Raw genomic sequence first — 58,276 nt, forward strand, 5'->3', positions numbered from 1 at the left:
TAGAAGTTGTCACAGTTCCTCCCAGAATGAAAAATGAAAATATGAATTCCATTTTATAACAATCCAGTCAATATTTCCTGAGACATTTCACCTGAAGCCACAAAAGCCAACCTCCCTATAGTACAGTATAAAAGTCAGTGGATCACCAGAATCATTAGGATTCATACTATGAGGATCTGGGGTGTCTGTACGACTTTTTATAGCAACCCATCACAGAGCTGTTGGGTTTATTTCAAGCTTGGACCACTACAGGCAGTTTATTTTCATAGCTGAAAGTAGTAAAAATGAAACAAAAATAATTAGTGTTTGGTTATTAAAACATGAGTTTATACAGTCATCAATATGCATCATCTGACTTGGATTTTTCATGGAAATCACATTACACCAAGTGTAACTTGCACAGTGTCAAACTTCTGCAGTGTGCAGGGCAGGATGTGTTTTACTTGTATGTTTTTGTTACACGGATTATTAATCTGTGCTTCAATTAGTGAGTATAAACAACAAATTCCCTTTTCATAACTAACCAGTTTTACTATAGAAGTCACAGGTCCATATTCCATGTTTATCATCCTGTAGAGTCTTACATCTTAGAGTTTATCCATCTCTTTGTTCAGTTTATTAAAGTTTCAGTTTGTTACATTTCTATCAGTACATATTTCTGACATATGACCACTACATCCTCTCTCAAAACAAGTTAAAACAACCTGAAAGTTTATTCTCGACCAAGGGAAAAAAATCATTCAACAGCAACAGCATTTCTTAGCTTTTTCGGGAGCTTTGAACTGTATCGCCTGATCTTTATTATTGTACTAAATAATACATTAATTCGATCCCAATCATATTAAACTCACATGGCTCAGTGAGAGCCAAGTCAGAAGATATGTCTATTGTGTTTTAAGTCCCACGTTGGACATCTTTCAGGATTGGTTTTAAATGTTTTGGCTAGTTGGACTATGGAGCTGTGTGTGATAAAGTCAAATACCAACCAGTATGTTAAGCTATTAGCATCAGCTTGTGGAACTTACTGCTAATTCTTCCCAAAAAGAGCCACTGTTTGCTGTCCCTTGAATAAGTCAGTAGTTATAATAATAAAATTACAACTCATTTTTTGCTTAAGTTTGGCTTTTATCCTTTACGTTTCTAACAGTTGAAAGTCAATATATCTTTTTTCAGTGCTGTAGCCCATATGTAAAGAAAGGGAGAATGATAACACATCAACATGTTCAGTAGGATATTTTCTCTGGAGTCACTGTAGGTGGCTCAGTCCCAACACTATGGAGCTGATTTACACCCAGAACAAAAAAAAATATAAACTCATTAATATGTTTCAAATGTAAAATGAACGTGATGAATGTGTGAAACAGGATTGTAAAACATTTTCAGTTTCTTTTATTGACCCATACAGGCGATGGCAGAGTTTTTTGTTTGCTTGTTTTGTTTAATCCTAAACTATATTTTATACTTCACAAATTTGGAAAAAAGTTTATATTTATAAATTAGTATTTAATAATTATATGCTACTACATTCCTACTATTAGCATAGGATGAATGCATCATGATTATCTTTCAATCTCATACTATTTATCACATAAAACAGAATCTAGCAATAATAGGTAGTTTCCAATATAAGAGCAAGATCAAGTTATACTTTGTCATATTCTGTCGTATAATAATAATGAAATACTAAGTCCATAATTATAAAAAATAATATTTAATTCTGAAAAATGGAACTGGCCTAAGAGTGGCCAAAGAATTCTGTCTATGAAAATTCTATAATTAAACAGGTAGGAAATGTTGTAAAACCCAAAATCTTAGGTAATAATAAATATGAAATCCAGTTCATCTAGAAAGTATTCACAGCACCTAACGGTCCATCTTTCAACAGGACAATGACCCTAAGCATGGCTATGGGACAACTCTGTGAATGTCCTTGAGTGGTCCAGCCAGAGCCCAGACTTAAACCCGATTGAACATCTCTGGAGCGATGCACCGACGCTCCCCATCCAACCTTGAGAGGAACTGCAAAGAAGAACGGGAGAAACTGCCCAAAAATGAGGTTTGCCAAGCTTGTAGCATCATACTCAAAATGAGTTGAGGCTGTAATTGGTGCTAAAAGTGCTTCAACAAAGTATTAAGCAAAGTAGGTACAAGTGATTTTCTTCGTTTTTTATTTTTAATAAATTTGCAAAGATTTCAAACTAATTTCTACCAAGTTTTCATTATGTGGTATTGTTTGTAAAATTTTAAGGAAAATAACGAATTTCATACATTTTGAAATAAGGCTGTAGCATAACAAAATTTGGAGAAAGTTGTGAATACTTTCTGGATGCAGCGTAAAGTCTCACAGTTTCCCATAATTAAATAAACTGAATCATAATGTATTATCACAAATTTATAGATCATTATAAACATACTAAGTACTAGTATAATAACCGTAATATATTGTGGGAAAAATATGTTTTGGCAAATACAGGATTATACAGGATTATACTTTCTCAAATTTAATGTTGTGATACAATCACATCATTCTCCTAACTGAATTATTCTGGCAGATGTAATACTCCATAGATTTCAATTTTTTTTTCAACACAAATGTTGTGAACTTTCCTGTAGGTTGCATTGTTTATTTGATCACATTTTCTGTTGGAGCTTGTACTGTAGTTAGTTTTTTAGCCAATACATTTGCCCCGTTTGATGCCATGAGCCCTGAACTATTTAATGTATCCTTTGAACATTCTTTTGAAAACATGGACTATAATGGCCTTTGTCTTTTTTGGAAGCCAACTATGAAACTACATATTTTATCATCACGTCCACACACGTTAAGTTGCCTACTAAAATTACAGTTGCTTACTAAAATGTTTCCTCAGTTCAATTTAAAGGTTGTCACACATTCACATTTGTATCCTGCCACAAGTTTAGAGCATTGACATGCAGGTGGTTTGGTGCACACGGGTACATAAAATCAACAGGTGTTTCTGATATTGCATGTGTTGCTGTGTGTCTCCAGGGCTGCTCTCAGAACAGCATACATTATGTTGCCAACAGAGCTTCAGCAGCTGTAAGTATTGCACTGCTTGCATCTGCTATTTCATCAGCCTATGTACAAATTAGTTTGTGAAGGAATAAAAGTCACAGAACTGTTTATACAGTATTTTGTGAGAAATTATGGGAAATGTATATCTCCTCTGAACAATAATGAAATAATTCACAACCTGGAAGTTCAATGATAAATATATGAGTATGGAAAGTAAAAAAAAGTGACTTCCTCTATAACTGGAGGGTCCCTGGTTTGATTCCACAGAAGATATAGTTGGGCAAGTTCCATAGGGAGCACTTACAGTAAAGAAGCATGCAGGCTTATTAAATCATTCCTGAATTGAACCTAAAAAGGAATCAAGATGCCCTCTTCTGGTGCCCTTTTGATTTTTTAAAAAAAAGGGAAAAAAAGTCAGATCTTGCTGTTTTCTAAGTGGGAGTCGATGTGCTTGATGAGGGCGTCGTCAGGGTAACCAGTTGGGAAGGTCAGCTGACACAAAGGACAGCTACGAGTGGCACTCTCTTCTGACTCCATCCATAACTACAGACAAAGGAAGATGCAGGTGTGAAAACAGTTCACATTACAATGCTACGTCCTACAATTTAATCAAAAGCCCTGATAACATTCCTGGTTCACCTATCTGGTAAAAGGGACGGCTCTTTGTCAGTGAAGCACGTTTCTGTTTAAACAAGACATTAATGGAAAGACCTGATGACTGTACTTGTATAATCATTGCTGGAGAACAGCGATGGGTTACAAAAGTGTTATGTTGTGAAGAAAAACACGTTTCGTTTGTTCTGTTATTTCACCGCTAAAGTCCTTGTTAGTGGTCAGTAATCAAACAGTGCTCATGTATATTAACCACAACATTTTATTACAGAGACTGGAACATGCCATGGGATTAAAGGAACTGCACTAGCTTGGTTCGAATGTTATTGATCAAATAGATTCCTAGTTGGTTATGTTAATCACGACAAGATGTTTTTGGGACTATTTACTCACTTACTTTAAGTGTTTTGCACAACGTTTGCATGGATAGAAGTTGGGAGTTGAAGTTGGCTGCATGAGAATTTAAAAACCTCTTTAAAAAATAAATCCAAAATAAAGACACAAAAGTTGACTGTGTCTTATCAGTTGGTGACTTCACTGACCAAGAAACCAACTCTAACAGTTAAACTCGTTAGTGCTTGGACAAAACTCCACTCTAATTTACAAATCTGTCCTTACAGTGCTGTAATATTTAGTGTGAGTTTTGGTTTTGTATTTTGCCGTTTATCCTTTTTGGGCTTCTGCAATGTACTAATCTGCCCACCACGTTTGCAGAGGATCTGTTAGTTGCTCTGTGCAAATCTGATCATTTTCTACTCACGTTAATCGAGGGCCATGACTGAGCATGCTCAGTGTTCATGTAGAGAGGCAGATGGCAGGACAGGGTGGCAGGGCCCTCAGGGGCTGAGAAGGAGGGATGGTGGGGCTGTTTCCTAGGAGACGGGAACAAGGGATGAATGGGCTGTTCTCTAGGTGACAATGAACCAATCCCTTTTGCGCCCAGCGTCCGGGGTGGGCTGGCAGCCGGTGACAGATATGTACAGACATCCTGTAAATGTACACAACGCACACAAAAAGTTCAAAAAAACAGCTTTAATGATACGAGCACAGCCACAGATGTCCTCATTATCATTATTACCTCTTCATCATCAGAGGACTGTGGTGGAGTCACCAGTGGCGTGGGCTCCAGTGGGTCATCAAGGCGACAGAAGTGATGTACCTGGATGAAAGGGAGGAGGGCATTATGATTAGTCTGCACCATGATTAGGCTAGAAAAGGCTAGAGAATAACATATTCGTGATTCATTAGAGTTTAAAGACCTCATAGTTTCTACTAGAGCCCCACAACAAGTACTTATGAGCAGTCTTTAATCAAATTTCACATTTTCTGTACCTTAACAACCTCTTTGAGATAAAAAATGTGGGTTCAGGAGTGGTCATTCTAGGAAAACGTCGCTCTTGATGGCTGTGGAATCCCAGCGAGCTGCAAAAGCTGCAGCTCAGTCATCTAATATGATCCTACTTGTTCTATCTGCAGACTGCAGACATTGTGAACCACCAGTCCTTCCTCTCTGCACTGTCTGACTTAGACATCTCTAGCACAATTTCTGCCTGGCTCAGATATTACCTATCTGGGTGGACCTTCAAGGTATTTTTCTAGTTCTCCATCTATACCACAACACTGGGTTCTTCTATCTGCTGACACAGCTTTTCCTATTTTCACTTCTATGCCGATGACACACAGCTCTTCCTGTTCTTTACAATAGGTGGTTCCACTTTCACATCACACATTTCTGCCTGTCTCTCTGAAATCTCTACTTGGATGAAAAAGAGACATCTTTAACTCGACCCTTCCAAGACAGAAGTTCTAGTCTTCCCAGCCAGACCTATAATACAACGCAGAATCATCTTACGATCTTCAGTGACCCTACATTTGTGAATATATTACCCAACTCCTCGTGCAGGCATTGGTCAAACCTCTTCTTAACTACTGCAATATTAATAAATTAAAGCATGACAAGGTCCTTCACTTAATGGGCTTACCTCAGCAACCATTGGGAAACCTAGGTCAAGAGCACAGTGATGAGGACTGCTGCTCAGACTACTGCCTCCACCTCTCTCTGCTCCCCCACCTCCAACTCTTCTCTCACCTCCAGCTCCGTGAGCTGAGGCTGGCCTTACTAGGCCCAGCAAATGAGATTTAGTTTTGCTGTAGCCTTGCGTCTCGCTCAGAATTGACCTGGGCTTGGGAAGGGTGGACACTGGGTCCCTCATCAGGCGAGCTGGGGGCCTCTGAATGGCTGATGGGTCAGATACCTCAGAAAAGGAGAAGGACAAACGGTGAAATGACTACTCAATGCAGCAAGGTTTCATTGCAAAATGAAACATGTGACTAAGTCTCACCTCGGAGTAACTACGGCGACCCTGGAACTTTGCTCGTAGACGGCTGCTGGTTGGCTGATGAGAGTAGGAGGCAGGTCCATCGACTGGAGACAGAGGAGGAGAGGGGCTGGGGAGGAGCCTGTCAGGAGAAAGTGAGGGGCGCTGGGGAGAGGTGGGTGAGAGAAGCTGAGGAGCTGGGTTAGGACGAGAGACTAGAGGAGGAAGAGAGAAACAGAAAGGAGAAATGGATTTAGGCTTCTTTAAAGTACAAGTACTGCACTAATGAGCCACTAATAAAAAACAGTATTCAAACACCACTGAACTTAATGCTGTTGATAACATGAATGTAGAAGTCTTCTTAGGTCTTTTCAAGTTTAATTCATGCACAGATTCAAGGGGAAAACCACTTAAAAAAAACAAAGCTCTGAATATTTGAAAAATCCTCAACATTCATTAAATAAATACTAATCACTAATTGATCCGTTAGTTACAAGCAACAATTTAAAAAATCAAATGCTGAGAACTAAGCACATGTGAAAATGAAAAAGTGTGTTGTCTGTCAACACAATTCACTGTGTTTAGCAAATAATAATCCATCATTCAGTGTTTAATTACAAATATATTTTGTTTTAAGAACCTGCATCTATAAAGTAATTTAAAGAGCATGTCACTAAATTAATGTAATGTGGTGAAAAAATGCTTTTGACTGAAGAAATATAAAATTAAATTGCTCCAAAAAAGTACATATACCTTAAAATTGTACTTTAGTTTCGTATTTGCGTAAATGTACTTAATTACCCAGCACATCGACCTGGACCAAGAGACCGACCTCAACCATGTTCTAAAGGGTTCACAAGCCTTAAAGTGCCACATAAGCGAAGAAATTCCATTTTTACACATTATTCATCATTAGTGTATGTTTTTTCTGCAAAGTGATGTGACTGTTTACCTTTAAACCTTTTCGTTTCTTGACATTTCTGCTTTTATTGACAAGTTTACAGTGCAGAAGCAGACAGTAAAAGTGCAGAAGAAAGAAAAAAAAGATATTCAAATAGGTCCAGCTGGGATTGATTTAGTGACACTGCATGTGCATAGAGCTTACATCTCACGCACGAATACTTCAAAGTGATTTAGAATTTGTTCTCTGATCACCGTGTCAATTCAGTCTGTCATATTATGTAACTGTAAAGCATGTTGCACACTCATTAGCCGACATGTAGGCCGACTCGGGTCTGTCTATTCATCGTGCGGGAGACAGTACAAAACATGGCTGGCTCATCATCTCTGTTAAGCTTTGAGTTTTGACTGGTTATGTTTTTGCTTTAGTTGTCTGCATATTGCCTAATTATTGGTGCAAACTGACCTGAACTTGCCTTCTGCCTCATTTGTTTTTAAAAAAACAAATGTGACAGAGCAATTTTGTTTCATTTGTTTCATGTACTCTGTAACTTGTACCTTGTGCAGCGTCGTATTTTTTCAGTTTATTTTGGAATCATACTGTGATGCCAGACGCATCCATCTTGGCTGACTTTCCCTAACTAGGGCGGGAGCAAGAACAAGCCACAGGAAATTGAGATCTGTGCTTTATTAAAAGTGTTTTTAAACAAAGTAGAAATACCTAAAAAGAAGACTTTGCTGTGGCCAGTTAAAGTGAAATACTCAGCTATTCATCAACCATGTCAGGAAGCTTAATCCTTTAGTGACGTTAAGGTGCATCCAGCTAAAACTAGTGCATTCTAATACCCCAGCCCTACGATGATGCGTTTAAGGACCAACGTGTTGCTCTTCATATTGGTTGACTGTTGTAGTGTGCAGTTTATATTAGGCATTTGTCACTTTGAGCCACACTCATTTTAAAGCTACTAAAGCCAACATTTGCCATGTCTCTAACATCAGTCTCGACTCTGAAGTCCTGAAACCGAATACCCAATCAGGTGGCCTACCAGGATCCTGGGAGACGTGTCGCAGAAGGTCGCTCTGTTTGGCTGCCAGACTGCGAACACGACCCAACTCTTCTGTTAGCTCAGTATAGGCCAGTGCTAGATTCACTCTGCAACACATAAAAAGAGTCTATACATTAAAAAAAAAACAAAAAAACACATAAAAAGTATTAGTATAGACTGCTTTTAAAATATTGTCTTCTTTGCAAACAAGACTCACTGTTCATCCCCAGCTTTCTTTATCCATTCTACATCACAGTGCTCACAGTGTAAGGACAACTCCTGAGACTGGCAGAAAGAAGACAGAGCTGTGGTTGGGACTGGACAGTAGCACTTCACAAACTATTTAATCCAAATGTTTATCTATCTGCTTTAATTATCCTGAGCACTACAACTATTTTTATTGATTGATTTAATCTGTGTTCATAAGGGAAACAACTGCCTTGTTTTGGCATGTGAGCACTATCCACCCTAGTGTGTGAACAAAAGTTATGTATATAACCAAACCATACCAAAATATAACTAATGATTAATCATATATCAACTGAAACAGTTCAATACTTGGCACCAATAAATGCTGACAAAGTGGCAACTCCTTTTGGTGCAGGCCATTTGAACTGAGGTGTTTTTGTAGTTTTAGGACAACGGGACAACAGGGAGAGTAGATAGATCGGGGTTTGATAAACACCTTAATATTTAAGAGGATACATTAATTGCTAGATTGGCTCTGCACATGGTATTTAGCGACATTAAAAAAACATAGAATACTTCCAGCCTTTGTACAATTTATCAGCTGCTATCAACTGTCGCTAAATCTCTTCAACTCAATTCAAATACTTTTCATTCACTGCATTTTACCAATTTCATGCTTCACTTCACTTTGGCCATTAGCACTGAATTAAGATTGATTTATTAATAGAGCTGCAGCAGAGTGTGATGAGTATCAGGTCTACCTGCGTCTGGGCTTCCTGTAGCTGGGCTACCTCCTGCTGCAGCCTCTGAAGCTCAGCCCTCAGCTCTTTCTCCCTCTGACAGGCTCCCTCGGCCTGGTGCCGTGCCCCCTCCAGCTCGGCCTCCAGTTGTTGTAGCTTCAGGTCTGAGAGGGCATCCAAACTGCGGGAGCTCTGTAGCATTGGCCCACGACCCTCTGACAAAAACAAATAATTAAGATTCTATAATATTATTAATAGAGAATCTGGCTTCTATGCCAAAATGTATCTTTGTATATACTGTACATTAGCATACATTTCATTATGAATTCAATACATTTTGACTGAACTCTATATTTCTGAAATTGTTTTCAAATAATCCAAAAGAAATAAACAAATAAAAGTAATTCAGATATCAGGCCTAATGAAGAAAAGCCAATTATATTATCTTAATTGTGCCAAATTCTCTCAGATGATGTGCTTTTCCTAATCTGGGACAGTTTAGACTGTAAACTGGAACTAATCACAGAGCTAAAATGTCTAAATCACTTTTATTTATATACTGTAATACTATCAGCAACACACAAGTAGATATCTAGCCCCAACTTGTGCCATTAATTTGAGTCACAGCTGTTTGACTGGTTCTAACTTTATCAAAACAGAACCCACCTCTAGGTACATCCAGGCTGGCATGTAGTTGAGACTGATGTCCATCTTTGCTGCGTAGTTGAGCACTGAGTTTCTGAAGGGAAGTTTCTCTCTGTCTGAGAGCTGCCTCCAGACTGTGGATTCTTTCCACATGCTGCTCTGCTAGAGTTGTCTGACACATACACAAACTCAAATACAGGTGGGACTGACATAAAATACTTCAAGTAAACAAGGTGGAGATTGGCAGGTGGGTTGGTGCAGCATCAGCAATAATGTGGGTGTAAATTGAATTGAATGGATGAAGAAGGAAGTGAGTCAGAAGGCAAAGCTAGTGACCACTGCATCTAGGTTTCAACCGTCACCTATAATCATTGAGACCAAAAGAATGACATCGCTAATCGCTTTGAGCGCTTATCCTGTTCAGGGTCACAAATGGCTGGAGCCTATCCGTGCTGTCACTGGGTGAGAGGAGGGTTACACCTGGGGCAGGTCTCCAGTCTATCTCAGGCCAAGAGACACACACAGACAGACCACCATGCACACTTTAGAGCCACCAATTAACCTAACACACCTGGCTTTGGACTGTGGGACGAAACTAGAGTATCCAGAGGGAACGTGCACGTGGTGAAACATACAAACTCTACTGAGAAAGGCCACAGCCTGCAGGTAGATTTGAACTGGTGGAGATACAAGCAGCCAAAAATAGATTCCTCCATAGGGTGTAGGGCTCAGAGTTCGAACATCCAGCGGAAAATTAAAGTAGAACCAAAGCTGATTTGTTTGAATGCCATTAGAATCTGATCAGAATGCCTGTGGCAGATGCAGAAAATATTAGAGTATATATTTTAGTGATTCAGAGAGATGTCTGGAGCACTTTGCTGTACCTGTAGCAAACCCGACCCTAACCTGGATAAGCAATAGGAAATGGATGGATGGTTGTGTGTGTGTGTGTGTGTGTACCATCTTGTCTAGGTCTCTCTGGACATTGCTTTTCTCCAAGTGAATCTTTTCATAAGCCTGGATGACTTCTTCCAACCTTTCCTCTCTCTCCTTACCCTTCTGTAGCTGAAACAGAAAAACAGGAGCAACATGTATTTATTTGACTTGTCCTTTAGATATATCATAAAAGTCAGGCCTCATACTTACGGCTTTGGCCATCATCAGGGGTAGTTTTTGTAAATTAGCTAAGTAGGCTAACATTAAAGCTTTGTTACAGAAGATAAGATAGATTAGCTAAGCATCAATTTGATTTATTGTCATAGGTTTCTTATGCATGTGTTTTTTAATGATTCTTAAGCAGCCATCTAAGAATCATTCAATGCATTTATATGGACTCATGTAACCACTTACCTACTTATAGATGGCTTTTTTGAGAAAGCTGATTTAAGATAAGATAAGATAAGCCGTAATTCACTATTTTATTTAACCGCCATGTAAACAGGAAGGTTAGTTTCCGTAATCAGGGTAGGGGATTAGGGAAATCTAATTTCCCAGGTAGCTTACTGTTGGAGAATGTCCATTTCTTTGCCATGTGTATGTGTAACCAGGTTTCTATTCAACCAGCTGCACATGTGTGTAACAAAAGGCTGCAGGCAGGAACAAAAGAATGAACCAGTAAAAGAATGAATGAGGAGGTTATTAACAGGGCGATGCTGCCTCATTTTTTAAAACAAAGTCCCAAAAATTCAGAAAATGTTACTAACACAAAGTGCATAGTAGACATCTAAATAAGTCACTTTTCTCTGTGGAGTTTTAAAATTCAGTTCCTCATCCTCGTATAAGATGTTAGTCAAGTTCAATAGAAATCCTGTGGCATTATGCACTTTAATGATTCACACTCCTTATTATTCACATAATAGTGTGTTTTGACTGTATCTTTTTTACCCTGAATTCAGTTTCTGTGTGTAAATTCAACAAATTGTTGTGTTTCCACAACTGTAACGGAGCATTTCATTACGAGAGGTGCGACAAACAGGGACCATCATTCCCGTGACATCAAATAGTTGCGCTCGTGGGGTGTCTCATAATGATGCTAAAGGTTAATTATAGCATCCATATGAGATACCAAAGAACATAAAAAACATCAATATTTGATGCCTTGGGAACCGTTATCATCTGATGCTGGTGCTGTGTGTTGTCTTGTGCATTAATTTGAGCTATGTGTGCACAACCACAACAACCTTTGGGCTTCAGGTCTAGTTTCCTTAATAAACTTACACTGTACTGGATCTGTGTAGTAGTATGCAGCAGTCTACTGTGTAGACATAAACACGATACTCAGAGTCCAAATCTGTCGCCTGCTGTGAACTAGACAGTTAAGGACATGGGCTGGATGTGGGGTTTGATTTTCGCTATGTGTGCTTGTTCAAAAATGACATACATGTTGACTCAGGTGCCTTTTTTACCCCTCATCCAGCAACTGAACCACACACCCTGTCAAAATGTTGTAGGTTAAATTAGAGAATAGACTGGAATCATTTGGGAACATGCATCTCCAGTAGGATCTCTGCAACTGCTAATCTCATTGATAGTATTACTACTGCTTGTACCTCCTGAGTGAGAGAGTTGATTCTCTGTTGCATGTTGGTGGTCTCTGACTGAATCACACTAGTATCCTTCATAATGGGCTCATAGGAACAACATAGTATCCTCTCCTCTCCAAACTCACTGATCATGGGAAACTGGAGGATGAGAGAAAGAAAAAAACTGCATTAAAACACTACAGTCAAAATTATTTCTTACTGTATTCTATACATGTGTGTGTGTGTGTGTGTGTGTGTGCGTGCTGCTCTCCACCTTGACCTCATAGTGTTTGAGTTTCCTCTTGATGCTGCTGTTCTCTCTCTCCAGACTGGCCAGCCTGGTCTTAATATCATGATAGGCGGCAGCCAGGGCCAGTCCCGATGTCGGATACACGTCATCTGGTAGCCGATTGGCTGACCAGCTGATGCCAGGTATGCCTACATCATCTCTCAGGCCTTCTCCCCCTCCCAGCAGCCCCAGCTCTGCTCTGCCAAAGAGATCCATCATCAGATAGCTGTAAGAGAGGGAGAGAAAAAAAAGTTTTAGCTGATGAAGTGTAGGGAAAGGAAATGTGGACCGGACTCTAGGCTGACAAACAAAAAATCCAATATAGCCATGACAATTAAGCAAGTCACTTCGCACTCTCCACCTCACATAGCAGGGGGCACTAATGGGAGTAAATGTGCCAAGCCTCATGATCTGGCAGAGGTGATAGCCAAAGAGGCGTGGAGCCAACGTTTTGGTGTTTCCCATCTGTTACCCTGAGGTAGATCCTCCCTTTCCTGTCCCCTCTCGGTAGTTTCTATAGTCATAGGGGAAAAATTCTGATCCCAAAATGCAATAAATAAATAAAATAACAGACTGAAAAGAAGAAAGAAGCAAGGATTTGACTAAGTTATGATTTGTGAATCTCAGTACATTCATCTTGCCAACAGAAATGACCAGCCAGTGTGTGTGTTCAGAATTAATATGCTTTCCCAGTCACGTCTTTGCAAGATCTATGAACCTTTAATATTGCTACCAGCTGGGATGACAGACTGAAATTGTTAACTATAAATACAATATAGAGTAATGCCAGATTTATCCTTTTCAATATCCCCATATCCAAGATAGACCACGTTATGAACACAACGACACACCTCTGCACATACACATCTGCAATACACAGGGGTTAACGGTGCCGTAAAAAAGCATCCAATGATGCTGTTGTGTCGTGTTTTAACTGAATGAGTTGTTGTAGAGTTGGACAAACTTTTAAAATGAGTCACATCATGTTTGTGTTAGAGAAAGTGGGTTTGGACATGAAGCAAGGATATAAGTGGATTCAAACAGCAGATTGAGGCAAAGACATGTCCATGAGATTAAGAAATGGTTTCAACCACATTGAGAAACAGTTTTTTATTGCGAAGCTTATGATTGACAATACAAGAGGGAATGAGAAAGAAAATGACAGAGAGAAATGCAGTTCCCGGTAGGTTATAAGAAATGTCAAAGCTGTCACACAAACATTGTTGGTGCCTTATCCCCATATTATTTAGATGTCACATCTCCCCCGCTCCATGGAGGCCAGATTTTTACCTCGCCTTTCCAATCATTTGCATCATGGCGAAGGCAATGTTGCATAATTGTTTTTTGATTCAAGTGGGTTGGAAAGGCATTGTTATGTGAACACAACGTCTCATTTGAGATTTTAAGACTGTTGCTCGAATCCAGTGTCTCACAACAAGAGAAAGTTGACAGATGACAAGACTCCGGCAAGTCGCTTCTAGTTTGCCAAGAAATAGCACATACAGTTCCTTAGTGAAACCTTAAACGGACATTTGTACATTTCTGTTGATTCCATGTTCATTTGAGTTTGAGAGGTGTATATGGAGTATGGAGTCATTTTCTAACTTTTTCTCTATTTCCAGTCTCATTTCTCACTACTTGTAGAGTAATGATGACTGTGTATAGTCTTGAGTAGCAGTATCATTCTTGCTACCTGTTAGCTGGCCAAAGCAGACAGGTTCAGAACACCTTACGGTGCATTAATGCACTACATAATAACACGTTACAGTAACATGGTTCTTGGGGGGCCTGGTGGCTCAGTGCTAGAGCATTGGGTTGTGATGCAGCAGGCAGTACACCCACCAGGTGTGAACCCACCCAGCCACCAAGGGCGACCATGGTGCAGCTCCCAAGCTCGGAAAGAAAAAGGAGGGTTGCGGCAGAAGGGGCGTCCATTGCCAAATCAACGTGCAGAACATGTTCACTGTGGTGACCCCAGAAGGGACAAGCCGAAAGCTGTTGATCTGAAAGTAACCTGGTTCTTGTCTACAGTAATCACTTCACTTCTGTGCTGAGTGTTGAAAATACTGTGGATATATGATTAATACTTGTAACAGTTGCTTTGCTTTACTGTTCATCCCCTCATATGAAATAGTAAAGAGTGAAAAAAAAGCATTTTTTTAATCAGCATATTTAATCTAGGGGCGGCTGTAGCTCAATTGGTGGGCAGTTGACCATGGACCACAGGGTCAGTGGTTCGATCCCCGCTCCTGGCTACATGTCGACTTGTCCTTGGGCAAGACACTGAACCCCAAGTTGGGTCTGGTGAGCACCTTGCATGGCATCCACCACCATCGGTGTCTGAGTGAATGGGAATCAACATTGTAAAACGCTTTAGATAAAAGCGCTATATAAGCGACTATTTACATTTCTCCAATTTTCTTTAATTTCTAAAAGATAAGATATAGTATAACATTGCATAAATAATATCAGTGCAAAAGATTGCACCCTCATTTGTGAAATGTTATCTAATACTCTGTATGTCCCTTTGCCTCTATAACGTCCTCCAACCTCTTTCTGAGCAGCATTTGTATCCTTTCAGGTGTAATATTAGCCCAGTCTTCATGGCAAAGATTATTGCTAGTCTAGCATGTATAGCCTTCCAAAAATCTATACACGGGTTTTCAGTGATATTTAGTCTGGAGACTGGGAAGACCAAGGTAAAACATTCACTTTAATCATTTTAAAACATTCTAAAGTGGACTTGGATCATTGTCTTGTTGAAAGATCCACTGCCTCTTCATTTTTAGCTTTTTGACTGATGGTAGGAGGTTTTACTTTAAGATTATTTATTTTTTATTTTTTGGGGTCCTTTTGGCTTATCCCATCATTGTCCAGATTTAATGCAGCCATTTGGCACAGTTTTTACACCAGATGCCCTTCCTGACACAACCCTCCCTAATGTCTACCAGGCTTGGACCAGCACTACAGAGCTGTGGAGGGGAATGGGCTCTAGTTGGGCTGTTAAGGGTTCAGTGTCTTGCCCAGGGACACATCGAAATATATAGCCAGGGCTGGGGATCGAACCACTCACTCTGTGGTTCGTGGACAACTGCCCAACTGAGCTACAGCCGCCCCATCTTTATGATCTTCGGATATTGGGCTGTATTCATTCTTTCTTCAGCACAATGCAGACCTCCAGTGCCTGATGCAGCCATACACCCCTAAAACATCAGTAAACCTCCCCCATATTTGACGGTGAGAATGGTGTTTTTCTCCTCATAGGCAGAGTTAATTTTTTTCACATACACGTGTGCAAATTATTATCAAATAATTCAACTTTGGCCCAATCAGACCACATGATCTTGTTCCAAAATTGATTTGTTTTTTTCTCCTTAGCATCCTCCACGTTTGTCGGGGTGACTGTGGCGCAGGAAGGTGGAGCAGTTGTCCACCAATCTAACAGTTGTTGGTTGAATCCCCACCTCCTCCAGTCACATGTCAGTGTCCTTGAGCAAGACACTGAACCCAAACTTAGTGGCTCCTGGTGAGTGTTGGCCAGCTGCATAGCAGCTCCCCCACCAGTGTATGTATGTGTGTGTCAGTGTGAATGGGTGAATAAGAAGCAGTGTAAAGCACTTATTTAGCAAAAGTGCTATATAAGTGCATGTTTTTTTCCAAGACAAACCAGACTTGTGCAGACTATAATTTACTCCAGAGATGTGGACACTTATTCCAGTTGCCTCTACAGAAGTTATCAGATACTGTTTAATTTAGATTCTTGTGTGGCTTTTCAGGTGATCTTCACACTGGCAAATTTAAAGTGTAAGCCAAATTGAACACACCAGGTGCCATTCATCAAGCCATTTCACCAAACTTTGAACAGAATATTATGAACTGCATACCGCTGTCTAACACATCTTGTGGGACATGTCTTTTCTTTATCTCCTCTGTGCGAGTAAAGTTTAAGAGAAGCAGGCTGTCACAGTGTACCATGTGAAGACCACCTCCAGTTCTGAGACCAGTGACTTGTTCATGGGCAAGAAGAATATACGATAAAATGAAATAGAACTGGCTTCCCAGCTCAGTCTCCAACGTCCTTGAACAGTAAGTTGTTGCTCCCTTGTTCAGCATTTGAGTTTGTGTGTGTGTTTGGAGCCTAAACAGAGCTGCAGTAGCAGAGAGGGAAAGAGGTCAAAGCATCTCTCTGCAGAAAACACCCACTCAACAACCCACAGACTATGTCTCTCTCTCACACACATACAGCCCACACACTGCTCGTCTCTATCATCCTTCTATCTGGTTCTTCCTGTACACCTCCCACTGAGATTTCAAATCAATTCACCCAGCTCTATTGACTTTTTTGCAGTTGAACACACACACACACACACACACACACACTATCACCCAAAGGCAGATCAGAGCAGGGCCATATGTCCTCGTCACACGGTTGTTTCATTTATTAATGGACTAACGGCCCATATTACCCATAACCCCCTGCAGTCAAACTCAAAACCTAGTGTTTGCTGTGATGGCATCCATGTTGCCTACATAGCAAATGTTAGCACGATACCTTCAGTATTTCATTTTATTTACTGTATTTGCTATGTGTTTGAGATGCCACCTGAAGAAATTAAAGACAATGGGCAAATAGAGCCAAATATTTCTGTGATCAAAGACTGAAGCAAAAAGGCAGGGATGGAGAGAGAAATAAGAGCTTTACTTAATTTTTACTATCTTCACCAAAAAGGCTTTTGATTTCAAATTTGTTTGCTCATTAACAGGATTTCATATCTATATGTAAGATTTATAAAGTACATTTGGCTCATAGATGTACAGATGTCACACAAACACTGGAACATCTAGATGTGAGGCAGCAGTGCTAACCACTCCACCACCATGCTACCCATAGTTGCAATTATGCATATGTAACCTAGAAATGATGAAGACATCAAGATATCGCATTTACAATTTAGTTGCGTAGGAATGTAATTTTTAGAGTGAGGTTTTGAAATAACAGTTATTAATGGGACACAGATCTATGTGTTATGACAATATACAGCGGAGCCTCGTCCAAGAGTATGTTTATATTCTTGTCTTTAATAGACTTACCTATTTCTAAGAGTCATTCTCATATGAGTACTTCCTGTCAAATTCACTAAACTCTGCAAAAACCTTTCATAAATATAAAATGAAAAGATGTGATAGTTAAGATAATCATGCCCCTACAGTAAAACTGCCATAAAAGGTCACATGTCGCATTTTGTTTGGGGTAAAGTTTCATTCACAAAAATATAGAAGAATAGAGAAAATTCACACAGTGGAGCTATAAATCATCAGTCAAAAACACAGCAGGTTTAACAGGTTCAGCAAAGTGCAGTAGAAGACCCAAAACGTAAAGTAAAGACAGAATGGTTCAGGCTGCAAGTTAGACTCTAAATAAACATCTTTCTAAGGTAAATTGCTCTATCAATATCATGCAGTGTGGCAAAAGTGATGATAATGGCAGAAAACAAATAGTAGGCGATGTTATACCACTGAGTGTTAGAACAGATATTAATACTGCATTGCAACCCAGAAGCAGCGAGAGGAGGAGGTGACTTTTACCCGAAATGTAGAATATACTACAGTGACTGATACTAGTGAGTACTAACGTTTTCTATTCAGGTTTAAATATTCACGCTATGACTGAACCTTGACACATTATTGGAGTTTGTAACGCAGCATTCATTCATCGTCTAATTAAGTTAAGAGTCAAGCTCATCGCAGGTGTCACTGTGCAAAAAGATCTCAGGACTAACAACCTGTGTAGCCACATACAGAGACAGACAATTTAGATCCAACAATTTGAAATGTAGAAGGAATCTGAGGAACGTCTTGCCTTTGTAATTTGTAACCTCCCACTATTAATAGATAAAAGTGTAACAAAAAAGTAAAATGAATTTTACTCCGGACAGAAACAGATGGCTAATTAAACTTAACTAAATCGGACTTAATTAAACTGCTCAAGGAAAAGAATAAAGAGAAAGATGAAAGGAGGATGATCAGTAATAATAAAAACGAGGGGAGATGAGAAAAAGGAGTAGAGAGAGACTATTTGAGGACATGGCATGGCACCATATCTGTGAACACAGCTCGCACACACAGCAGAGATGGTAGAAAGAAAAAGGCTTAAAACGAGGGTGACAGAGACACAGAGAGATGAGATGGAATTAGAATAACTAAAGAAGAAAGAGCATGACATGGAGAGAGAGGGATGGAAATGGAGTAGGTTGGGTGTAAGTGCAAGCAAGACATGTTATTATGTGAATTAGGGTTGAAAAGGAAAGAAATCTATTTTTCACAACAAAAATCAAAAAATGCAAAAACATATTGTTAGACATTTTGGCAAATTTACAAAAGTATTCACATCCTTTATTTACGGTCAGCTGCATCCTGTTTGCCGAACATTGTCTAGAATATCATTGGAGTCCAAAGAATGCTCTGTAGACCTCCACATTAAATTTTTGAGGTCAGGCACTGATGTGTATGAATCCTTTTCTAGAGTGTGACCACAGTGGTCTGAGTTATTGTAAAATGGAATAAGGCTGAAACCACCAGGACTCTTCCCAGCATTGCCCATCAGGCCAAACTGCGTTACTACACTAAACAATGACTAACAGAACTATAGAGGTCCTCTGCAGAGAGGACGGAAATTGCTAGAAGGACGTTTTTTAGGAAAACCGACTTTAAAGTGAATGAGATCTAATGTCCAGATGGAGACCACATAGAACATGTTTAGAGACCTGGAGGTCGGCAAAAATGGGAAAAACGACCAGAAGCTGCTGCTAACAAATGACCCATGTCATTTTTAACCAGTTTTTTTAAGCCACAATTTCTAATAATATCTCTGTGAGATGTTTTTGGAAAATTTCTATTTAACTATTTTATGCACACACTCTGAATAAGTTAAGTCACAAAAATCATATACTATGAGTCCTTTACAAAAAGAAGGACCAAAGCTACATCACTGTGAGAATTGTTGGCATTTTTGTTCCTACTGTATTTTGTGTATTTGTAGTCAGGTCTTGGGCTTGTTGTAGGTCATTCCCTCCCACACACATTCACACAAACACCAACCTAAAACTTGCGCTCCAAACCCCTTTATCTCCCTCCACCTTCTGAACCAACACTACTACTGTTACATCCAGCCACAAAGCAAAGCTCCGTGTTACTCTTGGCCTTATTGGACTTAATCCAGCTGCTGTACAGGAGAATGACTGTGCAGACCACCCACCTCCTGCTAATTTTAGCATTTTGGATGGAGGGGAAATGACAGGTGAAGCCAAATGTGTTTCAGTTGGCTTTTTGAAGAGTAATGCAGTGTTTCATTGTCTTAGACATGTGGCCACGGGGGCATCAGAATCAAACTAGCATCAGACTCAAAGCACCAAATACTAAGCACTAGATATGCTTTGGGTAAATTAACGGTAGCAACTACTGTTAATTTTAACATGTGACTACTTGCCATTTCAAAAGTATTCTTTGAAGTTTAATGTTCAAACCCGACTGTATGATGAGCAAATGGATGCTTTTGTTCATGCTGCCTCCCTTGAGAGACAATTTAACATACAGTAAGGCTGAAGTCAATAATTACCTTTATCGACAATGTTTTTCCCCCATTAGCATTATCGTAGAACAAGAGCCAAGTATGCAAATATGGGTCCCATGTAAAGGGTATTCTGTGAACACAGTCCACTTAGACACAGTGAAAAATACAGTTTCTCTTCAGTACCATGGTTGTGGCCAAAATCAGTGGGCAACTGTGGCACAGGAAGGTAGAGCAGCACCAATCCCCCAGTTGTTGGTCGAAGGGAGTTTCCAGCTCTTCCAGCCACAGTCGAAGTGTCCTTGAGCAAAACACTGAATCCCAACTTAGTTGCTCCTTGTGAGCATTAGCCAGCTGCATAGCAGCTCCCCCGTCGGTGTGTGAGTGTGAATAGGTGAATAAGAAGCAGTGTAAAGCGCTTTGAGTGCCAAAAGGGAGAAAAGCTATATAAGTGCAGAACACTACTCCCGATTTATTATATAGTTTAGTTTGCCATTTATTGTGAAAGTCTAACGTCAAAGAAGGCAAAGCTATTCATTATAAAGTGGCCACAAACATTTCACAATGTCACAAAAAAGTAGTGTAAGTGTTGCATTTTACAGATGCAAAAATGGTCAGTGATAATGTCAGTAATAATGCAAATAAGCGTCAGACATCTCCATTTACTGCTTACAAGTGGGCAAACTATTGAGTAAGTGATCCAATCACACACTGCCCAGCCCAAAAAAAAAAAGCAACACTAATATTATGCTGGACTGTCTTTAGCTTTGATTATAACACATTCGCCGTGATTTCACTTTCAATTAATTTTCTACCAAGATCTTGGACTGATGATGGGAGAGTCGCACAACTATGTAAAGTCTTCTTTAACACATCCCAAAGATCTTTATTAGGGTTAACGTACGGGGCTCTTTTCTTTTCTCTATCCACTTTCCACTCATCACAACTGGTCAGGGCAGATGGCTTTATCCCTTTGACATTAGGGAAGAAAAACTCTATTGATGGAAAAACCTGGTTATTCAGTATATTCAGGTATTGACCTACTAATTGTATCAGTCAGTTAGAGTCTCATTGCTCATACTATGGAGGTTTGTATTTTGGTCAACTGGCTCCTCCAGAACTACTCGAGATCACATCATTTGAACTCTTCAAGAAAAAAAAAATCAGCACGGTCTCATCCAACACACAGTTTCCACACAGACACACACATTGAGAACTAGCTCGGTCACCTCGATTGATCATGTGTGTGACAGTGTGACAGCTCTTAGAGAATATGTTAAAAGCCACTGATTGACCTGCGTTTCTGTGTGTGTGTGTGAGAGCTAATCCATCATGTCCACATATGGCTGAGCAACGTGGTTAAGAGGTCATTGCACAGAGTCAACTTTCTGAATCCCAGTTTATTCCTTGAACTGAGCCTTCAGGGCAAAGCTTCTCTACCTTCTCCAGTTAAATGCATTAGACATTTTTGGAGCGAATTAGCTTGGTTGTCTTGTCCCAGAGGCACCGTACTTGACCCCTATAATTAGTTCTGCAGGTGGTCAGCAGCTTTGTAGCTAGCTGACCCAGTGCTAATAAGAGCAGACTAAGTCAAGTCTGGTTTAAATCAAGACTTGGAAACAGACCTGAGACCTTAAATGCTAATAACATCAGACAGATATGGGCATCCACAAAGTCATGGTGTTCATTGCCCCAAACTGCCACCACATACATTAACGATATGATGTAGAAACTAGTACTGTAATCTGTAATTACACCAGTAAAAAACAAAAGATTTGTAATAAACAGCAGGTTGTGTATCAGTCTACAGAATGTCTACATTATCTGCTTAATTAGGGTTGGTTTGCAGTTAGAATAAAGAAGAGAATAAACCACGGACATATTATCAGAACTGCATGGATACAGGATCAAAACACAGAGTCCAGTCCCTCCTACAAAAGTTGCTCAGTGGTGCACATGGCAAAAAAACAGCTTCCAGCTTCCTGTCTTTACTGTAAAATTTGATGATTTTCCTGATTCCACATCTAGCGACCTCCTCCATTTAGGACTCTCAGCTCCCCACACATGAGTGGGAATACAACAATCCTACAGTTCTTCCAGACTATTCAAATAATACTGAATAATTGGGGCTTTGATGCTCAGATAAATGTATTCACTATTGTATAGCTGCTCATTACTTCTCTATGCGGAAAAAGCTTTTCGGGCCAGTGTTTGTCACTGCTGTATGATCCAGGGAGAAAGTACAGTAGTGGTTTGGCCTTAACATCAGAATAGCGCAGCTGCTAAATATATTTGTGAGTGTCTCTTTGAATGTTGAAGCGACGCTAACAAAGAGAACAACTAGTCACATATTCCACTCACTCACATAAACTAGTTTCTCCCACTGTCTGTGATCAGCCAAAACATTGATACCATCTGTTAGTTGTAATATAAAAGTATGTTTTTATAAGAACATACCAACAGTGACCTTAAACCCTTAAAGTGACCTTATTCTTTTATTATTTACTGTGCATGTTTTAACAAAATAACCATAATCAGTATTTTTTAGAATACATTGTTTTTATTGTTAGTGAAGGTTACGTGTTATAGTAGAGAAGTTTTTTAGACCAATACTTGTACTATTTACTTGCTAGACCTACAGAGGTACAGGTTAGGAAACCAATCTGGGTTTCTGCCATTTTTGATATTAGAGATAATGCATATTTGCTCCAAGTCTATGTGGACATGGTCCTGAAAGGTGTGAACTTATTAACAAATAAAAAGGTGGGGGCTTTGTTTCTAGCAATTAGTTTAGATTTAAATTAAGTAGCTACAAACATTATGACATACACATTTGGATAAGAGGCAGCATGGTGGTGGAGTGGTTAGCGCTGCCTCCTAACAGCTAGTAGAGGTCCCTGGTTCGAATCCCAAGGTGCTGCAACCTTTCTATGTGGTGTTTTTATGTCCTCCCTGTGTTTGTGTGGGTTTCCTCCCACAGTCCAAAGACATGCATATTAGGTTAATTGGTGATTCTAAACGGCCTGTAGGTGTGAATAGTTGTCTGAAAGAAGAGAAGTCTGTCTGCGTACGTCTTTCTCTGTTGGCTCTGAGATAGAATGCCCCCCACACATTGGAATATACTCCAACCCCCCCCAACCCTGAACAGAATAAGCAGTTACAGATAATGGATGGATGGATGATACAGTGAAAATATGTCTGCAGACAGTGCTGTGATGAAGTTAAGAGGTGAACTCTTAATAGTTAACAACCATATTTATCTAGATCGTTCACCAAACATACTATAATCGTTTGAATTGAGAAAAAAGTTCTTTTGTAGATATTTAGTTTTTTTGCTTGTGTTGACATGTACTTTTCAAACCACATTCTTATTGTTATTGGTCGAAAATGGTCAAATTCCTTAATTTTTGCTAGTTTTAATTTCAAGGTTCTGCCAAATTCTCTGGCCCCAGCCTATAATGTATGTGATAACAAATGGAACAAAGTTGTCCGAGAAACAGACAGCACAATACTGATTTTAAATTCATTTAAAATACAGCATTAATGAGGCATTAAAAAGACAATAAAAAATAACAATCTGTCCTATGTTGCACATTTTAACTGTCAGCAACTGCTTCGAGACAAAATGTATATATTGACTTGCTGTTTCATAGCATGGAAATATACTTATCAGATCAAAAATGTGTGTTAAAAACAACAAATGTGCAAACATTTTTTTATGAATGCATAAACCAAACAGGCCAGCCAGCCTTGGTAGTTGTGTATCTGGGTGAGGTGTTTCAATCATCTTTGGAAAACAATGGAAGTGGGCAGCAAATTATTATCAAAAGCTTTTGGATTGTCCCCTCAGGGGTCGTCACAATGGAAAGTGTTCCGCTGGTTGATTTGGTATGAGTTTTTGTTCTGCCACAAGCCTCCCCTTTAAGGTGACCATTGGTGGCTGATGAAATGAAATTATGAAATGAAAAAGGCAGCATAAACTATTATAATGACAAATCATTTGTTAGTATTATATAATAACAAACTATAATAATAATCCATAATTTGGAAATTCTGCAAAATGTTTAAAGTAACCGTTAAAAAGAAGAGGGTTCACCCCCCTGACCATCCTTTGTGGAACTTACGCCCCTGTATTGACTGAATGCCCAGAAAACCTTAATCACCTCAACGCAACATCGCATCTGGGCTTTATGTCAGATTCACGAAAGCCTCGCAATCCGGTAAAATGTCCTCCCTGTTCATGTTACAATCGGCACTGACAATCATTTCTGGTTGCACCGTAATCCACGGTGCATCCCTAAAGCGCCGCATAGCGCAACTGTGGGAAGAGTTTCCACCATCCTGATTGGTCTTGATAATATATTTCCTGTTTACATTGTCAGTGTCCGTGTAGACACAATTCGTCTGCTGTCCCTCTAATATTCATGGCTTTTCCCCGACAGCGTCTACCGCTGCGCAACCAAAACATCCCAGCTTGTCCCGGCTGGAAACACTGAAATCTGACCGAGGTTTGGAGCGGAGGAAACTGCAGACACAGGCAGACATGAGCCACGGAGACATAATGACAAGTTAGAGAACGGACGCGCACGCTGGTTTACTCACGGCTCTGTAGGAAAACCATGGAGATGGTGGTGCTGATGGTGCTGAGGAGGGTCGACATGACTGGAGTCTGACATCAGCGGTGGATGCTACCGTGTGCGTGCGTGCGTGTTTGTGTGTGTGTAGCTCCCCCTCCTCCTTGACCACAACCGAGCAGGGGAGGGTGAAAGAGGGAAAGCAGCTCACATTAGTTCTACTGACTGGTTCACAGATGAACATAATCCCAACACATCTGTTCCCAGTGAGAAGCTGCACACATTGTAGGGATCCATGAAAAAAAGGTACTCGCAGATTCAAACCAGGGTAAAATGGTAACATCTGTAACATCTCTGCTTCATCCAATCAGAAACTGAGCTGACTATGATGTCACCGGGCCCCTTTCTGCATTGTTGTGTCTCATGCTTGTAAGCGACACTTAAGATGCCAGTGATCATATCCGCCCTTTTGGTTCTTACTGAATGACCAATGGATGGACAGCTAGAAATTGTCCATCCCAGATGGGTCAAGAACCTGTACCTCAAAATAATGACTTAATAATTGAAAATATTGTGATACTTTCTCAATATTTTAAATTACTATGTTAAAATAATCCAATACTTTCTAAAAACTTCAACTTAGTAACAAAAAATATTAAGATACTTTATGAATATTTTTGACTAAGTAACTCAAAATAATGAGATACTTTATCAAAATTTTGACTTGGTAACTCAATAAATAATTAAATACTTTCTCAATATTATGAATTAGTAAGTGACAAATAATCGATACTTTGTAAATATTCGAAATTACTAAGTCAAAATAATGAGATACCTTTTCTATATTTTGAGATACAGTATCTTTATTATTTCCCCCAGAGGCATCCATAGAAAGTAGCTGCAATCCCTTGTTCATTTTAGTCATTTTCTAAGATTTCTGGACAAAAACCAAAATATAGAAATTGCTCTTTTGAAAATTGACTGCATTTGACTTTTGTGTTACCAGTGTTCTGTCTGTCTCCAAATCCCCTCCTGCTTCAGTGGGATGAATAAATGAAATGACGCACCCGTTGTGTTTGAGATGTATTTGTGTGTGACACATGAACAATAAAATGTCATATCTGCTTATCACTTAAGCACACACACACACACACACACTCACCACACAGGCAAACATGTTAACACAGCACAATGTCAGTGGTATAAATAGGTTAATGTGAAAGTGTGGAAGCACTTATAGACAGAGCTTAACACATACACAGCTACTGGACTTGGAGAAGGCTGTCTATGGCTGGTGGACCTGTTATACAGAATGAAATTTGGTTGAAAAAACGTCCGCCAACATTTGAATAAACTTCTAATCACAAATGTCATGCTGCAGAGACAAAAATTGTGTAGTAACCTTAATTAGAGGAGACGCCCTGTATAGGTACAAATATCGGGAAAAAATAACCACTGACTTTTAAACTCAGACAAAACTGAAGTCATAGTATTTGGGCCCAAAAATCTCAGAAATATGATGTCCAACCATATTGTTACACTAGATGGCATAAGTCTGGCCTCCAGTACTACTGCAAGGAACCTTGGAGTTATTTTTGATCAGGATTTGTCCTTTACCTCACATATAAAAAAAATCTCTAGAACAGCCTTCTTCCACCTACGGAACATTGCCAAAATTAGGAGCATCCTGTCTCAAAGTGATGCCAAAAAACTGGTCCATGCATTTGTTACCTCTAGGTTGGACTACTGTAATTCCCTACTTTCAGGATGCCCCAGTAACTAAAGAGCCTGCAATTAATCCAAAATGCTGCAGCAAGAGTGCTGACTGGAACTAGCAAGAGAGATCATATTTCACCTTCACTAGCTTCTCTCCATTGGTTTCCCATTAAATCTAGAATAGAATTTAAAACCCTGCTTCTTACATATAAAGCTCTGAATGGTCAGGCTCCATCATATATTGAAGACCTCATAGCACCATATCATCCCAGTAGACCACTTCAATCTCAGAATGCAGGCCTACTTGTGGTTCACAGAATCTCCAAAGGTAGAATGGGAGGTAGAGCCTTTAGCTATCAAGCTCCTCTCTTGTGGAACCAGCTCCCAGTTCAGATTCGGGAAGCAGACACCCTCTCTACTTTTAAGTCTAGGCTTAAAACCTTCCTTTTTAATAAAGCATATAGTTAGTTATAGTTATGCTGCCATAGGCTTAGACTGCTGGGGGACCCACCCCCCGATGCACTTAGCTCCTTTCCTCCTCTTGACCATCTCTCCTCTCCTCTCACCCCACAATTGTCACCACTGTATGTCATTAAGTCTGTGTGTTCTCTCCCGTAGTTGTCTCCTCTGTCCCCCTCTGTCCCCCTCTCTCTGTCCCTTTCTGCAGGTGTCCCCTGGGTTTGAAGCTGTGTGTCTTCCAGCGTGCAGCTACTGGTCCTACCAATCTGCCCGATGTTTTGTTGTTGCTTTTTGTTGCTCTGTTCTTTTCTCTCTCCACTTTCCACTCACCCCAACCGGTCAAGGCAGATGGCCGTCCACCCTGAGCCTGGTTCTGCTGGAGGTTTCTTCCGTTAAAGGGAGTTTTTCCTGTCCACTGCTGCCTATGGCTTGCTCCAGGGGGAATTGTTGGGTTCTCTTTATATATCTTTAAAATCTTGACTTTATTCTGTAAAGTTCCCTAAAATGACTTTGTTGTGAATTGGCGCTATATAAATAAAGTTGAATTGAATTGAATTGAATTGATATTGGCCGACATTAGCCAATATTAGCTCAATTTCTCACGTGCTTAGACAGTCTTCTCTGGCTCCCTCGATCACCACTACTCCTCCTCCTCTGTTTGCTTCAGCTCTGGCCCCTTCATACACCGATGGGGGAGCTGCTATGCAGCTGGCTGACACTCACCGGGAGCAAGTAAGTTGGGGTTCAGTGGCCTCCCGACGCGATTTGACTGTTACGCTGGAGTTTGCTGGTCACTCTGTGCCCCCTTGATGCCTTCATTAATTCCGGTGCGAACACAGAGTTTATGAATGAGCAACTGGCTCGTCATCTGGGCCTCTCTTTAATCCCTCATGCTAAACACATCACCATCTGGGCTCTAGACGGCCACCCGTTGAATCCCAGCTCCCTGCAGACAGTTCCACTATAATTAGCCATTGAAAATCACTGAAAAAATATCATTTCAAATTATCTGTTCTCCCCATTAGGGGGGACTGTGGACGATCTCACAGTTGTTGGTTCAATCCCCACCTCCTCCAGTCACATGTCGAAGTGTCCTTGAGCAAGACACTGAACCCCAACTTAGTTGCTCCCGGTGAATGTTGGCCAGCTGCATAGCAGCTCCCCCATCGGTGTATGAGTGTGTGTGTGTGTGTGTGATTGTGAGTGTGAATGGGTGAATAATCCCCTGCATGCTTTGATCCCTTTTGGGTCCAAATTATTATTTTATCATTATCATAAAGTTACTACATCTCTTTTATATTGAGTTAAAATTAAATTATTAATGTAACCTTTTTTAGCAGTAATTATTAGTTTTTTTTGTAGTTTCCTATAATTGTTGTAAAAAATACACATATCAAGTACTGGCTCTAAGCTAAATGGAACTTACTAACTAGTGAATTTTTGTCTTTTTCAGAAGACATGGTCACATCAACTGCTTGAGGAATCTTCACTGACAGGAACTTCATCAATGTGGGCTTTAGTGCACTGGAGGGGAAATGCCAGTAGTATTTTGTAAGATATTTTAACATAGACGAAACCAGAAGTAGCTCAGTTTTTGACAGTATTACTTGTGCTGCACTTAAGCTATAATTAATTTGAGAGGCTGTAAACAGCTTTGTCGTTGCCTTCTTCTTTAAAATTATTTCTTACCGATGCAGTGGACCTGTAAGCATTTACATATTTTTTTTGTCCAAGAAAGGAAGTGTTGGAGAAACATTTCAAACTTTGGGCAGCACATTAATTCAGAGGTGCGTCTACTACAACAACCTTGTTATGTCTTTATTCTCATAAAGTGAAATATTTTTTTCATGAGTTGACCACAAATTGCCTTTTTTGGGGGGGTGAAAATGGTAATTAAAGCCATGACTATGAATATCTGAAAAAGAAGAAAAAAATAGTTTTAGTATAGAAACTAAAAGTAGACTAGAGAACAGCAAGAAGGTGAATGTGAACATAAACTAAATGGGCAAGGAATGTTAAGCAGCAAATATAATTAAAGTGATGGGATAATGAGAACAAGATACCTTCAGAGCTTCATTTCAGATGCTAACTGACTTTTGAAAAACATAAACAGGATATGTGGCACAGTAAGGTGATTTACATGAGTCCGTTTATAAAATGGTATCAGCTCTGAAGGAACAGTCTGGCAAAGACTGAATTTAAGCTGAATGCTCAGGTTCATAGCCCTGCGAGCTGAGTAGCTGCAGGTTTGAGCAAACCGAAAGTTGAGTGTTTCAGAAAGTTGAAATGTGCTGTTTTTTCTAAAAAGGGAAATGCCGTTCACAGATTATTGCAGGTAGTGCAAACTTCAAGGATGATATAGTTCTGTCACGTAAAATCCAGAATTGGCTGATTTTAATTGGTGACACAGACTATTTGGTCCAGACTCTTGTTAATGTTATTCACAACTTGCATAACAGCTGGAATTATTCAACAACTTGTTTTTGTAAAGTAGTAAAAGGGTTAATAAACACTAGCAAGAAAAGGTTTAGTTTGCAGCTTTGTAGTTGTACTGCAGCCCCTGTAGGCCTTATTATTATGTTGCTACTTAATTCAATTTCAATATTTTAGTAGTGTTTCACATTTATAGCAGTGAAAATAGTTGTGGTTTATTACTGTGGAAACACCACAGCATTTTAAAAATTGCATTTTAAAAAAAAAGAGTCCACTATCTAACAGTGGATTATAAATAAACTGTATTATTATTTTTAAGTTGAAATTTTTTTTACACTAAACCTTTGATCTTTATCCACTTCTCAGATGTGACAGCAATGTGCAACCTCGTGCCCCAAGGCCTCCCTGTTGTACTTGGGGATGACCCCCAGTAAATTCTACATCACCTGCTTTGTAAGTTCTCATCGTTGCATTTTAAAGGAGCACAAACACTTTTAGAGGAATTTGCTTAGTATTTGTTATGAGAGTCACAAAATAAGAATGAATGCTTAATATATCCTTATGAGTTTAGGTGGGCATGGTCTGCATAGTGAAACCATTAGCTCTATAGCTTGGTTTGCACCAAGTTTTACTCATGAGCTTAACAGCGCTGAGCCTGCTTGCATTGCCACAAGTTGTGTATAAGAAGTGTAACATCTTTCATCCACACATAGACCAGTATAAGCCAGCAAAGAACAGAAGATGAAACCTAAAGTGCAGAAGACTGTTTTTTACTCAACTTCTATAAATAACAAAAACAAATGTCAACGAAAACGTGTTTGTACAGGCTTCTGACAGTGATGAGGCCTGGGCAGACATATCTCTTGGAGTGCTGACTGTCATCAGTAAAGATGAGTCTGCTTCACCCAGTTTCTACTGCCATTATAGTTAAGGGAAGTATTGTAAGGGATAATCTCCAAAACCTACCTCAGGCACTCTGCCTCTTCTTTGGGTTGCTTTACACCTGGACTACCCTGAAGCCAGAAAAACCTCATTCAACTTCATTCAAAGACTGATGCTTGGCCTGGGAGAAATTTGGCTCCCATCAAAACTGCTAAGTCTCAAAAATCTCCTGTTGATTAGAATGTAAATGATTATAAGCGTGGCGATGTTCGGCATTAGATCCCCCGTGTTTTCAAAGGTAAATTCAGTTCCTTTTTGTTGTGTTTAGTCCCTGCCTTTCAGATTGTCAGCCCATGGGTATATCACTAAGATTTCTAGAGACTGACACTTTATGTTTATTCATACATGGGTGAGATCATTGCCAAAGTCATCACTCTTTCATATTGTCCCATTCCCTACTTGTCAGCCTACTGGTTTAAAAGCAGGTTTGATCTACATGCTGTAATATTCAAAAGATAAAGTCGGTGTCTCACTGTAAAATGTAAAACTGCTGTACATCTATTTCATCTTTATCAAGTTTTGTGTTCAAACTTTTGATATGGACCTGAGATATTAAGGGGAAAAACATTATTGTACCTGAACAATATAATTTTAAACTGGTTTGACGGGAAATTAAACAGTGCTTTGTTACTTGAGATGTAACTATATTAACTAATGTGCACAAGTTGACATTCAGCTTCTTCTACCTCCTCTGTTTAGAAGAAGCACCCCCAAAGCCACATTTTTGCTTTGTTGCAAAGGATTTATGTGAATCACAGTTGTGAAGAGCAATGTCAGTTGTCTGAAGAATCTTAGTAATAATAGTAATAATAATTAACCCTAACCCAGAGAATGCTGTTCAGAGGTGACTGGATTTTTTTTTTAGTTTGCAAAAACCTTTCAGCTTCCAATCTGAGGCTTTAACTGGGTAGTGAGTTAAATAGAACCATGGAGCCTACTAGAGAGGAGGTGAAATTATTTTTAAAAAGTCAAAGCATGTCCACTGTCCACACTGAACAGCATTTTCTTGGACAGCAGTGTCAGTTGTTATGAAAATAACTTTTATAGAGCAATGTAAAGAAAATTTGACTGAGCAATGTTGATTTTTATAAAAGAAACTTAAAGTTTAATGTCAGTTTAAGGAAATCAGAGTTGAACTGTGTCATTACCTAATGTCATTTAAATGTATTTTAGGAAAATGGACAAGTACCTCTTACTTGATTTTTTTTTTAAAAAGGCAAACGGTTTGCATGCTTTTACCAAGTAAATCAGACGGCTATTCCACTAACTGCAACTCAGACATTCAGACTTGCAGGAAATGTGACATTAGTTAGCCTAACTGAAAAAAAAGGGTGTTGTTTGTAATACAGTTTACGGTACAATTAACTTGAAATTATTTTGTTGTTTGAAATAGTAATTTGTAGTACGTTACACTGAGTTACAAATAAAATGAAGTTTCAAGTGCTGTACACTGTTTTTGTCATTTGTGTACACTAAATTGTGAGTTTACCAAACTTAATAAGCATCTGTAAGTACAAAATACAAGCCCTATTCCAGTTTACTTGTTTTTATTAAGGCAATTGGTTTGCATTCTTTTTTTTAAGGTTAACTAATTGGAATTTACAGTGCTGTATGAAGGAAACGTGGCTTCAGTAATAAACAATGTTTACTTCCAGTTGAAAAAACCCTATTTACATACATACAGCGATTACCCTGTAAGACCACTTTTACATTAAGCTCAGTCAGCTGAGTCCATGTTATAAACCCCACACAGCAATAAACATCCACCCCAAGTTGTTTCTGCATTCATCACTGTCTACATTACATTCAGGCAGTTAACTGAAAAGGGTGATTTTTCTCACACTGAGAATGTATGGAGGTCAGATGTCAAAGCCTGGATCAGAAAACAAGAGAAGAAGAGACGAAGTCTGACTGCTTCCAGAGTAAAATGTCACACTACTGCCATCATCTGTTTGACTAGAAATATAACAGATTTTCCTGTATACATACATTTCTCTGTCTCAGATTTGTAGACTCTGGAGGCCGGTTCAGAAAAGCACCAATTTTAGGTGGAGGAAACCAGTGTTTCAGTCTGGGCAGGCAGCCAAACAACCAGAGAGAGAAAGCTGAGGTTATGGATGTTCCCTCCTCAAGGGGGCCTGGTGGCTCAATGGGTAGAGCATCAGGTTGCTATGGAGAAGGCCACAGGCTCGAATCGCACCCCCCCCCCCTCTGGCGAACAAAAGCTTAAGACTGCTTAAACTTCCCCCATTTATTTTAGAGGGTTAAACACAGAAACAATTTTACTACTACCAGAGGGAATTTAGTGCCTTGTTACAGCTGCTTAGTGCTCTAAAAATTAAAATAAAGAACCACGCCCAGAAAAACAATCATAAAGCACTAATAAAAAGTATTAATCATCTTTTTGTGATTGTTGCCTGATTTCTCAACAGCCTTTCTGGGGACTTTGTGATGCATGTAGGGGACTCGCTGGGGACTGGTTAAAGGGAAGGGACTGTTTCATGCACTCTTTGTATTATTTCTTCCTCTCAGCTGTAGTTGTTAATTTTAATTCTGAATTTGTTAAGGAGACTACATGTAATGTGGAGATTGTGCGTACTGGGGCTCGTGCAAGAACATTTTTGTATTCTTATCTTAATGTTCTCTTACTGTTGTTGTGAGGGGGGCTTTAGTAGTGTTTTTCCTAAGAGTGTTCAATTCTGCAAACCCTGGTACTTAAACAGGTTTGAGATAATTTGCTGGTTTGGACCTAATAAATTCGGCCTGTATGCAGAAGGTGACAGTTGATCATTAACACCCGATACAATGCCGCATATTGAGCAGTTCTTCAGGTGCTGCTTTCAGAGATCAGCAGCAAAAGATATCAAATCCACAGCAGTATGTGTAGCTGTATTAGAGGACACGAGAGGGCAAAGAATGGTAACTGTATGTCTACAGAGTCACAAACAGTGGTAGAAATTAAGAACAAATGGTTTGATATGATGTGACTAAATTTAAGGGCTCAATCATACAAACTAGAGGCCATCAGAGAGATGTAGCACAGAGAAGGACAAAATAATCCGTAGGTGAAGTTATGCTGTAAAAAAATTGTCCCTATGGGGCTTTATTGATTAATTCAAGCATTATATCTTAAGGTTATGCAACCAATTGTTGGCAGCTCGGTTCTTGTGATGGGTTATCTTGTCTTTGTTCTTGATTGCTGGGTCAGCACACGATTGCTCATTCCTTAAACATGACCTTGATTTCATTGAAAGAAATTGAGTGGATATTAGATAATTTCATATATAACATTCCCTATAGTCAGAGCAGCAGCTGTTTAGTGGCTAGAGTGGTCTCCTGTGGTAAAATGTGTTTTTTTTCTACATATCTATCCTCTTTACAAACAACTCTGGGTCCAAACAGTAGGTCACAACTTCTAGATGTCACAATGATGTTTCATATCTTTTGATTGATTGTGGCTGCTATATGACCCCTCAGTTGAAGTTTACAGTCTCATCTGTAATTACAGAGAACAGTTTCTGTAAACATAACTGAAGCAAATTATCCAACTTCTCTTCCATTAATTACTACCGAACAAAGCCCACAGTTCTTTTAGAATGTGTGTGTGCGTTTTTAAATGATGAGACATGATTCTCCCATATGACAAGGAACATCTGGGTTAGAGTCAGCGTTTTTTAATTGACTTATTTCGATGGTTTTCTGAATGTGTGATGTGTATTATTTAATATGGTTTGTCTTTTTAAATTGTTTTTTGTTTTTGCCATTTCCACAGAGAAGTGTTTGGGCATTAAGCTGTTCTTTGATTGGTTCAGTCTGAGAGTAGACAGACTTCCAATCATGCACATCACCACCAACTGAGTGATGACTCTGCTTTGTGGAGCTCAGTTGCCTGATGAAGATCTGTTAGATCCAAATGTTGCTCTCTTAAATGTTTTGCTGTCGGTGCAGTGAGAGGAGCTTTACAGATCTACAGGGTCAGAGAAGATATGAAAATGATGGCATGAAGCTGAGCAGGTATGAACAGAAGAGCTCTCTGACAGCAAAGTTAAAAGTAGTAAGTGGAGTTTCCAGGACATGTAACCTAATTGTGGTCCTGTTGCTTTTGCTGACGACAATGAGGTGGGTTTCATATGAGGTGGGTCCATCTTAGACTGTTTTTCACCCATAGATCTCACTGAGCTAAGTTCAACTATCGCCTCCTCAAAACTAACAACATGTCTTTTAGACCCTGTTCCAACCAAATTGCTTAAAGATGTTCTACCTTTAATAGACACTTTCATATTAGATTTGATTAACCTATCTTTAGAAACTGGCTATGTACCAAAGGCTTATAAAGTTGCTGTAATCAAACCATTACTTAAAAAACCCTGTCTTGATCCAGGTGATTTAGCCAACTATAGACCAATATCAAATCTCCCGTTTATCTCTAAAATCCTGGAAAAAGTAGTTGCAAAACAATTATGTGATCACCTTTACAGGAATAATTTGTATGAAGACTTTCAGTCAGGATTCAGAGCTCATCACAGTACAGAAACAGCACTGGTAAAAGTCTCCAATGATCTTCTCCTCGCTTCAGATAACGGACTTGTGTCCGTACTCGTCTTACTAGACCTTAGTGCCGCATTTGACACCATTGACCACAACATTTTATTACAGAGACTAGAACATGGATTTGGGATTAAAGGAACCACATTACATTGGTTTAAATCTTATCTGTCAGACAGATTCCAACTTGTTCATGTTAATGATGACTCTTCTTTATGCACCAAAGTTAGCTATGGAGTTCCACAGGGCTCTGTTTTAGGACCAATACTTTTTAATCTGTACATGTCACCTTTAGGCAAAATTATTAGGAAACATTCCATAAACTTCCACTGCTATGCAGATGATACCCAGCTCTATTTATCTGTGCAACCAGAAGATACTAACCAATTAGTCAAACTTGAAGCATGTCTAAAAGACATAAAGACCTGGATGTCCTACAATTTCCTACTTCTAAATTCAGACAAAACTGAAATCATCCTCTTTGGGCCTAAAAACATGAGAAATATGCTGTCTAACAATATTGTTACTTTAGATGACATAACTTTGGCCTCCAGTACTGCGGTGAGGAACCTTGGAGTTATTTTTGACCAGGATTTGGCATTTACGTCACATATAAGACAAATCTCTAGAACAGCCTTCTTCCACCTACGGAACATTGCTAAAATTAGAAGCATCCTGTCTCAAAGTGATGCCGAAAAACTGGTCCATGCATTTGTTACTTCTAGGTTGGACTACTGTAATTCCCTACTTCTGGGGTGTCCTAATAACTCCCTAAAAAGCCTTCAATTAATCCAAAATGCTGCAGCAAGAGTGCTGACTGGATTAGGAAAGAGAGATCATATTTCACCTTCACTAGCTTCTCTTCATTGGCTTCCCATAAAATCTAGAATAGAGTTCAAAACCCTCCTCCTTACATACAAAGCTCTTAATGGTCAAGCTCCATCATATTTAAAAGATCTCATAGTTCTGTATCGCCCGATTAGACCACTTCGATCCCAAAATACAGGCCTACTTGTGGTTCCCAGAGTTTGCAAAAGTAGAATGGGAGGCAGAGCCTTTAGCTATCAAGCTCCTCTCCTGTGGAACCAGCTTCCAATCCAAATTCGGGGAGCAGACACCCTCTCTACTTTTAAGACTAGGCTTAAAACCTTCCTTTTTGATAAAGCTTATAGTTAAACTGCTCACTCAACCTGAACTAGCTTTTCTCTATACATTTACTTGTCACCACTGTATACCATTAATTCTATATCCTACAACCTGTACGATGCTTTGTTGTTGCTTTTTTGTTGTTTTGTTGTTGCTTTTTTGTTGTTTTATTGTTGCTTTTCTTGTTGTTTTGTTGTTGCTTTTTGTTGTTGCTTTTCGTTGCTCTTTTCTTTTCTTTCTCCACTTTCCACTCACCCCAACCGGTCAAGGCAGATGGCCACCCACCCTGAGCCTGGTTCTGCTGGAGGTTTCTCCCATTAAAGGGAGTTTTTCCTCTCCACTGTTGCCTAGGGCTTGCTCAAAGGGGATTTGTTGAGTTGCTTCTACATACTTGTGTAGTCTGGACTTTATTCTGTAAAGTGCCTTGAGATGACTTTGTTGTAAATTGGCGCTATATAAATAAAGTTGAATTGAATTGAATTGAATTGAATTTTAAGAAAGCTGGTTAGGAAAAGGTTGAATCAATTTCCTCTCTAGTCCTTTATGTGAGTGTAGAAACTACCCACAGAAACACATTAACCATGCTCAACCCAACATCCAACTCTCAAATGTCCATAATGATCCCAGTCACCATTCAAATAATGAATGGTGGACACCACATTAAGTGAGATTTGTACTCGGAAAGTAGTTTCCATTCAAAATTTGGCAAATGACTATGTTGTGGTAACTAGTTTTTTCCTCAGTGTGGATGTAGGTCTTTCTGCTGTTAAAGATCCTACATATGTTTCATGTACCCCCCTCTCATTGGGTTTACCCTTGTTGCAGCATTCCATCAGATCCACGTCCTGGATATTTTTTGTGAGGTGTTTGCTCCAGTAGCCAACTTATCATCAGATTATCCACAGTAGCCTGTGCAAAAGTCCACTTTAACTGTCAAATTTGGATCATGTGTGCCGTCATTTCTCCTTTTTGTCCAATAGATGTCCTCATAAGAGCAGGAAACCAGTCTACCTGGACGCCCCTTATCTACACTAATAATCAAAACCAGTTGAAATTTGAAAAAAATGTTATATAAAAACATTGATAAAAATGCTCTATTCTTATAATACATGTTCTTTCCTTTTCTTTTTGGATCTGGCTTTTAAAAATCTTCTGTTTAGAGGAGAGAACTATAATGAGATTTCTGCACAGTTCCTGCTATGGTATAAAGAAACAGGTGCAGGCTCCTTTGTGATCTCAGCAGCCCTGAAAACCTTCTCCTTAAATGCTGACATACACTGAATGCTCTACAAAACTCAGCCAATTAATACACTGTGTTGCTGGAGAGGATCCCAGCTGGGGTTCACCTTGGACTGGTCACCGGTCACAAAGACATATAGAGACAGGTGACTGATCATACTCACAATCACACTTAAGGCCAATGTGGAGTCATAAATTAAACTTTATGCCTTAGACTGTGAGAGGAAACCCGAGTTCCCAGTTATGTCATCTAATGTAAAATATTTTTGAAATACCTTAACTGTTCAAATAAAATACTTTTTTGCCTTCTTTCTCTAGACTGACAACGTCTACTGTTTTGCAATACCGACCATCTGGAACACAGTGTTCATCAGTCCTCAGTGAGGGAGCAGATTATGCAAGATGTGAAGGTGCAAAAAACTTTTAATCACATAAATCATCAAGTACAAGAGATGCACGTACACTGTGTACCAACAGTACAAGCATGTAGTCAGCACTCTGCAGACATTATGCAGTATCACTTATCAATGAATGACGCTAAGACAATTAATGAGAAAGCAGTGACAGATGCTATGCAGGCTGGTAGTGAAACTATGTGCCATTAACAAACGTGTTGCATAACATTACAGGAGAGTTCATGAATATTTTAAGTGTTCAAAACATTCAAAAATGTTGGGCACTGAGGATTTTTTACAGCTAAATTAGATCGAAACATGCATTGCTTTTGTCAAGCCTCTGTATGCAGTTAACTACAAAAGACTGTGTCTGCATGTGTTTCTAGAAGTTAATGTCAATGTAATAGAGTTAGACTGTACCACGGAGGTAGGACCAAATAATTCGAAAAACTAGAGTAGAGGTTAATTTGTGAATGTTCTCTGTTGCACAAATGACTGGCTGCCTTTGATTAGTGAAGAAAGAGTGAAGCACATGTGGTTACTCTGTTGAAAGCAACAGCTGCAAGACGACGGCAAGAGTTTTCTTACTCAAAAGCTTTTTTTTAAAATAATACTTATCACTTTATGAATTTAAAATTACTTTAGAGCAAAACTTTGAGGGCTATTGAATTGTATAAATGTTGCTCTAATAAATCTGCTGAGAGCTACGAAGGCAGTGTGCTCATCTTTTATCTGCCTTTTGCCTTTAGCTTGTTTTTTGGATGTGCACGACCTGTTAAAGCTTTGTAAAATCTATTCGTAAGGTTGCCTGAATTAGGGGTTTTTCCCTTTACCCCCATATAGGTTGTCTGTCCCGAGCCTCTCATAGGATTGAAAGATCAACCCCATGTTATGCCAAGCAACGGTTGTCTCGTACATTGGGGCAACATGGTTAAAGTTAGTAAAAAAAAGTCGAAAAAGTTGAATGTGCAAATCAGTCCATCCAGGTTTTGGCCTCATGGTCAACAGGGGTCTCTTTAGTCTGAGACTTGGTTTTGCCCCCCTTAGAAATAAGGATCTATTTGCTGCTTGGCATGACAAACTAGGGCTACAATAATCAAAACGATCAACACAACAAAACTTTATACTGAAGGTAAAACTTAACAACATCTTTTGGACCAGTTCCTACTGTGTGTAAACGGGGAAGAACAGTGTAGACATACAGGGAGAGGACATGTAACATGACAAGGAGCTTTATTGTGAATGCAAAAGGAAATCGAATTGAAAACACTCTTATGAAGAGGACAGAGGGACCACACTGCAGGATCCAGTAGTCAGACAAAAACTAGTGAAATTAAACACTACGTCCTTAACTTTATACCCTGCATATACTATTTCATGATAGGGTGTGACCTCACAATTGGTGCCGTTTCAACCCCACTCACTCTCAGTAAGGGAGATTCTAAACTTTAAATAGCTTAAAAACATGTTGGACACCGATCTCAGTAATGTGACGGCACAGCAGGGCCCCCAACATTACATTAGTAGAAATGCATCCCACAGCCATTGGCCATTCAGACTGAAATAAGCCATTTTGGCTTATTTCAGTCTGAATCCCTGGAGACAGTCTCGCTAGTCTCGGTCATAAAACACTGTAACTATGATCAACATCTCGAGAACAACAGTCAACACATCAAGCACAGCACACATTATAATCTATTTTTATTTGGGCACTATACAGTTCTCCAGGCTTTTAGGCACAATCTGACATGCTCCAACTGGTATCAGGCAGTGTGATGCACATTGTGATGTTGCACATGTAAGGTGCAGATAGAATAGGAAGCCAGAGACAAGTTGCGTTGCAGTTTACAGTTTTTCTGCCATTCTTGTCCTTACAAAGTGCACTAATCCACTTATTAAATGCTCTTTGAACTGAAATAAACTTGAGCCCTGCTCCTCCATCTCATTCGCCTACATTCCCAGTGTCTAAAAATAAGCTGTGTGTGATTTGGCTTAACATAATTATACCCCTGCACTGCTGCCTCTTTTTTATCTCTCTCTCTCCCTTCCTCCCTGGTGTCTCCTTTGCTCCTATAAATGGTAGACAATTAGCAGGCAAGGGTGGTTTTATTAATAAGCTAGTAACAAGGGATGAGCAAAAGAAAGACTGATTGATGGATGAGAGGATGATGGAGGATCAGTGAGGTTATAAAAACTGGCTACATTTTCACAGAGGTCATTATTAACATGTGAGCTATAGAGAGGTCACAAAGACCAGGCTGAATGAAAAGGCCCTATCAGATACTAGTAGATACCAGAGAACTAGTGATCTTTTTCCATATCTACAGCACATTCAGAAATTTTTCAGACCCATTTAGTACTTTTGTTATGTAACAGCATATTATTACAGTTGTTTAAATGTATTTATGTTTTTATTAATCTTCACTCAGTAGCCTATAATGACTAATCGAAAACAGGATTTTAGAACTGTCTGTAGACATTTACAGATGTATAAAGATGTAAAAAGAAAAAAGAAAACAATATTTGGTGTCACAATATTTCAATGTGAACACAAGAGGGAGCCCCCTCTTGCACAACACACTTGTGGGAGACAGGGTCCACCCTGGACAGGTCTCCAGTCTATTTCAGGGCCAACATGGAGAGACATACACAGATAGACAATTCTTCACATTCACATTTCACACCTATAGACAATTTAGTGTCACCAACATTCATGTCTTTGGACCATTGGAGGAAACAGGAGGAAATACATTCAAAAACAGGGAGAACATGCAAACTCTACACAAAACGCCTCTAACTGTGAGGCAGCATGTGTCTAGCTATGTATGGCCCATTGTTTCATTATAACGTGTGTAATGGGATAAATTTCTGTAATAAAAGATATTTTTATTCAATTCAATTCAACTTTATTTATATAGCAGCAGTTAAGTTACCCACAATACCCTAACAACATCTCCCAGACTCATAATCATTTGGCTTGAAATGAGATGAGTTAATGTACTGTTGTGTTTTCACTCATGTTCATGGAGAAAAATGTTTTGAATCCCAACAAAACCAAAGCTAATTATAATGAAGGTTACTATAAATCCTTACGAGTTCATCACATAACTAAAAAGTACTTACTAATCACCTAGTTGTAAAGGTTTGCAATTTCATAATACTTTACTTTTTTCTTTTTTCTTTTGACATATTATTTAGGAAATTAAACAGCTTAATTAGCTTAGTTAAGTGTGTTTTGTACTAAATGTATGAACTTTTAAAAACATTTTGATATCCAGCGCAAGTATACAGACATACATTAGAAATGATATGTAGCATTATTAAGAAGTTGTCTAGAAACATTTTCTTTGATATTGTGTATATGAATACATTGTAGTATGAAGTTTAATTGAACAATGGCTGTAAATGATTTAGCAGTCACCACAGTCACTAACTAATGTAACTCCACTGCAATTTAGTATTAATGATGTAGATATAATTATAGCGGGGCGGCTATAGCTAAGTTGGTAAAGGCAGTTGCTTACGGACCACAGGGTGAGTGGTTTGATCCCCGGCCCTGGCTATATGTCGAAGTGTCCCTGGGCAAGACCCTGAACCCCTAACAGCCCATTCCCCCTCCCCAGCGATGCAGTGCCGGTCCAAGCCCGGTAGAAATTGGGGAGGGTTGCGTCAGGAAGGGCATCCGGCGTAAAAACTGTGCCAAATCAACATGCGGACAATGATCCACTGTGGCGACCCCGAACTCACGGGATAAGCCAAAAGGAGAGTAGTAGATGTAGATATAATTATCATATCGCATACGTACTAGGTTACTAGTCTAGTTAATTTACATCCACATATATTATAGCCCCCACAAACAAAGCAGCTGTACTGTTTCATGCTGGACTGGGTTCAATATGGTTAGTGTCTGACATCTGACTCAACTGTAATCTGACCCTGACCTTCTCCTCTGCTTGGCCCATTGGCAGGCTTCAGTTTTGGGGATTTTAAATCATTGAAAGATATTTCAGTAGAGCGCCAGAATACAAATATAAACGGCAAAAATAATGCATAATATGCATAAAAACTCCAAATCCATCATAAGCATATTATAATTTGTACTATGTGTTTCAACATAAACAAAAAGAAAATAAAACATTGTGGTTTAACCAGCAGCCAGCCTCAAATTCTAATCTTGTACAGCAGAAACGAAATGTGTCCCTGAAGACTCTTAGAAATCCAGGTTGAGTTATCCAAAGATTGAGTCATGTCAACTGCACCAAGAAGAAAGACGTCCAGTTGACATGATTACATTTTTGGATGCATGTGTTCCTGTTGATCTGGTCCAAGATTGTTCCGTTCAGTAGAGCAGCCTATTTACATGAACATTCAAGCAGCGTGCCTCTTTGTTCTTGTCCTCCCTGTCCTTTCTTTTTATTCAGAATGTCTGTTCTGGACCACCGGCCGCTTTGGGACTTTTTTTGGGTGAGGCCCAAGCTTTCGCCCCGGCTTGGATTAATATATGCTTGTCAGGAGTTTAGGTCAAGCTTGGCCACCAAACTCTGGGGGTTGGGTCAGGCTTGGAATGAAAGATGCAGGCTAATCAATCCTCTGAATGTGAGTGCTGGATTTCTATGTAATGACTGCAGTTTGTCAGCATGACTAGTTGTTGATTGAACTTGACATATTAATGGCTTTAAACTTACTGTGAGTTCAGTGAAGTAAAAAAATGACAATCCAACAACTGGGGAAACACTCTGATTAATGTGTAAACGAAGGACATTTCAATCTACACTGGCTTGAAAATGGACTGATCTGTCCTTTCACGGTTTCTTTCCTTTCCTCCTTATTCATTAACATAGCGGCACATCTTAAAATTTCATCTTATTCAGTTTTGGGTATCAGAAGGAAAATAGAAGAGCATGCAAAGTGCGAGCAGAGCCGAAAGGTAATGTGAAGCCCCAGTGGGGTTGCAGGGGTTACTCTGACAGCCAGAGGCAGGGAGAGGAGGAGACAAGGGGGAGAGACTGCAGTAGTTTGGTCCTCTGTAGTTCTCGCTATTGGCCTTTAGATGTCCCTGTGCACCACACTGCAGTATTACAGATCCAAAGACAGATGCAGAAACTGCACTGCACAAAGTGTGTGTGTGTGTGTGTGTGTGTGTGTGTGTGTGTGTGTGTGTGTGTGTGTGTGTGTGTGTGTGTGTGTGTGTGTGTGTTCGTGAAAGAGACAGAGAGAGAGAACGAGAGAAAGGACAAGCGAGACATCCAGGTACAAACATGCTTTCTGTAGCTACAATGCAGTGTTCTTCCTTGTCCTTTCCTCTGCTTTCTTCCTGTTGTGTTTTTAAAAGTAATATTCAGCATTTAGTAAAATACAATTCATCTCTTGTTTTTTTTTTTCCTTCACAGTAAGATTAGAGGACAGATCAGTCTCGTGACTGCATGGTACGTATGGAGCTAGAGTAAGGATGGGGTTATTCTATCTTAGAGTAAAGTCTGCTCACGCCAAAGAGAAATAATGCATCTGCAGCAAACTGCAAAGCTAACTAATAACAACCCCAGTGTTGTTAGCTTCTTCTTTAGTCTCTACAAAAGCACAAAATGTCAAACAGACTTTCTGCTGTGTCACAGCACTTTGAAGTACTTTTGCTACAGTTCACCTGTTTTAGTTTAAAATAAATGCATATTTTCCATATTTCGTTTATTCTTTTGTGTCATTTTATCTTTTGCAGTGGTTCAATGGCTCATGAATGGGTAAATTTTAAATGGGTAAATAAGGTTAATTTCAGTTTGTCCAATTCCTAACCTTCACATTACTCTACAGGATAGAAACATGCTGATTTGCTATATCTTTTGCCAATTTCTTGGACATTTGGTTTAAAATATCTATATATTTTTTTTACACCAATGAATAGCATCTTCTTACTGACTTTGTTGAAATACCAGCCGGTAGAGCTGGCAAGTAAGAGCATGGTGGTGAAGTGATTAGTGTTGCTGCCTCACAGCTAGAAAGTCCCTGGTTGGATCCCTGGCTTGCTGCGGCATTTCTGTGTGGACTTTCCTCCGGGTCCTTCCACAGTTCAAAGACATGTCCGTCAGCTTAATTGGTAACTCTAAATTGACTGTAGTTGTGAATGTGAGTGGGAATTGTTGTCTGTCTGTGTATGTCTCTCTGTGTTGGCCCTGAAAAAGACTGGAGACCTGTCCAGGGTGGACCCCACCTCTCGCCCGATGACGGCTGGGATAGATTCCAGCCTCCCTGTGACCCTGAACAAGACAAGTGGTTACAGATAATGGATGGAAAGCTATCTAGCCAGTTACATTAAATTAAACAGTAAACATAATAATCTATTATTCTTTAAATAATAATTTAAAATATAATAATTTAAAATACACAATACGAGCCCAATAAGACATGTTGACATGTAAAACACCATATAAAACCATGTTCTTTTATTATAATGTCAGAGTTTTGGCCAGATCTCTGATTGTTCTGAAACAGTACAAAAATAGGCTACTACACAGTAAATACCCTAGGGAAGAGTTTTTTTTGTTTAAATGTACTGTGTCCCAGTAAACCCAATGCAGTTACAGTACTTAATGCTTTGTCTTGGCCTTGAGAGTAACAGTACATTGTTGTGATTCTAAAGCTGAGCACAAAGTAACGTGTCACTTTGTCATTGCAGATACTACAATACTGTAGCCCCATGTGCTTCATCATCCACCTTTATGCGAAGCTAAGCCAGCTCCTGTACAGTACTTAACTCTACCTACTGCCCTGTTCCCTCTCTCACTAGCCAGAAACACACAGATGTGTCTGTGGTAGGGATCTACAGGGGGGTGATCATAGGGTTTGCCTGGCAAATTCTAAACTTTCCCTTAAAGCCAAGTCCTAACCCTCAAAATCCACCAGAAATGGTTTCATGCCATTTATGGTGCTACTATCTGTTCTTAATAGAACCCTGGCTATGGGTCTTTCTGGCACTGGTTCCACATGCTAATAGGCTGGGTAGGTCATTATCATGTTATTAATATGCATGCTCTCGCCTCCTCCTCACAAGTACAGTAGTTACAACAGGAAATGCAACTCTGGAACCTGTAAAATTTACAAGTGATGCTAGATGTCATACATTTCTCACACGTCTTGCTCATAATACTTTTTTTTTGTTTGTGTTCCATCACAAATGAAAGATATTGTGTGTGGTGCAAAGTAATTGAACCACACTTTCATGCAGAACATCAGGAAGTCTCCTTGCACAGTGTTTAATGGTAATGTTTACAGGCATCCAACCTCTGATAGATGTTTTGGGAGACCATACATAAATTCTATACTACATCTCAGATATTGAACATTTCTTCTCTTTTTGTTGTAAGGGGACCAAATCTTACAAATTTGCCTTTGTGCACAGGTTTTACTCTAAAAAAAGCAGCACCATGTAGCATTAGCAAGCTGTCATCAACGGCTCTGGTTAGGCATCCAAGGGCAGTGTAAAATTTAGGGCAAGATTTGTGGAAAAGTTGCAATAATTCTGCAGAATTGCAAAGTCGCAGAAAATTTACAGGGATTGGTTAAATCACAAATTCCTGCAGGACATAATTGCTGTTGCTACCCAAAGTACAATGTTTTGGCTCCACCTCTATCCACTCCATCACATAACACTGTATTTATTCAATATCACAACAAACACATGTGTCCCCAGCAAGGCTTCAACTCATTCTGTCCACATGTGCACTTTCCTTCTTCAGCTACTCTCATACTGGAAAGAGCTGTATAGCTCCTTGGTCAGCAAGTTAACTTAATTAACTGAGTGCGTATAAGGGTGTATATGTTTACATGTGCTAATGCACTGTGCATCTCTGAGAGGATCTGTGTGTGCTGTTTTTTTTTGTGAAAGTGTTTGTTTGCTTGTGAAAAGTGGACAGGATGTACACGTATCGGAGCGGCTCACTGCTTACGGGAAAAAACAGCCACGCGTGACCCATCAGTCATTTCCAGTTAGAAAGAAAAAAAAGGGGAAAGAGGAGAAAGCAGCAAAGAACCTTTGTCTCAGGTAGCTTCAGAGAAGGAAATGATTGCCAAGTACAACTTTTAATGTGAATTTTAATATGGATCTGGGTCTGATGCTTCTTTAACGGTTCTCTGATGGACAGCATTTCACAACTGGTGATGTGCTTTGCTGCTTTGAAGACTCTTCTTTTTTGGTCCTGCTTGGAGCTGCTCATACACCAGGTCGAGATGCAGCCAGAAAGGACAAGGAAAACAGACACAGTTGATGACAACATTGCTGTCTTCTGTTTTGTTGAACATATTGAGGTATATATCCCACCAAGTAAAAGCTGAAATTCTGAACTTTATATCCATCTTTTGATCTTTGTCTTCAGTTTAAAGTTAACAAAAATGAATGACCTTGCTGTATATTGGATTCAGCATTAATACAGCATGGTGAAGCTTTGTTGTGCCTTGGCGCAATATAAATAAAGTTAAATTGAATTGAATTAAATAGTCTGTACTTATATAGCGCTTTTCTACCTATTGGCACTCAAAGGACTTTGGGTGCCAATAAGTACTGCTTTTTAATAATAAATCTCCACCTCCTCCAGTCACAACATGTGACTGGAGGAGGTGGAGATTGAACCTACAACTGCGAGAATGGTGGACAACCGCTCTACCTTCCTGTGCCACAGTCACCCCTATATATATCTGTGTATTGTACAAAGAGCATAGCTTCTGTTGTTGCCTAAATGACTGAAGCCAGCTTTAATTAGAAGTCAATGTTTTTGTTTTATGCATTGCCATAAATACCTATTGACAGTTAAACTGAGTATTTCTAAAGATACCAATGTTATGCTCACTAATATGGAGGATCTAAGTTGGTTTGTGTTTCAGGCACTGATGACCAGTGTCGACACTTTCCATGGTGCTTAAAACAGACACGACCCCTTTTGTCCAATTTCAGAACCATGGACAGAGTTAATGCAGCATTTCTGGGGAACAGGATCTCTGATAAAAGAAATGCAAAGGAGCTTTTTATGATGCTACTTTGCAAATACATAAGTACATTACTCCATGACCTCTGAGCAAATAGCATATGACATACGCACTGTGGTGTTGTAGCTTTATACAGCTTGAGGACATTATGCAACCTCCTAACCCCTTAACCTTATCACAAATGCCTAACCCCAACTGTTACCCTCAATTAAATCTAACTAGTAGTACTCAACAATTAGGTTTGTCTTAAGTCCGTTTGTCTTAAAACAGTCAGTTGCCCATAAGAACACTACTAGAGGTTTTTCCTGGGTAATCATCAATCCTCTTCATAAGGCCACAAAAAATCTCACAAAGAAATGATGAGGGCAAAATCCAAAGTCTTACTAAGCAAAAATGTATATAAATCTGTGAGTCTTTTTGTTGTAACATTTCTCTTTTTGTTTCCCTTGACAGTGTTTTTGTTTTTGTTGACAAGTTGAGGTTAACAAAAAAAACAAACACACAAAAAAACATTTTGTATTTTCAAGATATTCATTTATGATGAATTTGGAAGGATGAAGCCTTTGTACTGTCATCGGGTTTACATTTTTAGACATATGGAAAACTTTGAATTTTGAGTTACATCAGTTACTTAAGAAGCATCTTCTAGGAGAATGTCTCATAGGCCAGTATTAACAGAAGACGTAATTTAAAAAAGTTATACCTGTTTCAGTTCTCAAGTAGGCATCTGACCCTTATTTTAACACTTATTCTGAGAAAAAATGTGAATCCATTTTTTTATCTCTCAAAAAGTAAACTCCAACCTAAAAACCCATACAGTATGGGTTGTTTGACCTACAGTAGCTTTTTTCATACTATGTTTGTCCTAAACAGTCAAAAGTGATATACATATATATATATACATATATACACACACATACACACATATGGTGTATCAGAATATATATATATATATATATATATATATATATATATATATATATATTCTGATACACCATGATTCACATCCTGTGACTTGTTACAACAAAGCCATTGTTTCATACTCCTTTTTTATGTGGGAACATCTACTTTTTTGACTTGCCCAACCACCTCAGCCCCACTCCCAGTAAATGTTTCTGTGTCTAAATAGCTGGTCACAGTGTTATATTTGGTGCACCTGCTATGCCTCACCCAACTGTAATACATTCATGTTGGTCGTTCTTGCCTGCCATGTACCAAATCATATTTTACAGGAGGACATTCTTCAAATAGCCCTTCACATGTATGTGGACCAGATAAAAGGTCCTGATGGTATCTATCTGTAACACACATACAAAAACAGCAACTCCTGGTTTCTAAATGTCTCCATTCATCCAATTAGTTTGATGTCTCCACATAGAAAGTGAGGGAGATGCTGAGGGAGAAAGAGTGAGTGTTTTTCTTTTGATTCAACACTACAGCAGTGCCAGCATAGCAACTGACTAAATGACACAACCTATAGGGCTGAGGAGGGGAAACAGAGGCAGCAAAGAGGTAGAAATGGAGGACGAGGACGAGGTGGAGAAATAAGCTGCCACAATGAGAGCAAGAGAAAGATGGAGGGGGTTGGGGGTGGGGTACGTGAGTGAGAACAAGGGCCCGAGAGTTCAACTGATCATCACCTCATGAAGTGGTCTCACAGAGCAGCATGATGAGAGATATGAAAGAGGAGAAAATCCTCTCTCATAGGGGGATGAGGGGTGACAATGGGACAAAGGTGAGAGGGTGAATGAAGGAAGGTACCATCACTTCAGGAAAAAAAGAACTTTACAGTGCAGTCAGTATATTTTAATAAAACTTATCAAATATATAGATGTTTATGAACTATATCTGTGTGGTTTTGGTTGCTATGACCTTCTGACATCAGTCTGTACATCAGTCAGCCTGGGATAAGGAGTCTTGGCCACATCAGTGGAGTGTTGTAGCACCATGCAAGATCTCATCCCGTGGGGACAAACTGATCACAAGAATGGTGAGCAAAAATCCCAGAACTAAACGGGGACCTGGTGAATGACCTGCGGAGAGCTGGGACCAAAGTACCAAAGGTTACCATCAGTAACACACTACGCCGACAGGGAATCAAATCCTGCAGTGCCAGGCGTGTCCCCCTGCTTAAGCCAGCACATGTCCAGGCTCGTCTAAAGTTTGCCCGTGACCATGTGGATGATCCAGAGGATTGGGAGAATGTCATGTGGTCAGATGAGACCAAAATAGAAATTTTTGGTCACAACTCAACTCGTTGTGTTTGGAGGAAAAAGAATGCTGAGCTGCATCCCCATAACACCAAACCCACTGTGAAGCATGAGGGTGGAAACATCCTGCATTAGGTGCTGTTTTTCTGCAAAGGGGACAGGACGACTGATCCGTGTTAAGGAAAGAATGAATGGGGCCATGTATCGTGAGATTTTGAGCGGGGCAGCTGTAACTCAGTTGGTAAGGCAGTTGACCAGGGACCACAGGGTCAGTGGTTCAATCCCCACTCCCGGCTACATGTTTATTCAGGACACTGAACCTCAAGTTGCTCCCTGTGGGTCAGGTGAGCACCTTGCATGGCAGCCACCGCCATCAGTGGGGATCAGGAATCAACATTGTAAAGCACTTTGGATAAAAGCGCTATATAAGTGACCATTTACAAACAAATACAATAAATGTTCAATGTTTGTCATACAACAATCTCCGGATTGAAGTAATTGTTAGACCATCAGATACGAGTAAGATCGCCTCCAAAGGGGAATTACGATACACAGTACATGAGGAAAGGAATCTGGTTGGAGAGATGGGTTACAGACAGGCAGCAGGTAGACTGATTAGAGAGGCAACAGGCAGGTTAGGAGCTTAGCAGGCAATGAGCAGACAAGTTAACAGACAAGTTTACCAGATTAGCAAACAAGTAATAAACAAAACTGGTTTAGCAGCAGACTTCAGGCAGATCTCAGGCAGGTGATCACAGACAGACAAACAAACAAACAAATGACCATGATCCAAATGACACTTAGAGCATGTCTGGAAGTCTCCCTGCAAGTCATGCAAGAAGATGATCTGGCAGGAAAGAATGACAAGAGCTGGGTTTAAATAGCCCGGGGAACAGGTGTAAGCAATTAGGAGTGGTGATGAGCATAAAACAAGAGTGGGACAGGAAGGGAAATTAAATGGCCGACATGACAAATGTGGGTAAATATCGCAAAGTTATGAATTAATTGGATTTGCTGACTAATACAGATTAATTTATATTCATCATACCCTTTTGTCATGTTTTGTGCATCTATGTAATAATAAACATTGTACTGTGCATGGACTTGGTATCCAATCAGCAAAATAGCTCCTCTACAGGCTCACCACCAATCAGAAAGATTTCCCCATGCACTGACAAATTATTAAGGCTGTCAATCGAATAAAATGTTCGATTAATTGCATGACTGTCCGTAGTTAATCATAATTAATCACACATTAATACCAATGGTGTTTTAACTTATCACTTGGTTACATAAAATGACAACTGATAAACATGAAACTGTAGACTTGTGTTCCTCAAATTCTATAAACAAATTCGGAATATTATTATTAATCACTAGGTGAGGTTTAAAACAAATATACGAAGTCAGCTACTATCAATTACAGATCCTTTTTCCCTCTCTCTCTAATGTAATTCACTCTCAACTGGTACAAAGAGGGAGGCTGGTTTAGTGTGGAGGCTGTTAGACTCCACCACAACTGGCTTTTAATTATGTAAAAACTTAACAGTAAGCTCAAGATTCCAATGTTGCTGCTGCTGCCTCTTCACTAGCAACTGCATAAGCCTGAAACTAGAGATACTAATAAAGTCACACTGGTTAATGGTAGCTTCATTCTTATAGTAACAGTTGCTATGGATGCTGGAAGATACTTAAGCTCCAGGTGCATTTTTACAGCTTAGGAGATATTCATTTCAGGGTCTAGACTAAACTAACTAACCTTATCCTAGTGAACCAGATGGCGTGATCAGTGCATGTCCTGTAACTAAAGCAAACGTGACACTGAATTTCATTTGCTATTTTATTTCAGGTACTTCCCCCTTCTCACCCAGCCATCTGTTCACCCAGTCTTTCTGGAACTTTCACTTCCCTATTCATTGACCTCTGCCTTGAGGGTTGATGACCCTAGCCCCTTTTTAGGAGAATGGCTTTTTTCAGAGTGGCTCTCTTTGACTCTTTTTTGCCTTAACTTGTTAAAATAGTCCACCCACTACTTCTCTTCTGATGTCATGATACGTGTGTGCTATAGTGCATCCATTTAAAGGCTGTCAGTTTTACGGTTTGTATAAGTTATTTACCAAGGACCCAAGTAAGGAGACGGCTAGAGGAGGTATAAAGAAAAGGGCATTTATTAATAAGGAAACAGGTTTAATACAACTGAAAATCAATTCAACAGGAGGGTAATAGGAGTGTGCTCTTATACAAGACAGACACAATGTAAGGAATACCCAGGGTGCAGACAAGACCGTAACTAAAACACACACACACACACACGTAAGGTAAGGAAAAACAAACTCACAGGAAGAGACACAGAAGGAGCAACAAAATAAAAGCCAAAAACAGAAAATAAAGCTAAACATAAAACACGAGGACAGGACTGTAACATAACCCCCCAAGACAGGCCAAAAAACAGAAAAAAGTCCAGAAGCAGACTGACCAGGGCAGGTGGAGGGGGCCTGGAGGCGGGCTTGGGCAAGTCCAAAGCAGAGGACCCTAGGAGGATATAGGTCCAAGAGCCCATAGGCAAACAGTACTTTTAGTGCCAAGAGCAGGAAGCCGACAGAAGTGGCTGAACCCCTCCGGGGAGCAGACTAGGAACCGGGATGGAGGGTGACGGCGACGGCAGAAGGTCTCCGGGGGATGGACAGAAGGTCTAGCTGGAGGCCGCCTGTGGCACCTGAACCCCTCCGGAGGAGGAGTCGGAGGTCTGGCAGAACCCCTCCGGGGGCCGGGCCGGAGGTCTGGCAGAAGGCCGGCCTGGGGGCGCTTGGGACGCCAGCCAGGCCGAGAACGGGGCAGGCACCGAACTTTGGCGCCAGAACTGAAGCGGGAGCAGAAGCTGGTGCTTGAACAGGACGATTGGCAGCCGGGACCGTAACCGAACAGACAGGAACTACAGGAACTGGAAGAGAGGCCGCCGACCTCAACACCGTGACGGGAACAGAAAGTGGACAAGCAGTTGTCGTCCTCGTCGCCGGAACAGGAACTGGAACCAGGCGAGCAGCTGCTGTCCTTGGCGCCGGAAGAGGAACTGGACAAGCAAGGAAAGGACAAACAGAGATGGGACAAACAGAGACAGGACAAACATCCGCTGACCTCGACACCGGGACAGGCACAGGAATTGGGCAAGCCAGAGCAGGATCGCCAAAGGCTGTGTCCACTCTCCCAGGAAGCTGGACAGAGGTAGTGGCGTCTCCCGGGGTGAACCTCTCTGAACCGCTTGCAGTATTGAACTGGGCGAACCCCTCCGAATACCTGGCAGTGTGGGACCGTACAGGAGGCAGACAACACTTTCTTTACCTGCTTGGCCTTGGCTAAACGTGTCTCAGTGTCAGTAGCCCACATACAGGAGTCCCAGAGGAAAGTGAGCAGGTCTATGACTACAGGGAGTTGTTTGCGCAGTTCCGAGACTGATGCCTGATCATGAGGCAAAGGGGAATTGGCCGACCGAAGGGGAGGACAACGCTACTTGGCAGCCACCGGTTGTAGGAACAGACGTTGGCATGATACCGGATAAAAACAGTGCCACAACAGCAGAGGAGGCATGGAGAGCAGGTCTGTGGTTTGACCCTATGCCTACATCTGATGCCCAAAGGCCAGAAAGAGATGGCGAAGCAAGAACCACTAAATTTGTCCTTAAACTCTAACTCAGGGTGGTACCCTGAAAACCGCATAAAGGCCTCTGTGGCATCCATGGGGAAAGGGAAAGGAAAAAACAAAACCTCTTGCACATCTCAGGCTACTTCTTGTGGCCAGTCCGTAATGCTACAGTTTGTATAAGTAATTTACAAGGACCCAAGTAAGGAGATGGCTAGAGGAGGCGAAAGAATAGGGCATTTATTAATAAGGAAACAGCAGGGTTTAACACAACTGAAAATCACTTCAACAGGAGGGTAATAAAACGGTGTGCTCTTATACAAGACAGACACAATGTAAGGAACACCCAGGGTGCAGACAAGACCGTAACTAACACACACACACGCACATAAGGCAAGGAAAAACAGACTCACAGGAAGAGACACAGGAGGACCAACAAAATAAAAGCCAAAAAGAGGAAATAAAGCTAAACAACAAAACACGGGGACAGGACTGTAACAGTCAGAGGGCCCCAAGTGAGGTCTCAAGCCGGCCTTTCAGAGTCTGAGTTGTTTTGCCAATTGTTGTCTTCCTCTGCTTCCTCTGGTGCCAGCCCCTCTCTTTCTGACTCTGGGCCGTAATCCTGTGCAGGAGGCATCCAAGTTGTTTGAGTCTTCTTCTCTGTCAAAAAAACTCAACTCCACTAACATGACTTCTTTGTCGTTATGGGGTCGGTGGAGGAGTTCGACCAGGTGTTGGCTGCTGTGCCAATGGAAAATTTGGCACTTGTCCCGTAGGTGAGGTTGGCGGTGAGCTCCTGGGCTCATTCTCAGCTTCAGCTCTGTCTGTGGACCTGGGATAGGGAGTTCCAGGTCTCTCTGATGGTTAATATCCTTCCTCTTGTTGTTCTTCATTTAACCCATTTAAGGGTTGAAATGGCACAGGTTACACCACCTCTTCTCTCCCTTGGTCCGCATTATCTGGTCTTCCTGGACACAGATGCAGGTCGTAGTCTATGACTACTCTCTTTAGTCTGGTCCGTATGTCTTTAGTCTGATCATGCTATTCTTGCAATCTGACAGATGTTTTGTTGTTGCTTTTGTTGCTCTGTTCTTTTCTCTCTCCCCTTTCCACTCACCCCAACCGGTCGAGGCAGATGGCCGTCCACCCTGAGCCTGGTTTATATATCTTTATAATCTTGACTTTATTCTGTAAAGTGCCCTGAGATGACTTTGTTGTGAATTGGCGCTATATAAATAAAGTTGAATTGAAAAATTGAATTGAATTGAATTGAATTGCACTATCTTGGGTATCATTCTATTCTCAACCTCCTTGGGGTTTGAAGAATAAGGCTGGATGAAGAGTGTAAAAAAACCTCCATGTTAGAGTCTCATCAACAAGCCCGATGGCCTAATCAAACATCTTGATGCAGACTGACAGATTTTCCCCCAGCAACTCAAGGATTCCGGTTAACTACCCAAATTCATAGGGTTTTATACTGTTTCTACCGCATTAGCTAATGTTTAGTTTAGAGTTTTGATTAACCGCTCATGCACATGCATCAGGTTAGTTTGTCACTTACCATGCAGACTGTGAGGTCAGATGGCATAATCAGTGCGTGGCCGAAAGCAAACGTGACACTTCAGGTCATCTTGCTCTGGCCATGACTTTCATTTCCCAATTTAATTCTATTAGGAGACGAGGTACTTCCTCTTGTCTCCTAGCCATCTGTTCACTCAGTCTTGCTGGAACTTTCCTTCAGCTTTCACTTCTCGAATCATTGACCCCCTGCACACAGAATAATTCACACACATTTATTTTTGCTGATTTGTTATTGGAAAACATACTTTCCCATAATCACATTTCATTTATTACAATGAGAATCCTAGTACATTTCCTCTAAAATCATTTCTTGGTCTTGCTTTTCTATATTGTTCCAGATCATTGCCCCATTGGGAATATGTACCGTATAGGCTACCATCCATTCTCCCACTCACCAATCTTTGACAGGGCAGTAGGATGAATTACCATAGGTACCAGGAAGAATTTCAACCCAGCTTGTGCCGTTCCATTCTTCCACAGACAGATCACACATCAGCCACCTTTGTCCAATCTCATTAGGGTGTCGTGATTGCTGACTTTCAAGCAGGTGTCTCCTGGGAATCGCAGAATGACGGTATTCATTTGGGCACGGGTTGCACAACTTATACTGGGCATTCATGATGTACAATAAACTCTGAATCGTGAGGGGTAGGCCGGGAGAAAAGTAGCCATACAGCACAAACCACAGAATCAAAGAGAGATTGGTGGTGCACCCCACTGGGCACAACAAAATAAACACTCCCCAAACCATTCCCCAGATACAAAGTCAGATCAGCTTCATCACTGATATTGAGGCCTTGTTGGCACACAACTGGAGCACCTGAGACATCATGTAGGACAGCAGTCCAATCACAATCAACCCTTCTGCCACTAGGTTTACCCAGACCATGAATTTGGACCACAGTGAAGCCACAGCCAGTTCCAGCCATTTGGTTACCAGAATGCTTCTCACAAGGCCCCTCTTGGTGGCATCAATCTTCACACATCCAAGCATTAGGGCATTAAGGTGTATTTTTACTGTTTAGGAGATATTAAATTTGGGGTCTAGACTAAACTAACTAGAGCCTTATCCTAGTGAACCAGATGGCGTGATCAGTGCATGGCTCAAAGCTAAAGCATACGTGACACTGACTTTCACTTCCCAATTTCATTCAATTTCTCCCAGCCATCTGTTCACCCAGTCTTTCTGGAATTGTCCTTCCGCTTTCCCTATTCATTAACCTCTGCACACAACTAAGTTTGAGGCCGACGTTGGAAAGGCAATTTATTACCTCCTCCAGCCAATTCAGGTGTTCATCCTCCTCATCATATGCCAGGTAGACATCATCAGTGTACACAGTACCCTCCCCCCCCAACACCTTCAGGATTTTCATCACTGCTCCTTAGAACACGCATTTTTGTAGCCGTGTGGATGGTATTGCCACATATAAGCCCAATCTTTGTGGGTAAAGGCTGTCCTTGCACTTCCTCTTGTAACTGGTTCAGCTTCAGCTCTGTCCATGAACCTGGGATAGCGGGTTCCAGGTGTCTCTGCTGGTAAATACCCTTCTTCTTGTTGTTCTTCATTTAACTCATTTAAGGGAGTTGAAATGGCACAGGTTACACCACCTCTTCTCTCCCTTGGTCCACATCATCCAGTCCTCCCGAACACATCTGCAGATCATACTGTATGACTACTCTCTTTAGCCTGGTCCATATGTCTTTAGTCTAATCATGCTTTTTTATTGCCTCTATCAAATGATAAAATCCACAATCCAAGAATCAGTCAGAAATGTCTATTCTTGTGCTATCTTGGCTATTCAATTCAATTCAATTCAACTTTATTTATATAGCGCCTACAACAAAGTCATCTCAAGGCACTTTACAGAATAAAGTCCAGACTACACAAGCATGTAGAAGCAACCCAACAATTCCCCCTTGGAGCAAGCCATAGGCAACAGTGCAGAGGAAAAACTCCCTTTAATGGAAGAAACCTCCAGCAGAACCAGGCTCAGGGTGGACGGACATCTGCCTCGACCGGTTGGGGTGAGTGGAAAGTGAAGAGAGAAAAGAAAAGGGCAACAAAAGCAACAACAAAACATCGGGCAGGTTGGCAGGATCAGTGGAAAACATAGCAAAACATAGAGCTCAGTTCAGTGGGGGGTGGGTCCTTCAGCAGTCTAAGCCTATAGCAGTATGACTATAACTAACTAGAAGTTATCATTCTATTCACAACCACCTTGGTGTTTGAATAATAAGGCTGGTTGAAGAGTGTAAAAATCAAAAATGTAAATATTGGTTGTTGAAAGTCTCTGGTTGTATCTTGATCCCATAATCTGTTTCCCTTATCAATCTTGGAGTCTCATCAACAGGCCCAATGTCCTAAGTGACTATGGCACCTAGTTAGGTGGATCCTGGATGTCTCCTGTTGGTCTCGGTGCACTCCTGGTTGAATCAAACATCTTGATGCAGACTGACAGAGATTCCCCCAGTAACCGAAAGGTCCGTGTTAACCAGCAAAATCATATGGTGTTTAAACTCTTTCTATTGCATTAGGTAATGCTTATTTTACAGTTTTGATCAACCACATATCTTACCTCCATCATATAGGTTCGTCAGTTACCATGCAGACTTTATATGGTCAGATGGCACGATCAGTGCATGGTCTATAGCTAAAGCAAACGTGATACTGACTTTAATTTCCCAATTTAATTCTATTTTCATTCGGGTACTTACCGCAGTCTTTCTGCAACTTTCCTTTAGCATCCACTTCCCTATTCATTGACCTTTGCACACAACAGAATATCTGTTTCACATTCATTTATATTTACTGATTTGTTATTGGAAAACAAACGTTCCCATAATCACATTTCATTTATTACAATAAGAATCATAGTACATTTACTATAAAATCATTTCTTGTTTAACTGTACTTCTTAATGACTTTACTTTTACACAGTTAGAATCGATTTTTAAAAATGAACTTCCTACCTCTGCTCACTGCTTGTTCGACAGTGCTGCTCTTCTTCACCTTTTCCCTTTTCTTCCTCCATGGGTGGTAATGCATCTAAAACTGCAGACATGCAGCTGGCGTAATCAATCATCTGCTCTGGTTTGTCTTCCTTATGCTGGACCTGTTCAGGCTCCTCTCTCAATTCTTCCTCTATATTGTCTTCCTTCTGGTCCGACTGCTCAGGAGAATGTCTCCTAGGAGGGGTACTCTCATGTTGTCTCCTCTTCTGAGAACTTGATGGCCTCTCCACTTGAGATCCTAATGGTCCCCTGTATGCACTTTCTCAGCTGAGGCCTAAAAGGCCTTTTCTCATGCCATCTCTCCCTATGAGGTCCAAAAGGTATCTTTTGATTCCATCTCTTTCTGACACAGTGGACGGACTCTGCACGAAAAGGTGACATTACCATGTTTCTGCATGTGCTCTTGGTTAAGTGAGAGCAAAAGTGAAAAGAATGTTAATCTCAGTTCAGAGTCAAACCCATGTTTCCTGTTTTGCAGTCCTGCACCTTACACATTTACACACATCTTTAAGTTGCCTTATGTGTAGACAAAGTGTGTAGTTAAACGCTGCACCTCATTCATTCAAAAATATAACTCATATAATTATAGTTTTTAACATCAAACGTGTACAAAATAGTAGTTGTTAGCATTATTGTAAGGGAGGGACCTCTGCAGCCTCTTTTTTTTTATAATTTCAGAGCATATCTCCCAGAAGTGTAGGTGACACTATAGCACAATACAGTATATATTGCCCTTTACTGTGAGAGAACTATTTATACTGTTGCCCATAAAGTTGGAATAATTTTGTATAAACCTATATATACTATACATATATGACTCTGAGAATTAGACCAGTTTCTTTTTTTTTAATCTCAACTTTACCTCACACAGTGTTTTTACCTCCCCTTGAACACCCCTCTGGGACACATTTTGGTTTTCTCTGGCCTCTGTCCTGCTAAATGTTCATGTCTATTACAGACCACATTTCGTTAAAATGCCACCTGAAAGGAGTGCGATGAAAATTTAATTTTCCACACTCTAATATTAATCCCTTCTGAATACGGAGCTCTCATTCAGACCATATGCTAGTGTACTGCATTAACTGTGGCCATAGCACCTTAAATTGTTTGCATGTGTGTGTTCCTGGGACTCTTTACAGCACAGCACATTGCTGCAGACTGTTCTCAACAGACCAACACAGCACAGTAGCTCTGCACTGGAAAGAGAGGGAGAAAGAGAGAGAACGGGTGGGGGGGTGGGTGGGGGGTGGTGATGATAAGGAGAAATGGAGAGAACGCACTGTGTGAGAAAAAGAGAGAGGGACTAGAAGAGCACTAATGATCTGATGGTCTGCAGTCTTTTCTCCCCATTCTGTGGAGCTCAGCAAATACTTGTTCTGCTTCTGGCCTCCCCCTCTCTCCCCTTCTGCCTCTCTTTGTCTCTGTTCTGCTCGTGGTCGAGGGACTAGCTTGGAAAGAAGAAGAGAGAGAGAAACTGAGCAGTGGGCGTGAAACACTTTATCATATCTCTCCCGCTCTGTTCTAATTGGGCTAAGTGTATTAGTAGATTGAAC

General features: G+C 40.2%; 1 protein-coding gene across 5 annotated transcripts; it reads right to left on the reverse strand.

Moving 5' to 3' along the window:
* Positions 1 to 305: 305 nt before the first annotated feature.
* LOC137099967 (TANK-binding kinase 1-binding protein 1-like) lies at positions 306 to 24,769 on the reverse strand. Of its 5 annotated transcripts, none has more exons than XM_067477465.1 (13): positions 24,468 to 24,768; positions 12,284 to 12,524; positions 12,037 to 12,168; positions 10,448 to 10,552; positions 9,509 to 9,692; positions 8,864 to 9,057; positions 8,131 to 8,192; positions 7,914 to 8,020; positions 5,992 to 6,182; positions 5,632 to 5,904; positions 4,728 to 4,808; positions 4,410 to 4,637; positions 306 to 3,580 (listed from the first exon to the last, which is right to left on the reverse strand). In XM_067477465.1, exons 1-13 carry the CDS (start codon positions 24,539 to 24,541, stop codon positions 3,452 to 3,454), a joined length of 2,001 nt encoding a protein of 666 aa, XP_067333566.1. In that variant the 5' UTR covers positions 24,542 to 24,768; the 3' UTR covers positions 306 to 3,451. The 5 variants fall into 5 exon arrangements, 4 of the variants coding, with proteins under 4 accessions (XP_067333566.1, XP_067333564.1, XP_067333565.1 ...); XM_067477463.1 differs by having other exon boundaries at positions 8,131 to 8,198; positions 24,468 to 24,767; XM_067477464.1 differs by having other exon boundaries at positions 8,131 to 8,198; positions 12,290 to 12,524; positions 24,468 to 24,766.
* Positions 24,770 to 58,276: the final 33,507 nt, after the last annotated feature.

Source organism: Channa argus, chromosome 15, assembly GCF_033026475.1.
Source record: "Channa argus isolate prfri chromosome 15, Channa argus male v1.0, whole genome shotgun sequence".
Taxonomy (NCBI): domain Eukaryota; kingdom Metazoa; phylum Chordata; class Actinopteri; order Anabantiformes; family Channidae; genus Channa; species Channa argus.

Bases quoted from the DNA above. Each gene is read 5' to 3' on its own strand.
- LOC137099967 (XM_067477463.1), bottom strand. From the start codon at position 24,541: ATGTCAGACTCCAGTCATGTCGACCCTCCTCAGCACCATCAGCACCAC. The intron at 9,693-10,447 runs GTACACACACAC...ATTTTATGTCAG, and splicing joins AGAGAGACCTAGACAAGATG to TCCCACCTGTATTTGAGTTT. The intron at 6,183-7,913 runs GTAGGCCACCTG...TTCCTCCTCTAG, and splicing joins ACACGTCTCCCAGGATCCTG to TCTCTCGTCCTAACCCAGCT.